Here is a 72,089-nt window from a genome sequence, read left to right as displayed (position 1 = left end):
CAAAATCACTAACTACATCAGACCTTCAAGCTCTAGAAGATCTACTAAGATAAACGGACTTAGGAACTAGATTGGAAATTTTAAGATGAGGCTGCAAGAGACACTACAATGCTCTAGGCTCCCACTAGATTCACTACTTTTAAAAAAAATTTCAATACATATAACTTCACAACAGTCTCTATAGATCCAAAGAGACACTAAAATCTACAACCCCTTAATTTTTCAGGATACCAAAAATAATAAATGAGAGCGTGAGAATCAAACTCATTGATATCTCTATTATATAACTTTGCCTCTGCAAGGTATCCCCACACTTTCTCTTTTTAGCAACTTTATTCTGCTCAGGAGAACTAAGAGTGGTGTATTGTGGAATAATGCCCTGCTTCTTGAGTTATGTACTTAAAGTCTTATGATTCACACACTTGTTATTAATTCTCCCATAATATTCTCCACCTCGGTCCGATCTTAAAACCTTAATATTTTAAACTAGTTTTCAATTTTAGCCTGATAGATTTAAAACACATCAAGTGTTTCAGACTTCTGGAAGATTAAGTGCATATATGCATACCTTTGCCCACCTCGAGTTACAATAGGAAATTGAACACAAATGTCAGTATAAATAGGTCCAGAAGACCGCATACGTATTAGCCTCAAAATTGATTCTTTTTTTTTTTTTTTTTTTTTTGCATCTTTCCCTTGACACAACACATTAATCATAATCTAAAAAATTTAGTGGTCCAATAATTCCATACTTGACCAAGCATTCAAGCCTCTCGACATTCCCTAACTCCTATGCATAAGATAGATGAATTCTTTCTAACCTAAGCACGTGTTGATCTGGAAGGCATCAAGTCTATAAAAAAAATAAGAAGTAGGTATGATCACAGTTGAATCCATCCGCCATGTCAATACACATCCTTTTATCAAGTTGTGCTCAAATAATAATATGGCAATTTTATTTCTGTTTGCATTCAAACCTTTAACTGAGAGAATACTTTCTTACTTTTTTTGAATAAATTACAACATATAAATACAAAATTTTACATCTAAAAATAGCCTCGGACAATAGTACATACAATCTCCTAATTTTGACAAGAAAAATTCAACTAAACTAATATGAAAAAAATTCCTAGACAATCAATTTTACAACTGTACATTTGTAACAGCCTATACATATTGGAGATCTTCCGGAATCTGTCATTTAAGTTGGCAGATTTTCTAACACTCCTCCTCAAGCTGGTGAATAAATATTCCTCATTCCTAGCTTACTTATAATTGTTTGAAATGACTGAGTCGACAGTCCATTGGTCAAGATATCGGCCATAAGGAGTACAAATTAGCCATTTGTCAAGTTTTTCTTTTAACAAATGACGATCCACTTCCACATGCTTGGTTCGGTCATGTTGTACTGGATTATGAGCTATGCTGATTGCTGACTTGTTATCACAATAGAGTTTCATTGGCCATTCCCATTTATTTCTAAGATCATTTAGTATTATTTTTATCCAAAGGAGTTCACATATTCCATGTGCCATAACTCTAAATTTCGCCACACTAGACCTTGCCACTACAGACTGTTTCTTATTTCTCCAGGTTACTAAATTTCCTCCCGAGAACGTACAATAACCTGATGTGGACCTCGATCTGTAACTGACCCTGCCCAATCAACATCCGTATAGGCTTTTAGGACCATTCTTCCTATTTTTTGAAATTAAATATCTCTGCCTGGTGATGATTTTAGATATCAGAGCACTTTAAAGATTGCTTCCATATGTATTTCTTTGGGATCATGCATAAACTAGCTTACCACACTAACAACATAAGCTATGTCGGGTCTTGTGTGTGACAAATATATCAATTTTCCCACTAGGCATTGATATTTTTCTTTATCTACCAGAGTGTCTACTTTTCCCTCATCAAGTTTGTGACATGATTCTATTGGGGTTTGTGTTGGTCGGCATCCTATCATTCCTATTTTCTTTTAATAAATCTAGTTTGTATTTTTGCTGTGAAATTACAATCCCTTCTCTAGAGTGTGCAACCTTGATCTGTAGGAGGTATCTGAGTCCTCCTAAATCTTTAGTTTTGAACTTTTTTACTAGCTACTCCTTTAGTTTCTCCATTTCCTCAAAGTCATTTCCTATTACAACTATATCATCAACACAAACTTTAAGGGCTGTTACTTTATCCATCTTTGAATGTTTGATTGTAATACCCCTATATTTTAAAGGATTTAATTATTTAAATTAATTGCTTTTAATTTGATTTAAATGATGTATTTAATTTTAATTGAGTGCTTAAATTATTAATTAATTATTTGTCTTGTTTTTTTTTATTTATTTTTTATTTTTTTATTTAATTTGTTGGCATTATTATTATTTGATGATGTGACATGTTCGTGTTATTTAATTTGAATGCAATTATTTGATTTTTTGTATAACTATGCTTGTGTGTATGCTATGTGTATTTGTGAATTATGTATTGGTTTTAATTATTTAATTTATTTTGGTTTTAATTTATTTTATTTAAATTTTGCTTTGGGTTGTACTTGAATTTATATGGGTCAAAGGACTTGGTATTGGACTAATTGGACTTAGAGCCGAATGGTATGAATGTCTATATGTATTGATATATATGCATATATATACTACTGATATTATGGATTTATTTATATATACATGGAATAAATTATATATATATATATATATATATATGTATATATGTTATTATGTACATTACGTATATACATATATTATGTTATATGACTTGTGAACCAGAGAGAGAAGAGGGAACAGAGAGAGATAAAATAAAAAGGAAGAAGGAGAGGCCGACCAAGGGCAAGATCGGACCAAGGAGGTTGCCAGAGACGAAGAAGACGACCGAAAAAGCTTGCACACTTGGCTGTTTCATAATGAAACTTCAGGCGAGTTCTTACTCTATTATTCCTCTTAAATCCCATAAGTTTTACACATTGGGTACCAGAATCGCAAATTTAAATTGCATGCTAAAATAAAGTAGACATAGAGTTAAAAGCATGGATGTAATTGGGGTGTATGTATATATGTATATATGATGTAGATGTTGTATTTAATTATTGGAAGTATGATTTTAATTACTATATTTTTTGTGTGTTTGATCGTGGATCATGTTAGATAATTATTTAGGAATTATTTAGACGTGGTTTGGAACTGGAACGATGGAGGAAGCAGAACTGAACCAGAAGCCGCAAAGAAGACAGCAGGACTCGGTCAACCAAAATGAGGTTACACATCGACCGGTTTAGCCAACTTGGTCGACCTATAGGTTGGAAACTGTTGGGATTTATATGCCTTGGCATAACAAATTCCTATTTGGATTATAGTGACATATATTCCTGACATATTTGAAATATTTATGATTTATATAATTGGTGAATTCAATATATTATGTTTCAATTCATTATGGAATTGATAGTGTCCACTTGATTACAAGAGATATTTATATATATATGTGATGGCGATCGATACATGAATATAAATAGTAATCATAAATTGTTCATAGTCGGTAATTATGGATGGATATTTTATTAGTTAAGACTTGAACCGAGTTCATAATAGGTTGAGATATATTGCGAGAGCTGTTGTATGCAATTGCTCCCTATCATAGTCATGGTTTTTGACTCTCAAGCATGAGAGAAGTATAGTCTCTTTTATTAATTAATAATTAATTTGATTTGTTCCGCGGATACTTCGGAATTCTTAGACTGACACTTTAGGTAGTTATGTAATTAATAGTTAGAGGGTTATATTCTCAATATTTGCATCAATGCTACTTGTATTTATTTTGTATTGATTATGGTTGATCACAAATTAAATTCGAAGGTGTTCGTATGTTTTAGACAAAATATTTTCTATATATTTATTTAGTAAATTATTATTTTTTGTCAAACAAACTTTTATTGTGATCAAGGCGGAAATAATCAAAGGTAACAAAATAATTAAATTAATTATATTATAGGATTGATGGCTTTATAATCCGATAAATAAATATGCATAGAGGGTTCAAAGTGCAATATTGATTTAGAGGTTATTTACTATTTAATTGGAGTGCAATTAATTTCTTTTAGTGGAGTAGAAATTAATTTATGAATTAATTGAATTGGGTCCATGGTTTGATGGACCAGACTAATTATTAATTTATAGTAGCCAAGAAAATAGTAAACCCAAAGGATTCTCACCCATAACTCAAGTTAATATTGGAGTCATATTAAAATTGAGATATGTGAATTAGAGATTGAGAATGATTTATTATTTCATTTCCTTATCTTTATGTTGCCTATATATACATGGGTCCATGTATATTTTAAGGTAGACTTTTGAAAGAAAAAAATATATATATTTTCTCTTTCTAGTTTTTAGGGTTTGCTTTCTCTTCTAAAGGAGGCTACTACAAGCCTTGCCTCTAAAGTTATTCATCGAGGTATATTGGTGATTCTTAAAGGGAAGATTACTATCAAGAAGAAAGAGAAATGATCTTAGTAAGGGATTTATAATAAGTGAGAACATTCACTTTAGAGGAAAGATTTAAAGGTTTACTCAAACCTTTAATGTAAGTATTCAATCTATTAATTGAATGATACATCATATTTTATTTCTGCATAAAACTTGTCTCTATGTGATGAATCAAGATCTATATATTAAAATTCCTCAAAAGTTTTTAAAACTTGCATGTTTCCCAACAGTAGTATCAGAGCATGGTTTGATTCATTACTAGACATCGTGTTTTTTTTTTATGATAATCATCATTCATGAATCCAAATTATATATGCATATATATATTTATTAATGTATATTGATATATGATTTAATATGTTGATATATATTGATACATGATGATGATATATGTATATTTGTGAATGGATGGTAATGTATATTTGGGTCATGGATGAAGTTTATATGTTAAATGTAATTTTATTTTTGGATGAATGTAATTAAGGCTTTGATTTAGCCATTTGAAAGTTCAATGATATAATTTAATTATTTTTTATTGTATTTCATATGTATAATTATTTTTAAAGCTATGTAATCTTTATCAAAGGATGCTATGAAACTTCAAAAAGGTCCGAGTGGGTTTAATTTGGCTTTAGGAATTTTCTGTAATTTTTCTAAATTTTTCTGGGCCAAATAATATTTTCTGGAAATTTTTTATAATTTTTTCTGGAATTTCCGGTGATTTTCCGGCAACCAGAGCGTTACCGCCGGAAAGAGCTGCGCCGGAATGAAGAAGAATGATCCAGTGCGGTACGGTCCACATACGGTCGCACTGGCAGCCATTGGATCTGTTGATGGCGACCGGAAGGGATCCATTGTGACGCAACCAATGGTGTGCTCATGCACACCTAATCCTAAAGCGTCAATGGCACACGTGCAACTGAAACAGGCACCAACTGGCGCGTGCCAGCGTGTGGAATGCGCGGGCAACACCCTCACGCGCGAGCCGGAACATGGCACACACTGTAACCTCCCTCCAGCGCGTGCAGGCGCGTGGGAGCGCGTGGCACGCGTTGGGAACCTTAAGAGGCGCGTGCCAGTGCATGCAAGACCTTTCGGGCGTGTCTTAAGTGTTGTTTTGCTTCCTAGGTGTGTTCCAACTCCCCACAGGTGTTAACAGACCGTTGGTGGATGCCCGTACACCATGAATAGTATTCAAATGTTAAAAGCTGATTCCATTGGCCATTTTATTTATTTTTTATTTAATTATTTATGTGATGTATGGAATAATTAATTGTTGATTATTATTGCTCATGTATTGGATCAATGATTTATATCTAAATGACTTGATATATATTTTATTAAATTATGAAAATTAATTGGGCTTGATTACTAAGAGGGCACTTATTGGGAAACGAAAAATTATTTTTGTAAATTATTTTTAAAGTGTGTCTTAAATTAAATATTACTGTATCATTTAAAAGTCCAGATATTTTCTAAATTTAATTAGATTAAAATCAAGGCATTTTACATGCATTATATCATGAATTGAAAACCCTAATTATATATAATTAAAATTTGAATGGGAACGGGGATTTTTATATATTACCCCACGGTCTTCGTTATTATAAACATTAATCGAAGGCTGGACTATCAATTATAATTCAACCCTTTTTGCAATTGCACAAATCATTGTAAAATAAGGCTATTGGTCGGGTAAGTCGAACCCCAAGGACTGCTAGTTTATGGCAACTTAATTGCCTAGAGTCATTTTTAGAATGATAAAGGAGGTTATAGAGGATTTGTTGGATTGTCACTAAGATTATGAATTGAAAAGTGCATAAAACATTAATGCTAAGAAGTAGAAAGACAAAGACAATTAAAATGGGAACTAGGAAAGTGAATCCACTACCCATCCATAAGCATAATAAGACATGATTTACTTGGGGAAATATATATATATAACCACGGAATGTAACAACATAGCATTGATACATTATCTTTAAGAAATATATGAAAATAAGATATAAGAATAACCTATCAAAACTTACATGTTTTGGTTACCTAAACTAGGATGCAACCTTAGACATGATTACCAAGCCATAGATTATCAAGCCCTTAATCTTATAATAAGAGCACATGAATTAGAAATCAAGAAGAATCTATCAAAGGAAAGCCCTAAGTAATAGATTATCCAAATTCCTAAATGTTATGCCAATAAAATCACTTCCATGAACTCATCTCTATTGTCACTATGAAAATGTAGAAATATAATCATAAGAGAAAAACAATCTAAGACAAGATATTTAACTCAAAATGACCATTTATAGATAATGAAATTCATTACATCATATGAAAGGCTCTAGTTCATGGAAAAGTCACATATATACATTATACACCAAATAGAAATCAAAACAAAGCAATGCTTACAAAATGGGGCTCTATCACCTCCCTAGATAGGGAGTTAGTTACCCATGAAGACTAAGAATGAAGGAGAAGATGAAGAATCCCTCTCCATTTCCACACCTTAAGCTTAAGAACACCTCTTTCCCTATCTAGCACTTAACCTTTTTTTAAAATTTGAGATATGAGATATGAGATGTGAGCCTCCTCTTTATTCCAACCAAAACCTACTTACCATACCCCCAAAATTCTGAGCTCCCCCCTTTGCATCAAGCTAAGCCACACAAAATGAAGATAAGGAGACAAAAATGTTGAAATTCAGGGGCAGTTGAGCTGCCTGCAGCAGGTCGGCGGGCTCCCACGGTGGCGCGCGAGGGACTGGAGTGTTTGGCGGGCGCCCGCGGTGGTTCGCGGGGGCTCCCGCGAGGGCTCGCAAGGCCCCACGAAATGGGGCAGAGAGATGAGGGGTTCAGCAAGCGCCCACGAGGTGTTGGCGGGCGCCCGCGGTGGCTTGCCTCTGCACATTAACAAGGCTTCTTGCAAGCCTTCTTCACGCTGGACCGTGGACGCACTTCCACGACGAACACTTAGTCATGACTTCACAAAATGGCAACAGAAGAAGTCAGGTCCAAAAGATAACTCCCCGACACGGTGCACGTATTTCAAAGAAAAGTTATCAAAACCGCTTCTTTGATCATTCTTAGGAAAAAAAAACCTGAAATTAGAAAGAAATACACAACTGAATTAAAATTGTATATTATCCTCTAATAATGGACTTAACTAATGCAAGAAAAGGCGTTTGAATATGTAATATTTGGCGTTTGTCATACCCCCAAACTTACATTTTGCTAATCCCTTAGCAAAACAAGACAAAGAGCTTAACGCAAATAACGACCAATGTAATGCTAACACATGCATCAATCATGAGACAAAAATATCGACGAAGCTCAACTATGATTTGGAGCGCAGAAAATTTTGAAGATAGACATTAGACAGACTACCTTGCATATATGAAACCTTAACACAAAATGGCAAAACAAGTTTAACTTAAATGCATCAATCATCGAGGTCAATATAAACACTTCAATTGTCATCTCTTGAATAACATGAACTCTAGCTTCAGTGAAAGTGAGCCGGCTTCCTAATATGTGGCTTTTACCCTCTTTTTCCAATCTCAAGAAAATATTTTCACATCCTTAAATTTCCTTCTAAATGAGGTCTTCAAGGCAAAACTTTATTAACTGAACAACTTTTATTACTTATTGACAATTTTATTGATCAACACAAAAGATCACCTACTATGGTCGTGCAATGTCGAGAATTCATTAAGCTTTCTAACTAACCCATGTAGCAAGTGTTGGGCCAACAACTCCCAAGCCAGATGGCTTTAGGGCGCTAAGTGTAAAGACATTCCTAGGGCTTAATAGCTCGAATTGGAAAGGTTACGAATTTCGACGAACCATCTTTATTTATTTTTGAACAACCGTGCAATGTCTAAGTTATTTAAGTTTTCTAACCAACCCATATAGCAAGTGTTAGGCCAACAACTCCCAAGCCAGATGGCTTTAGGGTGCTAAATGTAGAAACATTCCTAGGACTTAATAACTCGAGTTGGAAAGGTTACGAACTTCGACTGGTCATTGATTGAAATTTTAATTTATATATATATATATATATATATTTTTTTTTTATGCCAAGGATATCCATTCATTAGGGTCATTAATTCAGATCACTGAGTCCCGATCAGGGTCAATTTGGGTTGCATACCTCACAATTAGGTTTCCGGTGTGCATATGTGAAGTGTGAAGCATGGAAGAGAGTGATACTTGAAGTTAATCTAATTGAAGTATTTATACAAACCTTTTTGAATCAACATGATCATTTCAGATTTTTCTATTTTTCTTGTTTCAAAAAATATCATTTGCCTCTATATACAAAGTATTAAACACATACTTCAGTCTCCAACAAGTTCCATGACTACAAAATCATTGCTTCCATTTTTTTTTTTAAATTTTCAGTTTTAAAACAATCTACTTGAACAAAACAACAAAATGTCTACTTGAACAAAACAACAAAATGTAAACACTATACAACACATAATACCCCTAAACTTGAATGACACATTGTCCTCAATTTGTGAAGACAAAGATGTATAAATAAATAGTATAGGGGGTAAAAGGAACAATAATACCAAGTGAGTGAGGCAACTCTGGCATTATAGCCGCATGCAATCCCATGAAGAAATGCCAAAATGATCTTCCCCCAAACTTAAACATAAGAACCTATCAAAACAACACTAAAGCACATAAGTATAAAAGCATAGGCACAGAAAAATAAACTGAAAATGGGCAAAGGAAACTAAACTATGCATATCCACAAGTTCATGAAATCAAATAAAAAATTGTCTAGTAAAATCAAAACATCTAAAAATTAAAATGAAATAAGAAAAACAAACTAAAATCTAACTACGAATCTCAAAGTAGGGTTTACCCTACACCAAGTCTCTCTAGAGCGTTATACTTCCCCAAATAAGAAAGTTTTTCTAAAAGTGGAGGAAAAAGAGCTTGAAGATAAGATTTGAAAAAAGGTAACGGAAAGACCTCAACCCACTCTTCATCCTCAATGAAGAACTTTGGACTATGGGGCTGCTTTGGATTATAGGAAGGTGGATCAAGTGAGGGCACATTAAGCAAAGACTTGTGAAGGGTCATATTTAGCACGGGAATTTTCGGAAAAATATCTTTCACACTTTCAACATCCTCCTTACACTTATCCGGTGGTTCGGGCTCAACAATTTGTGATAACTCAAGAGAGGGAATGGGAGGAGATGTAAGCTCCCAAGAAAGAGATACATTTGATGTTGCCCAAGGAAGAGAGTGAATGAGGGAAGGAATATCAAGCAAAGAATTTACCTCCCAAATAGAATTGTCAACATCAAAATCCTCACAATTAAAATGAGCCAAGCAAGCTTTTAGAGGATCCTCCATTGAAGGAGGTGTATCAAGCAAAGGATTCTTTAGGGGTTGTTTTGGATTTTCAAGAGTGACAATCTCTTCATCATTATTTTCCTCATTTTGAGCCACAAATTCTTCATTTTTTTGTGTGGCAACAACCAATCACCATTTTATCATTTTCACATGTGATAACCACTTGATCATTCTCATGATGAAAGTTACTAGAAATAAACTCATCATTCATAGAATTTTCTTTTGGATTGGTCAAAAGTTCAATTGGAAATTCTTCTTCCTTTTCATGATTTAGAGCATTAACCATTTGTTGAATTTGGGCTATTTGGTCATCTAGCTCAACTCTAGATTGGGAATGAGAATAGGTGGTGGATTGCATGCTAACATTGTCATCTAACATTTGCTTATTGGAATCCATCATTTGCTTGTTGATAGACTCCATCATTTGTTTGTTGGCAGTAATAAACTCATCCAATTGAGACGGTGGAAAAAAAAAAAGAGGGCTGGAAATCATGATCATTGGGTTGGAAATTGGCGTGAAAATGTTGCCCATGAGATTATGGGGCTGAATTTCCCATGTCATGCCACAAGAAGTTTTGATGATCTCCCCAACCCGAGTCATAATCATTGAAGTATGGATCATTACCCGGTTCAAAGAAATTTTGAGTTGGTTGTTCTAGATAGAAATTTGAGAATTGTCCCGGTGGAGGACAATCTCTTGTATGATGTGTATGACTAGAGCAAAATGCACAAAACTCATGTGATGTGTAAAATTGAGTTGAAGGAAAATTACCCTCCATTTAGGACTAATTCAACCTCTTGTTGGGATACATAAAAAAAATTCCACACATAACATATATACAACATAAGCACGATACACAATAATCCTTCACTAAAACATCCACATGAAATGATCCCTTTCTCCTCAATTATCAAGACAGAAATTAAATGGCCACAACAAGGACTGATGCTTTGCAATTGAAAATAAACAAGAAAAAAGCCTTAACAAAGGCTTCATAACTTAACTATTACCAAATTATACATACACAATATTAACAATTTCGAAACTAAAAGGCCAAGAGACTTACCTGGAGTCCTCTAGACTTACAAATTTGCTAGCGTTCCCTCGACAAGCATCAAGTCCCTAGAATCTCACAAACAACTTTCAATAGCAAGATGGCCAAAACCGCACAAGAAATATTCACAAATCACAATATTGACAATCAAACCAAAACTAACCCTAGAACTTCGGTTGCTAAACCGTGTGCAGTCCCCGGCAATGGCACCAAAAATTGATCGAAGGCTGGACTATCAATTATAATTCAACCCTTTTTGCAATAGCACAAATCATTGTAAAATAGGGCTATTGGTCAGGTAAGTCGAACCATTGGGACTGCTAGTTTATGGCAACTTAAGTGCTTAGAGTCATTTTTAGAATGATAAATGAGGTTATAGAGGATTTGTTGGATTGTCACTAAGATTATGAATTGAAAAGTGCATAAAACATTAATGCTAAGAAGTAGAGAGGCAAAGACAATTAAAATGGGAACTAGGGAAGTGAATTCACTACCCAACCATAAGCATACTAGGACATGATTTACTTGGGGAAATATATAAATATAACCACGGAATGCAACAACATAGCATTGATACATTATCTTCAAGAAATATATGAAAATAAGATACAAGAATAACCTATCAAAGCTTACATGTTTTGGTTACCTAAACTAGGATGCAACCTTAGACATGATCACCAAACCATAGATTATCAAGCGCTTAATCTCATAATAAGAGCACATGAATTAGAAATCAAGAAGAATCTATCAAAGGAAAGCCCTAAGCAATAGATTATCCAAATTCCTAAATGTCATGCCAATAAAATCACTTCCATGAACTCATCTCCATTGTCACTATGAAAATGTAGCAATATAATCATAAGAGAAAAACAATCTAAGACAAGATATTTAACTCAAAATGACCATTTATAGATAATGAAATTCATTACATCATATGAAGGGCTCTAGTTCATGGAAAAGTCATATATATCCATTATACCCTAAATAGAAATCAAAACAAAGCAATGCTTACAAAATGGGGCTTCATCACTTCCTTAGATAGGGAGTTAGTTACCCATGAAGACTAAGAATGAAGGAGAAGATGAAGAATCCTTCTCCATTTCCACACCTTAAGCTCAAGAACACCTCTTTCCCTATCTAGCACTTAACCTTTTTTTAAAATTTGAGATATGAGATATGAGATGTGAGCCTCCTCTTTATTCCAACCAAAACCTACTCACCATACCCCCCAAATCCTGAGCCCCCCCTCTGCATCAAGCTAAGCCACACAAAATGAAGATAAGGAGACAAAAATGTTGAAATTCAGGGGCAGTTGAGCTGCCTGCAGTAGGTCGGCGGGTTCCCGCGGTGGCGCGCGAGGGACTGGAATGTTTGGCGGGCGCCCACGGTGGTTCGCGGGGGCTCCCGCGGGGGCTCGCAAGGCCCCACGAAATGGGGCAGAGAGATGAGGGGTTCGGCGGGCGCCCGCGAGGCCCTGGCGGGCGCCCGCGGTGGCTTGCCTCTGCACATTAACAAGGCTTCTTGCAAGCCTTCTTCACGCCGGACATTGGACGTACTTTCACGACGAACACTCAGTCATGACTTCACAAAACAGCAACAGAAGAAGTCAGGTCCAAAAAATGACTCCTCAACACGGCGCACGTATTTCAACGGAAAGTTGTCAAAACCGCTTCTTTGATCATTCTTGGGAAAAAGACCTGAAATTAGAAAGAAATACACAACTGAATTAAAATTATACATTATCCTCTAATAATGGACTTAACTAATGCAAGAAAGGGCGCTTGAATATGTAATATTCGGCGCTTATGAAACATTGTAATTAGATCTTTAAAAATAAGGCCCTACGCATGATTTGAAGAGTCTGAGATTACAAGAATGTTGTCTCATGAAAATAAAAAATATTAAATGTTCATTGTAATTAGATCTTTAAAAATAAGGCCTCACGCATGATTTAAAGAGTCTAGATTATAATGACAAGATTATTAGAGCATTAATAACGTTATACACTCAATCTAAAATCAATAGTGTTAACTCCTCAATGGAGTGGTTTACACTAGGTGATTGTAGAAAGGCTAAACATAATCGGAAATCATTTCATATATATAGACAAGGCATTATCTTAAGAGATATGGAAATGATGGGATTTGCCGCCAATAGCAATAATGAACTTCGCCAACCGAATAAGTTATTGGCATATTGGTTATCCGATTTTTCACGCGCAGTGGTTAAAGGACCCATAGATATTTTAATGGAAGTACTCACCTAATAGCAAATAAAGCTCAACAATAGTAATAATGAACTCCTCTAACATGACAAGTTATTGACGTATTGATTGTGTAATTTATTATGCTACGAAGTTGAGGGTCCCACATTAATTAAAAGGGATTGTTCACCAGTAGAACTCTTATTCTATTGAGTTTTATTATACTATGTGGTTGACAAACTCTTTTTAATTTTAAATATGCATGATAGTATTAATAATTCACCTTGCATATTTTATGAATGCATTTATATTCAGATTAATTATGTCTAATCTATTTTATCTACTTGCTAACATATTCAATGTAATTAGACCTCATTTATACAGACTAGAAAAGGAATTTCGATATTTTACTCACAACGTAAGGGTACAAAATGTATGTACACTCCTATACCTAATTCCCTTTTACTTTAAGATACCCAAGAGAACATTAATACTTTAAAGAAGTGAAAGAAGGCAAATTATATGGCTCAGTGCGACATATTAGAGTTTATCTCGAATACGCTCCAAAGCTAATATTTGTATTATTTGCTTCAAGCATCATATTATATCTCAATGAGATGTTTTGGTGAGATTAGATAGAGTGTATGCCTAAGTACTATGTCAGATTTGAATACCATTAAGATAACCTAAGGAACTCCAGCAAAAGATCGTATTTTGAAAATGATTGTTTATTAACCGGAGGTCAATAGGGCTGACTTGGGTGATAAGTTTCAAGTTGACATGATTATTGCCTTGTTACCAAACTCGTTCGATTCTTTTAGAATGAACTAAGTAATGAACCAATTTGAGTTCACACTCACTGATATTCTTATAGAATTGGTAACATATGAAGGGATAATCAATAGTATAGGCGTTCTTATCAATTTAACCTAGTTTATACCATCTTCTTTTAGGCCCAAGTGGAAGGGCAAAGGAAAAGAAAAAGGATGATAATAGGACTGGTCTACACAAAACTTGGGTATCCAAAAAGGTTAAAGGAAATAAGGCAGTGTATGTTAAAGGCGAAGGAAACTGTTTCTTTTGCAGGCCAACTAAGACATTCAAGGACGAACTGTCTAAGAAACGACGTGGCATAGGAAAATGTATATTTAATCATTGAGCCATGTTATGTGGTTATATCTATTAATTCCTGATGGACAGATTCTGGAGCCACTAAACATATTTGCAATTCGTTGCAAGGATTTCAGGAATCCAGTAGCCTCAATGATATAGATATATATTTGTCTTTTAACCTGATGATAAGGTTGTAGCTAAGTCAGTGGGAGTATTATATATAATATTAGAGAGTATAAGGATATTAGTATTAGAGAATTATCTTTATGCACTGATGTTAGACGCAATCTCATTCTTATTTCACTTTTGGTTTATAAAAATTATACTGTTACTTTTGGTAAAATTGTTTTTATAAAATTAAATAGATGTGCGATTGCTTCTGGTGCATTGAAGATGGTTAATATACTATAATCACAAGCTCTTAATATTTGCATGATGTAGAAACTAATGTTGTATTTTCTGGATTGAATGTTAAGAGAAAATTTGTTATTTCTAATTCATTGTATTTTTAGTGTTTATTATTGTGTTATAATCAGTCAAAATAAGATTCAAAGATTGGTCAAAGAATGTTTATTACCTAGTAAGGCAAGGGAGCCTAAACCAACTTGTGAATTCTGTATTGAATGATAAATAACCCTAAGAGCTTTAATCAGCCAAATGAAATAGACATAAAGAACAATTGGAGTCAGTACACACTGACACGTGTAGTCTTATGAACATCCAAGCAAGATTACTCACATTTTGGATAAATATACCTGATGCGACACAATTCTTAAACTTTTGGTATATTCCGAAAGTGTCAAGACTAATGTGGAGCACAGATTAGGTAAACTTATCAAAACACTTTGATCTGATCGTGGATATTAGTATTTCTTAGGGTAATGCAAAGACTATATGGTCAATGAGGGTGTTGTGTACCAATTTTTCCTCAATTGACGCTCAATGAATTGAGGTGTCAAATAGGAATAACAGAATTCTGCTTAACATGGTTAGATCTATGATCAGCTATGCTTCATTATTTCTTTCATTTTAGAGTTTAGCCTTAACGATATCGATGCATATTATGAATTGCATTCCATCTTATTCTATCTCAAGGATATCTTTTGAGCTGTGTTTTTTACTAAATCTTAGTTTGAAACACATGCACATATGGTGTAGTCTTGCACACGTGAGCTTGAGATAGATAAGTAAGTTGGAAGTATATCATATGCATGATAAATTTGATAGCTACTCTAAAGGCATTAGGATGGATTATTTTATAATCTCAATAATAAAAGTTGATTGTTTATACTCACTGTTTATCTATAGGAAGATCAAATTATGTATCACATACTTAGTAGTATAATGTTAGAGAATATGGTATGAGTACCAGATGTACCACATATGAACACACTTATTATAGAGATTAAGAATTATATATGAATTCCGTACTGGTGCGTCAGCATAATCTAGTACACGGATTCCTGCATCGGTACATTGATGTAGTGGGAGGATTATCATTCAATCCGACAGAATCATGTTTTTAAGGTGAGACCATTATGAACATCCCTGTTAAACATGAGTTGGACCCAGTAAGTTACACGGAAGCGTGAACTGATATAGATACAGATCGTTTTGGCAAGTTGCTATGAAATCAGAGTTGGAATCTATGTATTTTAATAAAATCTGGGATCTTGTAGAACTTTCTATTAGGGTGATACCTATGGAAGGCAAGTTAATCTACAAAAGGATACCAGAAGACTTCTTAGTGAATGAACCATGTGTGTACAGGGTAATGTCATTATTTTTCTAATTCTATATATTGATGACATCCTACTCATTTATAATGATGTGGAAGCTTCGTCATCATTAAAGAGGTAGTTGTTCAATTATTTTGAAATGAAGGATCTTCAAGACGTAAGCTATCATTAAGCTTTTTCAAGATCAGGTTAAAAGGAAAATAGGCTTATCTTAATAATCCTACATTGATAAAGTTTTGACCAGGTTTGGTATGCAAAACTCAAAGAATGAGTTCTTACTTTATTGATATGGATTGCTCTCTCTAGTAAGTAGTTTTCCAAGACTAGCAGAGGAGATTGAGCAAATGAGACTGGAATAATATGCTTCGGCATGTGGGAGTCTCATAAATGCCATGGTCTATACCAAACAGGACATTCGCTACAATAAAGGGATAGTCAGTAGATATTAGTCCAATTCCAGACTAGATAACTGGTCTGTTGTGAAAAATATCATAAAGTACCTTAGGAGAACTAATGATCTCATTTTCATTTTTGGATGTGATGATGTGGTTCTAGTCGGGTATACTAGTTCTGTTTTTAAATCAGATGTAGATACTATGAGGTTTATGACTTACTGTATGTTCACTCAATGGAAGGGAAATCAGTTGGTAGATTGTTAAGCAAATTTCAACTTCTGACTCAAACCTGAAGGTGGAGTACATTGCAGCCTAAAAGGCAATAAAGGAAGCCTTTTAGTTTGATCTTACTGATTTAGAGGTTGTGGAGCATACTAGCCTGCCTATTGAGTTATATTGTGACAATAGTGTAGAAGTAGTCCAAACAAATGACCCAAGGCTCCATAAAGGAACAAGTTACATTGAGAGGAAGTATCATGTCTTACATGATATTGTTCGGCAAGAAAATGTACTTATGGCTAGAACATTGCATTAGAACACAACTTCGTTGATCCATTAACAAAGGTGTCATCGATTAATAGTTTTGATCGTCACTTATGTAAAATTAGAGTTAGATGCAATTTGAATTGGCTATGAGGGCAAGTGAGAGTTGTTGGGATTTATATGCCCTGGCATAACAAATTTTTCTTTGGATTATAGTAACATATGTTCTTGACATATCTGAAATATTTATGATTTATATAATTGGTGAATTCAATGTATTATGTTTCGATTCATTATGGAATTGATAGTATCCACTTAATTACAAGAGATATTTATATATGTGATACCCCCTAATTTCGGAACACGAGTTGATCAAGTTCGTGCACAAAATAAGGGGATATCAAAACAATTAAAGTATTTAAACAAGCATAGATTACAAAATGAAATAAAAGAATAAATAATACGCTGAATAAAAACTAATAAATAAAAATTTTCATTAATAACTCGCTAATGGTTACAACTAGGGAATCCCGTAACTCAAGGACCCCTTAATAAAAATCCACTATCTATAAATCCATTAATAATTACTAAAGTAATAATATCCTACTTTGAAATAAAATAGAAAGACTAGATAAGTCCTTCAGCTGCGGATCCTCAACCTTGAGACTTGAACTTCTAATAACCTGAAAAATAAATCGTGGATTAAATCCTACGAGCAACCTCTCTCTACCAGGCCTCTGAAAACCAATAAGCAGATCATCTCTGATCAAAACCAAATCTAATAAAGTTTTAAATTTAATAAAATTATACACATGTATAAATAATTATATACAATATAATCTTCACATTCATTAATAGATTCATTAATTTCCAAAACCATTAAACTAAGATTAAAACATAATCATACCTAAACCAATCCACAATCTCCTTCTCTTTTAAAGAGAAACCTTTTACCCTTAATTCCATTTTAAATAATTAATTAATCATTTAAATAATAAATCATAATTTAAGGAATAATTCCTTTAATCCAAAATTCTATAACCACTAATGAATGATTTTATTTATTTATGTCTTATTTATATGGCAATAGCCTATAGTTGGCAAGGATATAAATATGTATTTTGCGCCATGTGTAGAAAAATGGATTTTTATTTGTTTTGTTATAAGAAAAATACACAATGGGGACGTTTACTAATACATATAAATTGGTGAGATTAAGTTGTAAAAAAAAAAAAAATACAATGAGCATTGATTGGCTTAGAATATTTTTAATAAATTACGGTATATGTCAGCTAATTATGAGTATGTGTAGATGGGTTAATTTCCACACGGATAAAGGGAACATGAAAATTTGAAATTAAATAATCAAAATTTTTCATTTCCTGGATTCGTGAATTTTGAGGATGGAATTCCTTTTGTTAGGGGGGAAGAATGTAATATCCCAATATTTTAAACGATTTATTAAATTGGGATTAATTACTTTTATTTTATTTTTACATGATTTATTTGATTTAATTTGAATTAATTGCGTTTATTTTAAGTTTTAATTGAATTTTTTTATTTTATTCCGTGAATTATTGATATGATGGTTGTTGTACGTGTGCTTAATTATTGATTGAATTGTTGGCATGTTGATTTTATTGGTATGGTATGATTTAGTTGTAAATTCTTATTTGTTTATGTGTTTTATGTAATTAGTTATTTTAATTTAAGTGTTTAATTAATTATTTTATTTATTTAAATTAATTGGATTGGGCTTAAGGAAAGTTGGACCAAAGGATATGGTCTTGGACTTGAATGAAACATTATTGGGTTAATTAATAAAGCCCATAGCTTTGCGATTATTTAAATAATCATTTTTGTATAATAATAAATATATATTTAATTATATATAAATATAATTAATTAATAAGTGTTATTGAAGAATATATATATATAGATATATATTTATGGATATATATATGTATATATGATTTAATTTATTAATAATTAATTATGGAAGGTAATATGCATGTATATATTATATATAATATGTTTGTCTAGATATATATATTAGTTAATGATTATTAGTTTCATTTAATTTAGTAGTCATTATTGGAATAGGATTAAGTATTAATGTGTATAAATATACACTTAAGGTTTTATTGATAAAAGTTTGTTACGTTAGAAAAATACGAGAGGCAGAGAGAGAAGAAGAGAGGGCTGACAAGAAGGATGCCGGATCTGAGAAAGAGGATGCTGAAATTGGAAGAAACAATCAAGGCTTGAAGCGTCGATTTCGTTTCGAAACCTTCAGGCAAGTTCTTCTCTAACTTTCCTCTTGGAACCCATAAGGATTTTAACTTGAGTTTCAAAGCTTTAATTAAATTATTAATTTAAATCATGGTTAGATCGGATTAATTAAAATCATAAATTATTATAATGGATCTTTTGGAATTTTGGATTTTAAATTGGTATACATTAGGTGTTGTATATATATTTTAAAATCAATGTATAGGTGGGTTTGTGACCTAAGAGAATTATTTAGGGTTTCTATATTTTTTGGAATTTATCTGTAATTTTTTGGAATTTTTAGATTAATTTTAGAATGTGTTATATATTTTTTGGAATTATTCTAGAATAATTTTCTATATTATTTTGGCAAAATTATATAGATAGTTTATATAATATATATATATATATATATATATATATATATTTACACACTGGAGGCGTCTGTAAAGTGGGCGCAACAATAGGGTAGTAATCCGGTGTAGGACGGTACATGGAATGGTGGTACACATGCTAATTTGGGCATTGGATTATTTAATCTTATTTGGATTGATCTGGTGCATTGTGACGCATGGAATGATGGTACACATGCTGATCTGGGCATTAGATTATTTAATCTTAAGTGGATTAATCCGGTGCATTGCGGCACATGATAAGATGTTACACACGCTAATCTAGGCCATTGGGTTAATTTAAAATAAGTAGAATGATTCGGTGCATTGCGGCGTATGGAAAAGGGTATACATGTGCATTTGAACCGTAGATGTGGTCTAGTCAACATAGAAATAAACTGGTGTGGGCGAGCGCATAGCAGCTGAAAGAGCTCAGCCAATACCAGCACATATGGAGGCTTGGATCCAGCGCATGCAAGTGCATGCTAAGCGCGTGGGCGCGCGTAGGATCTCCTGTTTCGACACTTGAAGTTGAAATGGTCATAACTTAGTCATCTTAAGTCGAAATTGGGTCATTCTTGAGCTCAAATTTAAGGATTTTTCGTCTTCTTTCCAATGGTATCAATTTCATTATCAGATTTTCGTCATATTAGGAGATATTTACGTTTTAGTGAGACGATGTCAGAAAATTATTTACCGAGATGGAGTATTTATGGGAAATTATTTCTGACGATATTTAGTGGCATTTAAATTGCGTAAATATAATTCAATTAATATATTGTTATGGAAAGAAGTGTATATATATATATATATATAGGGTTTAATTGTTTATAATAAGTATGGAGGGATGTGTATATATATATATTGATATATGTTTATATATGATTTAAATAATCAAAGATTATTATGGATGTTATTATACATATTTATATATTATATAATATATGTGTATGTATATATATATCATTTAAGATGATTAATATTAATTATTCTTATTTGGTATATCTGGATAGGTTGGTTATTAAAGTAATGTTATGCTTATGAAATGCATGAGATGTCTATGTGTGATTTAGCTCATCGTTAAGTTTAAAGTTGATACATGGTTGAATTGTAGGCATGGATGAGTTGCCAAAGGCTTAAATATATAGCCTAAATATTTGTATGAATAAAACACATACATAGGAAGTATGGATGAGTTGCTAATTAAAAGTATAAATATATATACTTAAGGAGGTATGGTTGAGTTGCCAATATATTAATAAATATATTTATAATGGCATGGTTGATTTTCCAAAGCATAAGTTAATGGCTACGTGTATTAGATGTTTAAATTTCATCTATAGTTATTGTATGTATAGGTTGGATTAGGAATTGTTATTCTTAAATTAGAATAATCGAGTATTTATAAGTTAGTGTATTATTTTATATATATTAATAAAATAATATTGGAGAAGGCATGGATGAATTCCATAATACTTATTAATTAATTATATTTATATATAATTAAATATATATTTATTATTATACAAAAATGATTATTTAAATAATTGCAAAACCATGGGCTTTATTAATTAACCCAATAAGGTTTCATTCAAGTCCAAGACCATATCCTTTAGTCCAACTTTCTTTAAGCCCAACCCAATTAATTTAAATAAACAAAATAATTAATTAAACACTTAAATTAAAATAACTAATTACATAAAGCACATAAACAAACAAGAATTTACAACTAAATCATACCATACCAATAAAATCAACACGCCAACAATTCAATCAATAATTAAGCACACATACAACAACCATCATATCAATAATTCACGAAATAAAATAAAATAAATCAATTAAAACTTAAAACAAACGCAATTAATTCAAATTAAATCAAATAAATCATGTAAAAATAAAATAAAAGTAATTAATCCCAATTTAATAAATCATTTAAAATATCGGGATCTTACAATATATGTATGTGATGACGATCGATACATGAATATAAATAGTAATCATAAATTATTCATAGTCGGTAATTATGGATGGACATTTAATTAACTAAGACTTGAACCGAGTTCATGATAGTTGAGATATATTGCCAGAGCCGTCGTATGCAATTGCTCTTTATCACAGTCATGGCTTTTGACTCTCAAGTATGAGAGAAGTATAGACTTTTTTATTAATTAATAATTACTTTGATTTGTTCGATGGATACTTCGGGATCCTTAGACCGACACTTTGGGTAGTTATGTAATTAATAGTTAGAGGGTTATATTCTTAATATTTGTATCAACGCTACTTGTATTTATTTTGTATTGATTATGGTCGATCACAAATTAAATTCGAAGGCCTTCGTATGTTTTAGACAAAATGTTTTCTATATATTTATTTAGTAAATTATTATTTTTTGTCAAACAAACTTTTATTGTGATCAAGCTGAAAATAATCAAAGGTAACAAAATAATTATATTAATTATGTTGTCGGATTGATGGCTTTATTGTGATGTTTCCGATTTTCTGCATTTTTTATTTTTTTGGAATTTTTGTCACCGTAAGGGCATTTCTGTCTTTTCACGTTTTGCGTGCGGGATTGTGGTTGGGTCCAATTGCATTTCATACATTTTAATTTATGAGAATTATGTAGTATTTGGATGATGTGCATTTATATGTTTATATGGTGTATAATGGAGGAATAAAGAAAAAGGAAAATAAAAAGTTAATGGAGGGCCCCACCATTAACCATTTGGTGGTCTAGAGACGACTTCTTGCTTCCTCATTTCTCTCTCCCCGCTACGCTCTTTCCCTCATTCTCAAACTTCATTTTTTTTCTTCTTCTTTTACTTCAAACCTTTGAATCAAGATATCTCACTCAATACTTGGTGATTTTAAGAGTCGTTTGAGGCAAAACGGAGAGCATGACGAGCTCTACACGTGAGTACCAACAATTTCAGCTTAGAGCCTCTCTTTGGATTCCGAATTTAGAGACCCACTTTTAGGGTTTTGCATCAAACTTAAGTAGGGGTTCTTAATTCATATTTTTCTTGCTCTTGGTGAGTTATATCTCATAAATTGTTGTAAAGCATGTTGGTTTGGAATTAATTGTTATAAAGATGATGTATATGTTATATGTGAATTGTATGAGAGCATGCTTGTTTGGTTGATTCCTTTGGCTAATAGTAGATCTTCCTTACCTATATTGTTGTAGAACTTATTATAAATGATATGTGTTGGCATGTGTGACTTCCCTAGAGTATTTATAAAGTATGCTTTATTGTGTAGTATGAAAGCCCTCATATCCATGATATTAAGAACATGACCATGTGTATGCATATCATGGAACTTGAAGGGGAAGCAATGTTTTGAAATAAAAATGGGGAATTTTGGGAAAGAAGTTTGATGAAAATGTTTTATGAAAACCCGGTTGTCGCGGGGGTACCAAAGGGCTGGAGGGTTAATATAGCCTAGAGAGAACTAGGGAGTCGCCCTAGCGTGGTTGAGCTAGCTGGGCCCATAATGATGCCGCGGGGGTACCAAGGGTCAGGGACACTAGCCAATCATTCTCTCGTGTCGCTGCGGGGTCATCAAAGGGCGGGTTATATTAACCGTTTGAAAGTGATGGTTTTGGAATGAAAATGGGGAGCGACATTGGCATACATTGCATTGCATTTGGTTATGTTGAGATTGGTTGCTATATTGTATTATACCGACATAGTATGATCCCTACTCCTATTGTTCTATTATTTGTATGGATTCACGGGGACACAAGAGGCGTGTCTTAAGTGCTTTCTATTGAGCTTTGCTCACCCCATATAATTAACTTTTTCAGGTCATGGCAAAGAAACGGTGGATGAAAATCCACCACTGAATTAAAGGAACTTGGAGAGCATTTTGAATGTATTTTTGTTGAACTTGAACTCAATTGTAAAGTACATGAGAAGAAATGTATTAAGTTCATTTTGTATGTAAATGGGAATGTAACCAAAAGTTTAAACTCATTTTGATGTAAATTATCAATGATGTAAAGTTTCCATATTAGTTCCCTTTCTATTTTCAGTTCAATTATAAGGTAGAATGTCAGTTTCAGGATGCAGGGCTCGAGGAAACCATTTTGGTCGACTGAAATGGTGCATCGGTCGACCGAATCTCTCAAGCAGCTCTCGGGATCTCTATTTCGGTCGACCGAAATAGGGTTCGGTCGACCGAAACCTTTTTATGCTCTCGGTATCCTTGCTTCGGTCGACCGAAGCAATGTGTCGGTCGATCGGTTCTTGGAGGCCTACTTCGGTCGACCGAACTTCACTTTGGTTAACCGAAGTGTGCCTACTTGACCTTCTTTGTTCCTTCTTCCTCTATGACCTACTCTTGACCCTTGGAGTTGTTCATGGACCTTGTGAGAGCCTGGTGTTGACCCTCGGGACTATGATAAGACACTTGAAATGTTAGGTTAGACGTCGTTGACCTCAGGTTCAAGTTAGGACCCGGGTAACGGTCCGGATCTATGGATTTGGGTCGTCACAGGAATAGTATCAGAGCCTTAGGTTCAAAAACCTATAAGATGACGGGTAGAGGCCTATATAGGATTGCATGGGATGTTGTTGCATTGTTTATGTGATTACTTGCTACTTGCTTATTACTTGAAGAAGCATGCTTAACTGCTTACGTGCTAACGTGTTTAAATGTTTATGTGAAAGTGTTTCTTGTGTAGTTTTGCATGCTAAGTGTGGTTACAGTATTATTTCACATTGAGTCATCCAAGGTGGACCTTATTGTCATGTTTTTGAACCGTTTTCTCATTTTATAGCACGATGTCATGGCGTGAGGAAACCAGGGAAGTTGGCCCTAGGCCGACTAGGGGTGATGTTGGCGAGAGCTCCAGCTCCAATCTGGAGGAGCTAAATGATGAGAACACATTTCTTAGGGACTTGATTCCCCCAAGAGTTGTCCCCACAAAGAGGGAGAATGTTGAACCACCCATAGAGGTGGGTGAAGGTTCTGTGGCATTGGAGTTGAATCTTTTGTTACAAAGTGCCGTGAGGGCAACGATTGCTGCTCAATCGCAGTCGGCACCACAACCAACAGTTCAAGTTGAGGAGACTCCAGCTCAGAAGCGTCTCAAGATCATTAAGGGGTTTTCTCAGCTGATGCCAGTTATGTTTGAGGGCAGTGCGGATCTAATGGTAGCAGACGATTACATGGATCAAGTTGAAACTCAGTTGACCTCAATGGATGTGACAGAGGATCACTTGAAGATCATCTTAGCAACTTACAAGTTTGCTAAGGATGCTAAGCTCTGGTGGAAGTCAGTTACGAGTCGGTAGAAGGTGGAAGACATGAGTTGGGACAAGTTCAAGGAGTTATTTTATGAAAAGTATTTTTCGATTTCCAAAAGATTAGAGTTAAAAGACCAGTTCCTTGGCCTCATTCAAGGCAATATGTCAATGGCAGAGTATGAGAACAAGTTCACTTCACTTTCTCGCTTTGCTCTACAAATGGTGAGAGATGAAGTTGACAAGACTCAGAAATTTGTTTCCGGTCTTACTGATAGAACAAGGCCGTTGATAATGGCACAGTTTATCAAAGTTTATTCTGAAGCAGTGGAGAGGGCTTTAATGCTTGAGGTTGATATCAGGGATAAGGATACAAGAAGAGAACAGTGGAAGCAAAAGAGAGGTGCAGGGCCATCTTCGGAAGGATTTTCTTAGAAGAGGAACAGGGGTGGTTTATTTCAGTTTCAGGGGCAGCATTCTGCATGATCTGCTCCTACCACTCCTATGCCAGTTGGGTCTAACAAGAGTGGAGTTGTATGCTTTCAGTGTCAGCAGCCAGGGCATTACAAGTCCAGTTGCCCTATGAGATCGTCTTCAGTTTCTTCAGCTCCAAAGGCTTGTTATGGGTGTGGCCAGCAGGGTCACTTGATTCGAGACTGTCCTGGTCAGGGAGTAGGTACTGGCAGTGGCAGAGGGTCACGATAAAGGCCGTCACAGTCGGCTACGGTGCAGTTAGGGTTCAGACCACCGCCACCACCATAGCCTGCTATGTCTTCTCAGGGTTCACGACTAGTTAGGAGGGATGCCCCTACTGTGTCGGTACAATAGTTCGATATTCAGGGTGGCAGTTCTCAAGCACAAGCGCCGCAGGGCCGTGTCTTTGCACTTGCACAGGCTGATGCATCTTCTGGACCGTCAGTTCTTCGAGGTATCTTTCCAGTGTTTGGTTCATGGGCTCGCATTCTTTTTGACTCTGGTGCATCTCATTCCTTCATTTCATCATCATTTGCACTTGTATCGGGGTTAGTGGTTAGTTTCATGGATCAGGTGTTGTGTGTTGATACGCTAGTTGGGGTTTCAGTGTCATTGAATCGAGTTGTGCGGAATTATTCCATTGTGATCATTGGACGAACTTTTGTGTTTGACCTTATCCTCCTGGAGATGACTAGCTTTGAAGTCATTCTCGGGATGGATTGGTTAGCTTTCTTTCGTGCCACGATCGACTGTTACAGAGGAAGAGTCACAGTTTGCACTTCTGAAGGAGATTGTTTCTTTTTCATGGGAGATCAGAGTGATTCCCAGCCTTCATCATTATATGGAATTCGAGAACGAAGTCGTGGAGGTTATTTCTTGGCTAGTCTTCTAGTCGAAGAAGATGATGTTGTGAGAGAAGACTATCCGAAAATTGTTCGTGATTTTCTCGATGTGTTTCCAGAAGAATTGATGGAGTTGCCTCCACATCGAGAAGTGGAGTTCACTATTGACTTGATACCCGGTACTGCGCCGATTTCTATGGTGCCGTATCGTATGACACCAGTTGAATTGGAAGAGTTGAAGAAACAGCTTGATGATTTGAGAATGAAAGGTTTCATTCGACCGAGTGTGTCGCTGTGGGGCGCACCGGTCTTGTTTTCTAAGAAGAAAGATGGTTCTTTGAGGTTGTGCATTGATTATCAAAAGTTGAATCACGCCACTATCCAGAACAAATATCCTTTGCCAAGGATATATGATTTATTTGACTAGTTGAGGGAAGCCAGTTGTTTTTCAAAGATTGATTTGAGGTCTGGCTACTATCAGTTGCAGGTTAGGGATAAGGATAGCCCGAAAACAGCATTCCGTACACGATATGAACATTACGAGTTCCTTGTTATACCTTTTGGCTTGACTAATACGCCAGCGGCATTCATGGACTTGATAAACCGCGTCTTTCATGATTACTTGGATCAGTTTGTGGTAGTTTTCGTGGACAACATTCTTGTATACTCACGGACTCGGGAAGAACATGAGATCCATTTGAGTACAGTTCTACAGATTTTGCGAGAACACCGATTGTATGCCAAATATGAGAAGTGTGAGTTTTGGCTACAAGAGGTAAGGTTTTTGGGACACATTGTTTCGGAAGGTGGAGTATGAGTTGATCTATTAAAGATTGAAGCTGTTTTGAATTGAGAGCCGTCGAAGAATGTGTTTGAGATCTAGAGTTTCCTTGGTCTAACAGGTTATTATCGGAGATTTGTGAAAAATTTCTCCCGTTTAGCAGCTTCTATGAGCCGATTGACCTGAAAAGGAATCAAGTTTGTGTGGAATGAAGCCTGTGAGTCATCTTTTCAGGAGTTGAAGATAAGATTAACTACAGCTCCAGTGTTGATGATACCTAAGCGTGGCTTGGGTTATGTGATTTTTTGTGATGCTTCTCGTGACGGGTTAGGAAGTATGTTGATGCAGGAGGGTAGAGTAGTGGCTTATGGGTCTCGACAGTTAAAGACTTATGAGTACAACTACCCTACTCATGATTTGGAGTTGGCGGCAGTCGTGTTTGCACTGAAGTGTTGGAGACACTACTTGTATGTTGAAAGGTTTGAAGTATTTTCAGACCACAAGAGTCTCAAATACCTTTTCTCCCAAAAGGATTTGAATAACAGACAAAGACGATGGGTTAAATTTTTGGAAGATTACAATTTTGGTTTGCAGTATCATCTAGGTAAGGCAAATGTGGTAGCAGATGCCCTAAGCCGGAAATTTTATGGAACTTTGGCTGGATTAGCTATTCGAAAATGGAAGATGCTTAATGATCTGGCGGAGATGGGATTGTATTGTGTTGACGATGATGGTTGAGATGAATTGGCATTCTTATTTAGTCTTTTGGCTCAGCCTACTCTCGTTGTAAGAGTGATTGAGTCACAGAGACAGGACTCGGGTTTGGATGCCATTTACGCTTTAATCTCCAGTGGTGAGACAGTGAAGGATTGGACCTTACATGCAGATGGGGGTCTACGATTCAGGGGTTTGTTAGTGGTTCCCATAGTTTGTCGGAGGACATCTTACGGGAGTTTCACACTTCCCGCTTTGTAGTTCATCCAGGTGGTACTAAGATGTATCATAATTTGAGGCATCAGTATTGGTGGAATGGGATGAAAAAGGATGTTGCCCAGTTTATGGCAAAGTGTCTTACCTATCAACAGGTGAAGGCTGAGCATCAGAAACCGGCTGGGTTGTTACAACCGTTACCGATAGCGCAATGGAAATGGGAACATGTTGTTATGGATTTTGTGACAGGTCTTCCAAGGCCACGGAGAGGCAACGAGGCCGTATGGGTCATCATTGATAGGTTAACCAAGATGGCTCATTTTTTGCCTATTAAGGCAACAGATGATGCAAAGGCACTTGGTAATCTTTATGTGAAGGAGATCATAAGGTTACATGGAGTCCCAGTAACCATTGTTTCGGATAGGGATGCCAAATTCACTTCGAAGTTCTGGGAAGGACTTCAAGCAGCGTTTAGTACAGCGTTGCATCTTAATACGGCATTCCATCCACAGACAGACGGCCAGTCGAATCGTTCTATCCAAATCTTGGAGGATATGCTTCGGGCATGTGTGCTTGACTTGGGTGGCATTTGGGAGGACTACCTTCCACTCATTGAGTTCGCATACAACAACAGTTATCAAGCGAGCATTGAAATGGCTCCATTTGAGGCATTGTATGGCAGACCCTGTAGATCTCTAGTTTGTTGGACTGAGGTAGGCGAGACAGCCGCCTTAGGACCTGACATTGTATTAGAGACTACTGAGAAGATTAAGTTGATCAGACAGAGATTGCTCACAGCTCAGAGTCGACAAAAGAGCTATGCAGATAAGCGGAGACGACCGCTATCTTTTGAGATGGGAGACTATGTTTTTCTGTGGGTTTCTCCACGGAAGGGTTTGATGAGGTTCGGGAAGAGTGGCAAGTTGTCGCCATGATTCATTAAACCGTTTGAGATTTTGGATCGTGTAGAAGAAGTTGCCTACAGACTTACTTTGCTACCACAGATAGACAAGGTTCACAATGTTTTTCATGTGTTGATGCTACGGAAGTATGAACCGGATCCATCTCATATTCTGAGATGGGTTGACGTGGATATTGATGAGGATATCTCCTATGAAGAGGGACCAGTGCAGATCCTTGACACACGACAGAAGGTGTTGAGGGGTAAAATAGTACAGTTAGTGAAAGTTCTTTGGAGGCACTACGGAGTTGAGGAGGCTACTTGGGAGCTTATAATACCCCTAATTTCAAAAGAATAGTCCTGGTATTTAATTTATTCTTTTAATTGAATTTTAAATTATTTAATTATTTATTTGACATACTTGTTACTTGTTAAATTGGTGTTTAAGTTTCATGGCATGTTTAAATGTCTTATTACTTGAATTGCTCGCATTATTTGTAATTAGTAAATTTATTATGACTTGTTTTATTTAATTGTTGTATTTAATTCTTTATTTTTGTTTAAGTGGTTTAATTTAGTTGTTTTATTTGAATTAATTTAATTGACTATAATAGTTTATTTATTTTTAATTTAATTTTTAATTATCTTGATTTAATTAGGGTTTTGTTTTTAGAAGTCACATTTGTAGCCAACGTAGGTTTTTAATTAAGTATCTTTGGGCCGATTAGGATTTAGCTTGGGGCTTGGAATTAATTTAGGGTTTGGTACAACTCTATAAATATATAGGTTACCTTTGTTTAGGGTTTTAGGAAAAGGAAAAAATAAACCTATACACGTCTGTGGAGGCAGAGGAGGAACAGAGGAATTTTCAGTAGGAATTGCCGAGAACCTTCGAAGACGACAAAGAGATTTTGAACAAAAGTCTCAAACGCAAGTTCTGTCTTAACTTTCTCCCTTAGGCTTCGTGTTCTTTGCATACTTAAATAGTTCCACGATGGACTGTATGTTTTAAAAAAAAACGTAATCTGTTTCCATGATTTAAAACTTTATGTCGTAATTTTTTATAACTGGATGAATTGTTGAAACTTTAAACTTCTCTGCATTGTTTTTGGTTTAGTTTCATGTTAATAAGTGCAGTAAGGACTTAAACAAGGATTGGAACATACTAGGATCTAGTTACAGTTTCTAGGAACCTAAACAGTGAAGTGTCGGAGGAATAGACGATGTCGGAAAAGAGAACACAAGGCAGAAGAGGGGGAGAGTCGGCTCCTCTTAGATTTGGAGCCGGCTCTTCTTGGTTTGGAGGCGGCTCCAAGACCTATGGAGCCGGCTCTAAGGCCAATGGAGGCGGCTCCATGGTTTTTGGAGCCTGTTCCATTTTGGTTTTTCCCAGTTTTCTACGTTCTGTTGGTTTTTCTTTTGGTTTTCAGTCAGATAGGTGCTTGGTTATGGAATTTCTAAGTTTTCTAAGAGAATTAAACACTGTAATGGATGGTTTAATACTGGTCTGGAGTGGGATTAAAGTTCCAAGGGATTGAATAATACAGATTTAAACACCGAGTTTTAATCATTAAAACTGTATGGAATTTTTATGTGCCTTGCAGACCTGTTTGGTTTTGGATAGTATATTGCTTAATTATATTGGAATTTTCTGTGAGAGCTTGTCCACTGCTAATTACGTATTCGTGGAATGGAAATACATGCTAGAAATCTATATCTTGCTAAGAATTAATTGATGGTCAAATTGTAAAATTTAATGCATCAATTTATTGGACCGGAAATTAAAGGTATGATAATTTGCCTAAATTTATTATACAGGTTATAGAACTAAGTAATCTAATATTTATTTAGGCTCTGTGAATTATGAATACTGGGAATAGGCTTATATTTACAGACATTGTTCTGTGTGATCTAGCATTGGCTTCTGGGATGTGGTTCTAAGAAATGGTTTCTGCGTAATGGTGTATTTTAGCATGTCTGTTAATTTACTTTAACATGCTTAGTATGGAGTAGTTGATATGGATATTTATATTAACAATGTTTAATCAACTGTTGGTTTTATTTAAGCATGTTTGATAATATACTTTAATATGCTTAATATAGAATTCTTGATATTGACATTCATATTTTCGTTGCTTTATCAACTGTTGGATGGATGGGATTGTATGCATCGGTATGAGACGGTGTCATACTAGGTTTGGATTAGCTCAAATTGCTAAGTCCTACCTATTTTGGAATAAGGGTACGGGTTGTTAAATAAAATCCTCCTTATATATATGAGTCAGTGCGGTTGAATATGCCGAACGACTTATTGGATTTCTTGTGGCTGGTTAGGAACGAAGTTTAGATATATTTCTATGATACCGCTATGTGAGCTTGAGTCTCAACGTCGACGGTTAGGGTGCATATTTGCAATAGGATGCGTAGCTGGCTGTAAGGGTTGAGGTATACCCTGTTTAGGCTTAGGTACTCATGCCCACTTAGGTGCGTTTTGTGTGATGCCTTCTATTCAGGTTGAGACCCTCTTTATAGTCTAGCGAGAGTCCAATAGTGTGGATATATTTATGTACGGATTATTAGTTATTGTTGAACTATTTGGTATGTACATGTGTATCGGGTCTCTGCTTGAATTGCAGTAGGATATAACTTGTTCGTGGGCCTGACTCACTCATCATTTTTTAGGTATCGGATGTTTCCAATCCTAAGGCTTGTTCGAGCTGAGCAGAGACGATCTTCTATTCTTCCGACGATGTAGGACTTCTTTCTAGATGTTAAATTTGGATTTTATCTTCAGTTTTACTTTCATACAGTTTAGAGTTTTTATTAGGGGTCCACTAGAGATGGATTCCCAAGTTATTTAAATTATGGAGTTTTAGATTACCGGATTTAAGTATTTAATCATTAAAGGATTTTATACTTTAGTTTCTTTCAGCTCTTAAATTTTAATTCTTATTTCATTTTGTAATCTGTGTTCCCATTAAATATTAATTGCTCGATATTTCCCTCGGGTTTGGGCCTGGGCCTGATCAACCCGTGTCTCGGATCCGAGTGGTATCACAGAGCTTAAACAACAGGTTCACTTTAGGTACCCAGAGTTGTTTCCATCCCCAGGTATGGCTTGATTTCGGGGACGAAATCCTTTTAAGTTGGGGAGATTGTAATGTTTCTGATTTTCTGCATTTTTCATTTTTCTGGAATTTTCCACGCCACAAGGGCATTTCTGTCTTTTCACGTTTTACGTGCGGGATTGTGGTTGGGTCCAATTGGATTTCATACATTTTAATTTATGAGAATTATGTAGTATTTGGATGATGTGCATTTATATGTTTATATGGTGTATAATGGAGGAATAAAGAAAAAAGAAAATAAAAAGTTAATTGAGGGCCCCACCACTAACCATTTAGTGGTCTAGAGACCACTTCTTGCTTCCTCATTTCTCTCTCCCTACTACTCTTTCTCCCTTATTCTCAAACTTCATTTTTTTTCTTTTTCTTTTACTTCAAACCTTTGAATCAAGATATCTCACTCAATACTTGGTGATTTTAAGAGCCGTTTAAGGCAAAACGGAGAGCACGACGAGTTTACACGTGAGTACCAACAATTTCAGCTTAGAGCCTCTCTTTGGATTCCGAAGTTATAGACCCACTTTAAGGGTTTTGCATCAAACTTAAGGTAGGGTTTCTTAATTCATGTTTTTCTTGCTTCTTGGTGAATTATATCTCATAAATTGTTGTAAAGCATGTTGGTTTTGAATTAATTGTTATAAAGATGATGTATATGTTATATGTGAATTAATTACTATGTGAATTGTATGAGAGCATGCTTGTTTGGTTGATTTCCATGCCTATATTGTTGTAGAACTTGTTATAAATGATATGTGTTGGCATGTGTGACTTCCCTAGAGTATTTATAGAGTATGCTCTATTGTGTAGTATGAAAGCCCTCATATCCATGACATTAAGAACATGACATGTGCATGCATATCGTGGGACTTAAAGGGGAAACAATGTTTTGAAATGAAAATGGGGAATTTTGGGAAAGAAGTTTGATGAAAATGTTTTATGAAAATCCGGTCGCCGCGGGGGTACAAAAGGGCCGGATGGTTAATATAGCCTAGAGGGAACTAGGGAGTCGCCCTAACATGGTTGAGCTAGCTGGCCCTATAATGACGCCGCGGGGGTACCAAGGGTCAGGGATACTAGCCAATCCTTCTCTCGTGTCGTTGCGGGGTCACCAAAGGGCGGGTTATATTAACCGTTTGAAAGTGATGGTGTTGGAATGAAAATGGGGAGCGACATTGGCATGCATTGCATTTGGTTATGTTGAGATTAGTTGCTATATTGTATTATACCGACATAGTAGATCCCTACTCCTATTGTTCTATTCTTTGTATGGATTCACGGGGACACAAGAAGCGTGTCTTAAGTGCCTTCTACTGAGCTTTGCTCACCCCATATAATTAACTTTTTCAGGTTATGGCAAAGAAACTGCGGATGAAAATCCACCACTGAATTAAAGGAACTTGGAAAACATTTTGAATGTATTTTTGTTGAACTTGAACTCAATTGTAAAGTACATGAGAAGAAATGTATTAAGTTCATTTTGTATGTAAATGGGAATGTAACCAAAAGTTTAAACTCATTTTGATGTAAATTATCAATGATGTAAAGTTTCCATATTAGCTTCCTTTCCATTTTCAGTTCAATTATAAGGTAGTAGGTCAGTTTCAGGATGCAGGGCTCGAGGAAGCCATTTCGGTCGACCGAAATGGTGCATTGGTTGACCGAAACTCTCAAGCAGCTCTCGGGATCTCCATTTCGGTCGACCGAAATAGGGTTCAGTCGATCCAAACCTTTTTATGCTCTCGGTATCCTTGCTTCGGTCGACCGAAGCAATGTGTCTATAGACCGATTCTTGGAGGCCTACTTCGGCCGACCGAAGCTCCACTTCGGTCGACCAAAGTGTGCTTGCTTGACCTTCTTTGTTCCTTCTTCCTCTATGACCTACTCTTGACCTTTGGAGTTGTTTATGGACCTTGTGAAAGCCTGGTGTTGACCCTTGGGACTATGATAAAACACTTGAAATGTTAGGTTAGACGTCGTTGACCTCGGGTTCAATTTAGGACCCGGGTAACGGTCCGGATCTACAAATTGGATCGTCACATTTATAATCCGATAAATAATTATGCATAGAGGGGTCAAAGTGCAACATTGATTTAGATGTTATTTACTATTTAATTGGAGTTCAATTAATTTCTTTTAGTGGAACAGAAATTAATTTATGAATTAATTGAATTGGGTCCATAGTTTAATGAACCAGACCAATTATTAATTTATAGTAGCCAAGAAAATAGTAAGCCCAAAGGATTCTCACCCATAGTCCAAGTTGATATTGGAGTTCTATTAGAATTGAGATATGTGAATTAGAGATTGAGAAGGATTTATTGTTTCCTTTCCTTATCTTTATGTTACCTATATATACATGGGTCCATGTATATTTTAAGGTAGACTTTTGGAAGAAAAGAAAGAGTATATTTTCTCTCTCTAGTTTTTAGGGTTTGCTTTCTCTTCTAAAGGAGGCTACCACAAGCCTTGCCTCCAAGGTTATTCATCGAGGTATATTGGTGATTCCTAAAGGGAAGATTACTATTAAGAAGAAGGAGAAATGATCTTGCTAAGGGATCCACAATAAGTGAGAACATTCACTTTAGAGGAAAGATTTAAAGGTTTACTCAAACCTTTGATGTAAATATTCAATCTATTAATTGAATGATACATCATTTTATTTTTGCATAAAACTTGTCTCTATGTGATGAATCAAGACTTATGCATGAAAATCTCTTAAAAAGTTAACTTGCACGTTTCCCAACAGAAACATTGACCGATTTAGTTAACTCGGTCGACTGATAGGTTGGAGATATGGACCGGTTTGGTTAACTGGACCGATAGGGGTTACACGTCGATCAAAATTCCATATTACTACTCTGTCTGATCCTATTCAAATTTTACTCAGAATTGGTTTACCACATACGTCGTATTATGACACGTGGTTATATGTCTTACCCTAAAATTGTTATAAATAATTTTGTCATTGTATTGGTTACGTGTTAATTATATATTTATGTCTTACTCTAGAATTGTTATAAACAATTTGGTCATTGCATTTGTTACGTGTTAATTATATGTTTTATCCCAAAATTATTATAACCAATTTTGGACAATGATAAATTGGTTACATATGGATTAAATGTGGTCGTATATTATATGTGTGTAACGTGTTAGTGGTATGTTGAATTCTAGACAAATGGTAATGGTTAGTTGGTTTTCCCACGGGAAATGAATATAAGGTTATACTGGCTAATTTGTAACGTACGTGTTATATACTACCACACACATGGGCATTAATAAATAAGTAAATAAATATAACTAAATCAACTAATAAGTTACTCATTGTTATTTATCATGTTTATATATGCTATGATATAGATAGAAATCATAGTAGGTTGTCTTACGTAATTTCTTCATGCTTATATTTTGCATGTGTACCTATTGTATGATTTATTGTGAATTAATTTATAATGGTGGTAATGGATTGTGGAATCACGTGAGTTGACTAATAAACGCAGTCTCACTTGTACCTCGAATTGGTTGAGTGGTCTTGGTATGTGGTTAATCGAATGTATGGTTGAGATGTCAAGGCATAGAAAGATAACCTATTTAATTATATGAAAAAAATACTTACATTGGAAGCAAGGACAATTTGTTAAATATATAGGATGGATAAAAACATACTCTTGGAGGCATGGACGAGTTGACATTATATTTAAATTTGTAAAAAGAAAAATATACATACTCTATGTGCAGATAATGTATAATCTATAGAATAATTGTTAATTTTATTTAATGTTGGGAACTTAGAGAATATAGTTCTAAGTAAGGATGTTGTTGCACTTATTATGGTTGTGGGTGCACTGTTAAATTACTATATGTATAGCTCTAGGCATGGAGAATTTGCCTAATCAGGTTGTTTTATATGTATTATTCTATATCATCTTATATTAAAGAATAAAACTTTAATATGATGGTTCTTGGTTAGAGATGGATTATTTATCGATTTTCAGAGGCTTAGTAAAGGGAACTTGCTCATGGGTTTGACCTATTGTTGTTTATATTTTTCAGGTTCGTAGAAGTTCAAGTCTCAAGGTTGAAGATCCGCAGCTTGGAGATTTTGTCTACCATCCACTCTTCTGATTTACTTCAAAGTAGGATGTTATATCGTTAATAGACTTTATTATTATTTCTTTGTGCATTTATCGGATATTAGATTATGGTTTGGGGGTCCTTACTTTACAGGATTTCCGAGTTGTAATTTTAAAGGATATATTTCATTATGGATTTTAATTAGAAGTTCATTAATGATAGAATTTATTATTTATTAGATTTTCCTTTAGCGTTTTATTTATTCTTAGTTATTTATTTTGTATTTCGTGCTGTTAATTATTATTTATTTTGATATCACTTGGTTTTTTAGTGTGGACTTGATCAACCCATGTCTCTAAAATTAGGGGGTATCACATTGATAAACAATGTTTAATCCCCTTAGGTTTGGTTGTAATGTTCTTCATTGCTTTAGCAAATCTTCCAAACCAGGCCCTATGTGACTACTTAAGGCCATACAAAGCTTTCTTGAGTCTGCAAAATTTGTTCTCCTTGAACTTTCCCTCCAAATCCGGTGTCATTTCCATATAGACTTTTTTTTTCTAAGTCTTTGTGTAGAAAAACATTCTTTACGTCAAATTGCTGCAACGGCCAATTAAGATTAGTAGCTAAGGATAACATGATACAAATAGTATTCATCTTTGCGACGGGTACAAAAGTCTCATGATAATCAATTCCATGAGTCTGAGTGTAGCCACTTGTGACGGGTACAAAAGTCTCATGATAATCAATTCCATGAGTCTGAGTGTAGCCACTTGTTACTAATCTTGCCTTATACCTCTCTAGTGTTCCATTTGCACCCCACCTTCTTTTTTCCCACGGGAAGATCAACAATCTCTCATGTATTATTTTTCATTAGTGTATTTATTTCTTCCATCATAACTTTCCTCCAATTCTCATCTCTAAGTGTCTCTTGAACAGTTTTTGGTGTTTCTATATCTAAGGAAACAAAGTTGGTCAAAGGGTCAGAGGATGCTGAGTACATTGTCTTTTTCTTTTCCTAAGGGCAATGGGCAGATCAAGATCATCAGGAACATTAGAATTGGAAACAGTACCTTTTTCGGATTAGCAAGTGGAACATGTAGAGATTCTGGAGTTGGTTTTATCCTCCTTGAGTAGACTTTGAGTGGCACACTATGATCTTCCTCCCCTCGCCTTTGTGGGTAAGGTTCAAGGTCGGGCTGTTAAGGATGTTCTTATGGCTGTTCAAGTTCAATTTATGGAGCTGTTTGGGGTATAGAATTTGATTTCTTAGGTTGGACAACTTTTGTGAAGTCATTTAGGACATGAAGGCTAGGAAAAAATTCCTATCTTCTGCAAAAGGCTCCCCCTGAAGATAAGGATTAGTGAAGAAATGTTGTTGTTCATTAAAGATTACATCTATAGTCACAAAAAACCTTTGAGAAGCCGGATGATAGCACTTATAATCCTTCTTTGTAAGAGAATAACTGACAAACACACACTTAGAGCTCGAGGGTCAAGTTTAGTTCTTTGGTAACCATGAATATGAATAAAGGCTACACACACGAACACTTTAGGAGGAATTCGGCTAAAACCATCAAAGTGTGGAAAATATTAGAGAGGAGGTTCACAGGACTAATGTAGTTGAGAACTCGAGAAGGTAGCCTATTGATGAGGTTGCCAGCGGTTAAATAGCCTCTCCCCAAAAACGCCTTTGAAACATTCATTTGAAAAATCAGAGCCCTTGTAATTTCTAGTGTCTTTTTTTACGCTCGGCTACCCCATTTTGTTGTGGAGTATCATTATATGAGGAATATTGAATGATTCATTCTTTTTGGAGATATGGTGTGAGGTATTGATTGAAATATTCTTTTCCATTATCAGATCTCACTGTTTTGATTTTGGCATCGAATTGGGTTTTTACCATTTTGTGGAAAATGGGAAAGATAATGCTAACATCCGATTTCTACTTCATGAGGTATACCCATGTAAACCTCGTACAATCATCAACAAACAAAACAAACCATCTTACCCCAGAAATAGTGTGAACTCTAGTAGGCCCCCAAACATCGGTATGGATCAAACTAAAAGGAACATAACTTTTCTTATTACTCAAAGGAAATGACACACGATGATGTTTAGCATACTCACAACATCACAATGAAAATTTTGAACATTCAATTTTTCAAATACGGCAAGAAACATTTTTTTTTTTTTTTTTCAACAATAAAAAAGGTGGATGACCAAGATGAAAATGGGATAACCAAACTTGATCCTCATCAAATGTAGGGCTTTTTGACAGGAGTAGAATCTATTGTGCCACTTTCAGCTTTAAGGGAGTATAGTCCCCCATTTTCTCTAGCATGCCCAATCATTTTCCCCTTAAGAAGGTCCTAAAAAACACATTTTTGTGATGTACATGTCACTCAACTAGTTAAGATCCTTAGTGATATGAGGAATGGAGAATAAATTCACCAATAGTTTGGGAACATGTAAAACATTTTTCAAAGTTAAGGACAGAGTTAAGGAGATGTTCCCTCGACCAGCTATAGTGACTAAGGTTTCATTAACAATTTTTATTTTCTGATTTCCTGGACATGGGCTGTAGGTTGAGAAAAAGAATTAATGACTTGGTTATATGGTCTGATTGATGAATTGGTTATATGGTCTGAAGCCCTTGAATCTATGATCCAAGGACTAGAAAACTGATTTTTAGAGACACTTGAAGCTAGAGAATTCTTACCTGTTTGTGTAAAATGGATGTATCCCTCAGGTTTTTCTAGTCGTGAAATAAACTATTTGAGTTTATCTATCTCCTCTTTATTGAACTCCATTTCTCAGGTCTCTTCCGACTATTTTCTGTAACGGGTGGGCGTTTGCCTCTTTACCCAAAAACTCGAACTGTTAAGTAATACCTACCTATTTATAGCTAATCACTCTCCCATCCGAATCCGATGTGGGACAAATATTCTATTGTAACATTCTCTCCCACCTGAACTCGCAACGCTCTCGTTGCTGTCGGGTTACCCTGCCTACCTGGGGTGGCTCATCTGGACGCCTTTTTAGCCGGGCGCTTGGCGTGACACCGGATCAAAGACTGAGTCTGGTTCTGATACTAACTATAACGGATAGACGCTTACCCATTTATCCAAAAACTCAAATTATGAGGTAGTGTTGCATACCTTCGTCTTTATACCCAATCACTTTTTCATTCGAATATGATATGTGGCAAATATTCCTTGGAACACTTACTTCCAACGAGTCTCCCTAGTGTGCCTATTCTTCCGGCAATAACTACACCGAAGGGAATCGTTATAAACTAGTTTCTTTCCCTCTGGTCTTCTAGAATTTGTAACATTTGGCAGCTCCATCTCTTTCATTTCCATATATATATATATCTAGAATCAATTGCTCCTATAAAAAAAAAAAAATTAAACTTTTGACCTTCTAAATAAAATTATTGGCAAAAAAATATACTACATAAATATATTTTGGGGATCATCCTTTCATACGAGTAGATCTTGACTTTCATACATAAATATTTTCCTTTCCACTTGACTTTCCATCGTTGCTTTGGCATTTCCACGTAATTGCTTATATATGAAGCACCGTATACAAATTAACCAAACCCTCACAGAAACTGAATAGCATTCAATTGTTCCTTCTATCCTTCACACAATCACAAGCTTTTTGGTTCCCAATGGCTTCCACGAGCACACACACAGTGTCTTCCTCTTCAACCCCTAACCCTAAATGGAATTACGATGTATTCTTGAGCTTCAGAGGGGAAGACACAAGAACTTTGTAGACCATCTGTTCGCTGCTTTGTCTCAGAGAGGAATCTACACCTTCAAAGACGATAAGCAACTCAGAAGAGGGCAAGATATTTCACCATCACTGGTGAAAGCCATCGAAGAATCGAGGTTCGCTCTCATCGTCTTCTCCAGAAACTATGCTTCCTCCAAGTGGTGTTTGGATGAACTCGCGAAAATCCTTGAATGCAAGAAGACGATGGGGCAAACAGTGGTACCAGTGTTCTATGATGTGGATCCTTCGGAAGTCCGGAAACAAGCAGGGAGCTTCGAATCAGCCTTCCACATTCATGAGAAAGCTTTCAGTGGGAGCATGGAGAAAGTGCAGAGGTGGAAGACAGCTCTGGTGGATGCAGCAAATATAAGCGGATATAGCGTTCGGGATACAGCAAACGGGTAATTACCACAAATTCATATTATATATATATATATATTCTTGAATTATATAACATGACAATATACACTTGCATCCGATTATATAAACATATCAATAATACCTGTATCTAACTTACTCTTGAAAGAAATAATCAATAAATCACATTTTGAATATACCCTTCAACCCTAAATGTCGTGCAATTTGGGAAGCTTGAGGTTTGCTTTCAAGCTGCACTCACCGTACTAAACCCAGCCCGATCATTTATCCGAAATTCATGTTTAAATTAATCTTTGAGTTTAGGTTCAGAAGATCATTTTCCATTCAACTTGACAGCAGTTCAAGAACTGTCCATTCTCAAAATCATAAAGCAATAAATTGTTCCTTCAAATTAATAATTGTTTATCAATAGGCCTGTGCCCTAGCGGTACAAGGTTCCTACTTCCCAAAGGGAGATGGGTTCGATCCTCGGAGACAGCGTGTGAAGAAAAAAAAAAAACCCTCATGAACTACAATTTTCCTTAACAATTAGCAGTCACTCAGCTAGGAACTTTTGAGACAGGGCACCATTTTTTTTTTTTTTTTTTTCAAGTAGAGGGGGCATTATTGGAAAAAATAAAATAAAATGAAGATAATTTATTTTTTAAAAAAATGACAAATATTAAAACTTAATTTTAGTTGATAATATTTTCGTTTACTACATTTACAAAAATGAGAGAGGATAGATGGAGGCAAATATTAGAGAGTGAGAAAACGAGAGTGAGAGAGTAGATTACAGTCTAAGAAATACAGAGACAGATATGGGACACGAATATGGGAATGACTACTATTAATTATATCAGTAAAATTAATTTTCATTAATCTCATGTTGAAAAATTCCCAAATCATAATAATTAATGTGTAATAAAAATAACAATAGGGACAAGAAAATTAATGGGATATTTTTTAAAAAAATGAGCTAGTGAGAAAAGAGAGTGCGAGATATTCATTTTACCATGGATATGGGAAAATAAAGAGTGAAAAAATGAGAGAGAAAGCCGGTTACTTTACTATCTGGACCCAAAAAAATCAGTGGGGGCAATTATATGTAGTGGAGTATTTTGAAAAATTTAGTAGGGGCATTTTTAAAAAAATTAGCAAAAATTATGAGTAGTTAAGTAAATAAGCCGGTTACCTTGGTGGGTTCATCCTTGACAACAAGAATGGTACAACTAAATAATAATAATAAATAAAAAAAAAACCTATAATTTATATCTCATCACTTATCACAATAAATTGTAACACTCATTCGGGGAAGAAATTTTTAAGGAGTGGTCAGTCATAAGCTTACGAATTATAGTTTGGCTTTGAATTTATCAACCCATCACAACTAAAGTGTTGCTCAAACCAACCCAATTCAAATCGAATATGATCTTTTATGGTTTTGGACAATTATTATTACAAATTCTGTTTCAATTTGGACTGAAAATATCTCATCCTCAATTAAATTTAGATTGCACTTAATAATCTTAATTACTATTAGTTTTCTTTATCCAAAAAATACCCCAAGCACAGCCTGATCCCAAAATTATGTATTTGTACAAATTTTTTTTTACAAGGCAGGAAGGGTTAGAAGTTAGATTCCTGGCATTCCCAAAATCCACTTGAGGCACTAACCACTGGGTTATCAAGGCATCTGCATGTATTTGTACTTTTGAGTATACCATTAAAAATGTATGTGCAATTCACCTACTTAAAAAATCTTTATATATATATATATATATATATATATTTTATGGCTCTAAATCATAAATAGTAATATAAATGAAAGAATGAAAATATTATTAAAAGAAAATGGCATGAGTGAGATTAGAAATATGCTAGTCATTTAGAGAAAAGCTACTAACCATAATCTAATACTTAGCATACATATGAGGAGGAACCACTTGAAGCTTACAATACAGATAGACGAACATGATTCACCCACTATGTCTAGACATTTATTCTCAATGGATACCTTTATGGAAAAGTTTTGTCCAATACTAATTATAATTTTTGTGTTTAACTTATTTATTTTTAATGTTAGAATTCATTAACCATCTATTCAAGTGTTTCAGATCAAAAGGAGGTAAAAATACACGTGCAATGCACGTAATTAAATTCATTTTGACTTCCTTAATGTAACCGAAGTCTACTGAAAGAATTAATTTTATAAACTTTATAGTTATGATTTTTTTTTTTTTTTTTTTTTTGGGGTAAATGGTAAATATAATAGAGAAATCATAAGGAGAAATCATTTGCCAGTCTTTGGGTACTATGTAAACTATTATAACCTAACTAAACTTGCTAAAAAATTTACCCACAATGATCACCTCTATTTGTAGGTGAAAGAATAAAAACATGTAATATATATGATATAGGAAAGAATTCTAAAATCACTCCCATGATTCACTCATATCAATACTTAGTCAAGGAGTGATTTAGGGGCTTTAATCACTCCTATAATGATATTCTCCAACATAACATCTTCCAACACTCCCCTCAAGTTGGAGGGTTATGGAAATAGCGCCCAACTTGCATATGAAATCATTAAACGGATCTTTTTCCAACGATTTGGTGAAGATATTCGCAACTTCAGAATATCCAAAGTGTATTCCTCTCTTTGTGATGTTGTAGCCAACACATAGGCACAATGATGTCACACAATCCAAAATCCAAGCCACAAGACAGTTGGTAACTCGACGACAATCAGCAAGGGCCAACACAGTCGGCAACCTGATGATAATCAAATACTGCCAATACACAAGTTACGATGACCATTGCTTGAGTAATCAACACACACACACACAATGATATACACATGAATGATCACCACAATCTCCAACAACAATGGCTATTTATTGAGACAATCGCCAACACACAAGAACGAAGACCATTGCATGAGTGATCAACAATTAGCACCAATGATAACCACAATGATGATGTCACTAGCGATAAAATATCAAATACGCAGACCAAGAACAAGACAATAAAAATTGCCCGAGATATGGTGAAGATGAAGAACAATGCTACCGAATATACCAGCAGTCCAAACAAGTCACAAATAGAACCAAACACATGGCGAATGCAAAAAACAATGCTACTGAACATACTGGTAGCCCAAACAAGTCACAAATAGCACTGAGAGACTCTTAACACATTTCAAACCCTAAGGGAATACCCCAAAATAGGGGTCCAAACCTGGGGAAGAGATCCTCCCTACACTATCGCACACACCAGGTGACTAGGTGAGTGCCCTAGTGTTTTTCTATACCTTGGCAGTGGCAGGAAGAGAGGAGAGAAATTGGGCTCTGATAGTATATTGTAATTAATAAAATATAAATGGAGAGAAATTAAACAGAAACACAAATATATTACATGGTTCAACCACTAGGGCCTACATCCATGGCACAAAGAGCCCAAAGGGCTACATCACTTTTATAATATTTTCTCTTAGTTTTTGCATACATTGAACATCTCTATTTATAGGTGAAAGAAGACAAACATGTGGTAAATATGATATAGGAAAGATTCCTAAAATCACTTCCATGATTCACTCATATCAATATTTTATCAAGGATTGATTAAGGGTTTTAATCATTCCTATAATTATATTCTCTAACATAACATCTTCCTACAATATACAATACCATATATATTTACATATATACCATAATTAATATTGCATTTTGGTATCTTTATATACACACATATTACTCTGTATATATATATATATTTTTAATAATGGTAAATATATATATGATTGGATCATAATTAAAAGAGATAAAATAGAGGAGGTGGTGGCAGTGGAGAGGTGAAGAAGAGAGAACAAAGGAGGTGGTGGTGGTTGAGTGAAAGAGATGGTGTAAGGGCAATTTTCTTTTTTCTTTTTTTTTTTTTGAGTTGCTTAGGTGTGCATGACACATACAATAGTTGTATTACAGATGGGGTATGTTGACCTAAAGGGTTCATGCCTAAGGGTAATTGAACCATTTTGATGATAACAATTCATTGAAGGTGTTGGTATTTAATATCCATTTGAGTTTGTGCTAAGCAGTTTATGGTTATATGAAAACTCAAGATGAGCTAATTGGTCAATTGCAGAGACCATGAAGGATCCAACACTTAAAGAAGACATACTCAAAGCTCAATGATAATGACGTAGGAAAAAGACCTCTAAAGTTGAATGAGATGAAGTTAAGATATAGACTTCTACACGAGAACAAAGAGGCATCAAAGTTAAGACGAGCTAGTCATCAATAAGTCAACCCATGGACATCATTGGAGATCGGGATATGGGTAAATAGGCTTGGGTGAACGACTATAATTCATTGTAAATTCATTCTTGAAGTAACTCACTTGAAAGCTCCACTTTTGACCGAGTGAGCCTTGGGACATTACATATCATTTGCATGTCCTTAGACCGTAGCAATTGGCCATGAACCTTATTCATTCATATATATATATCATAAGGCCTTTGCTAAAATTGAGTTAGTTCAAGCTTTCATAAGCTTTGGAAGAACTCAACTGTTGAGAAACATAAACCAGGACTAAATACCTAATTCATATAATTTGGATTGTTCTCTAGGTTTAATACAAGGCTTCGTACTTAACTGTTTCAATCCCCAAATTGGAATATCTTTAATAGTCAATATTAATTCACATGTAGTAGAGTCAAGGACCTTGCATCAAATTGATTCATAAATATGATTATGGTCTCCAGACTTGAAAGGATTAGGACTTGAACTTGTCATATAAATCTTTGAAGTCCTAAAGTAAGTTGGAATGGAATTGTGCCTTGATTGACTTCAAAAGATGGGATATATCATTTGTATCAGGCCAATGTAGTCGGCTACTCATATGAACTTAAGTCGATTCAAACATTCGAATGACATCTCTTGCTAAAGCTTAAATGGTTAGTTGACTCTGACAATGTGTCAATTGACTTATATACAAAGCAAAGATTACCCAAAGGTTGACTCTTGAAGTCAGCCGATTCTTTTGGACCAGTTGACTGAAAGTGTCCGGTTAGTTTAAGCACTCAAAGGATAATTGCTTCAGTCGACTTATCTGCATGAATCAGTATACTGTTCCAGCCAAACAAGTTAACTGCTCTATGTGCAAGTAGATTGGTTGATTCAAAATTTAGATTCAAACACACGAACACGACACGTTTAGCTAAACTGGTCATTTCTAACACGAACACGACATGTTTAGTTAATCGGGTTATGAACGGGTTGGCAAGTTAACACGAATATTACACGTTTAATTACCGTGTCAATTTGGGTTGACACAAACAAGATTAAGCCAAACTTATTTATCTCATGTCGTGTTCGAGTCGTGTTAGCGTGTCGTGTCGAGTATTGCCACCCTTAAGAGAGAGAAGCAAGACAAAAGAGAGGAGAGAAATCGGAGGGATAGAGAGAGAAATAAGAAAGAACGGAGAGAGAGAAAACACTTAATTCAGTGTTTTTTATTTTTATTGTCTTAAGGGAAATTTACATATTTTAGTCTTCAAATTGATGAAATGCCTTATTTTCTAATTTTGAAAAATATTGGAGGTTTTATGAACACTAGGGGGCTATTTGCACATTCTGTACGTAGTAGGGTTTTTTTTTTTTTTTTTTTTGGCACTTTCCTAATATATAAATAAATAAATTCTAAATAAAATATCAAGTGTCATAAACCAAGGCAACTTGTGTAGAATGTCATAAATATGTGTCAATATACTTTGACGTGTAGTTGTTTCAATTTCTCATTACAGTTCATTTATTAGGGAAGTTCAATATAAAATTAACCAACATTGCATTTATTAATGTTTCTTCATTTCATTGTTATTAATTTCAAGTTTTCAACTTACCACATGGTTAAGATTATAACCCTACACTCTACAGGCATGAGTCAAAATGTATCGTACAAATAGTTGAAGAAATATTCAATCAACTGAACCATACATCTCCAATTGTTGCCCAAGATCTGGTTAGAGTGGAGTCTCGTGTGGAGATAATGGAATCATTGTTGTGTGAGTGATTGGACGAGGTTCGTTTTTTTAGGAATATGGGGAATGGGGGGAATAGGAAAGACAACGATTGCCAAAGCTTTTTATGACCGGATCTATCATAAGTTCGAGGGTAGCTGTTTTCTTGCAAATGTTAGAGAAATCTCAAAAAAAACAAGGTCTGGAAGCTTTACGAAAACAACTCCTTTCTGAAGTCCTTATAGGGAGTAATATAACTGATACTATTAGAGAAGCAATAATGTCCAGATTATGTTTTAAAAGGGTTCTTATCATCCTTGATGATGTGGATCAACGGGAGCAACTAGATGCAGTAGCTGGGGAGCATTGTTGGTTTGGTGTTGGGAGTCGAATCATTGTAACGACAAGAAATAAACATTTGCTAACTGCTCATGGTTTGAATGAAACTCACACAGTTGGAGCATTGAATAATGATGAAGCTCTCCAGCCCCTTTGTTGTAAGGCCTTCAAACAAAATTTTCCTTATCTGGAGCTCTTAAACCAGATAGTGGATTATGCCGGTGGCCTTCCATTAGCTGTTACAATTTTGGGTTCTTTTCTATATGGTAGAACAATGGATGAATAGAAAAGCACATTGATTAAGCTACACAAAATTCCTAACACATAAATTCTTCAAGTGCTTAAAATCAGTTTTGACGTACTGGATGAAATGGAAAAGGAAATTTTCCTTGATATTGTATGCTTCTTCAAAGGGAATCACAAATTTTATGTAACTAGAATACTCGACAGTTGTGGCTTCTGACCAGGGATTGGAATTGAAAAGTCTCTCATAACTATTTCAAACAATCTGTTTTTGATTCATGATTTGATACAAGAAATGGGTTGGTATATTGTTCATCAAGAATCTCAAGTGTCTAGGAAGTGTAGCAGGTTGTGGCTTCGAGATGATGTTGATGAGCGCTGAAAAGTGCGCAATTAAACCCCTTAAGCTTAGGTATTCTAGGACATTTATCTATCTTACTTTCCTATTTTAGACTAATTTCGTGTTATTGCCCTTTTCAGGTACTTATCCCTAAAATAAGCTAGGGCTGATCACGGTTCGGATCGGTTCGGTTTGGGGTAAAATTAAAACCAATCCGGACCTTACGGATTGGCTAAATTTGAAACCAAACCGATCCGTGGTAACTCTCAATCCGAACCAAACCGATCCATGGAATAATGGATTGGTTCGGTTCGGTTTCATGGATTGGGCTTATAAAAAACAGTCACACAATGCACATCATGAAGCGAACAAGAACAACAAAGAGCAAAACACAAAAAAAACATAGAAATTGGTCATACACACCAATTCGAACATGCAATAGAAGTAAATTAGATCTAAGCATTCAACTACAAAAGCTAAATGAATGGTCATCGCATCACATTTCAGTTCAGAAACAAATCCCAAACATTCTTTCCATTTTGCCCCTCCCATCCACTGCAAATTTCAACAGATATACATATACAACAGATACACAATGAAAGCTCATTTATTTGAATCATAGAGCTCAGATCAGATTACAACAAATTACAATATTGAAAAAATAAATAAGCAAAAAATCCAAACCTTTATCAACTCAGAAGATTCCAGAGAAACAAGAAAAATACATAAAATATGTATCAGAGAGTCTTCATTTTTTTATCTGTAAAACCCTTTCCTCTGCTTGTAGTAATTTCTAGTTCTAGGGTTTGCGATTCTTAAGCTGAAATTTTGAAGAAAGAAAGAAAGTAGAGAGAGATTGGGGCCTAGGAAGGGATGAGTGATGGAGAGAGAAAGTATAGAGAGATTGTGTACCTTATGATGAGTGATGGAGATTCGCAAGATTTCAGAGAAGAGGAGAATAAAAAGATTGAACTCACCGGAAAAGAGGTAGATCCAGTCGAAGAGGTCGCCGTTGCTTCAAATCTGGTGAACGATGGTTGAGAGGTGTTGGATTGAGAGACGAGAGATTGGGAGAGGCGAAGAGTGTCATAGACTCATAGAGGCGAGAGGAGAAGATCGAAGGCGAAGAGGGTGAAGAGAAGAGGCTGAGTTAGTGTGGGAGAGGCGCGACTGAAATGAGATTGGAGAAATGTCGTAATGAAGAGGCAGAGTTAGGGTTAGGTTAAGTTAAAAAGAATAATGAATAAAGAGAAAAAAAAAAAATGATATACCATTATAATGTGTGTGTGTGTGTGTGTATATATATATATATAATATTAATATATTATTTAGTAACGGTTCGGTTCGGTTTGTCTAACGGTTCGGATTGGCAACGGATCGGTTCGGATCGGTTAACGGTTCGGATCGGATTTTTCAGGGCCCAATCCGTTAACCGAACCGCGGATACCGGATTACAGATTTTTCAAACCATCACCGAACCATGAGATTTGAAAACCGAACTGAACCACACGGATCGGATTGGTTCGGACCGGATTGGCGGATTGACGGATTATTTGCTCACCCCTAAAATAAGCTAACTCAGCTAAATAAGAGCATAATTGAAACAATCTTGAGATGAATCAAAGAAATAAGCAAAGTGGGAGCAAAAAGGAAGCAAGTAGTGGAAATTCAGCAAGTTCGATCGATCACAAAAATGATTCGATCGATCGAAAGTTCATCGATCTCAACACTTCAAGATGGATCTAAGCTATTTTATCCTTATCCAAAGATCTCACAAAGTTCGATCGATCCAACCTTCTTCAGATCGATCGAAAAGATTCCATCTTATCCAGTTGTACCACCCCACCTACCACTTTTGTCTCTTTCCCAAAAATATCTCCAAAATATCTCAGATTTGTCTTTCTCCAAAAAGGCGCAGCCATAGAGGATCGATCCAGCTTAAGTTCGATAGATCTCAGCTAAGTTCGATCATCTCACCACAAGTTTGATCGATCGAACTTCCCCAAGTTCGAGATAATGCAATTTCCAGCTCATTAAAAGTTGTCTCATATCCAATCATTGGGGAGGAATATTGGTGTACGAGCCCAGCTCATTGGGGATGACATTTGACCTACCTATATAAGGAATATGAGCCACTTTTGCAAAGGACTTTTGATATAATTTCCATATCATATTCTTTAGTGAGGAAGAAAAGAAGAGAGGAGGCTAGAGACACAAGCTTGGAGTTCTTCCATCAACCAAGAAGAGGAACAATCTCTATCATGGAGTTAGTCCTTGAGAGTTGGAGGACACCATCTATGAGTGGCTAGACATCCTCTTGGGGCTAGAGTTAGCCCTAAGCATGCTTTTTACATCTTGATTTATGTATTTTTGAGGGGATTTGTATTATGATACAAGTTTTGACATATTTATATACATAGATCTTGTTTATTCAATGATTGTGTGGTTTAATGCTTCCAATTGTTCATTTCATTCTATCCATATGTCTATGTATTCTAGAATAGATATTTATGTGTTTGTCTCTAGATTTTATGTGATTGATGCATGCCTATGCGTATTGATGCTATAGATCTAGAGATTGTCAAGAAATAATGCTTAATAGAATGCTCTTGTAGTTTATTTGATGGTTTATACTCATTTCTTGATGGATTATGCCTTTCCCTTAGTTTAATTAGTTTAATTTCATGTCATTAGCTTAAATGTAGTATAGTTGTAGTTTAAATGTTAAATGGGAGGACAATCCATACTTGTTGTTTGATGTTCCACACTTATGAATGCAAGTAGCATATTTCTCTAATTTTGTGATGTGTTTGGATTGTGAGCTTAAAGAGGGATTAATGGCTTAGTTTGATATATTGTGCTATTCATTGTGTTGTCTAGACAATATATACTTAATTGGTCGTCCATGTTTGTTGAAACAACTACACACACACACACTATTGTTATAATACATGTTTTCCCCCTCATCAATCATTCATTAAGGGTGTGGAAAAGCTATGCTTAGTGGTGATTTCTAAACCCCAAGATTTCTCTCTCTTATTTTCCCTCTATTGCATTTAATTGTTTACTTTAGTTTAAATTGCATCTTAGTATAATTCAATCACTAACCGATCTTTTGATCACTCGACCTACTAACCCTAATCTCGATTCCACAACTTAATACGACCCACCAATCCCTTGGGACGATCCCTACTTGCCTTAACTATATTTTTAGTAAAAATTAGTAGTGGTAAATTATAAATGTAAAACATGACCACACTCATCTTAGTCTACTAATTTTGCACAAATTTGGCCGCCACCGCAGGGGACGATACCAAGTTTTTGGCGCCGTTGCCGGGGATTGATTAAAGGCAACATCGTATTTGTGGAATCAATTAGGAATTAGTACTCTTTTGATCGTGTCTTTACTTTATTTTCATTTTCATTTTGGTTACTTATTGTGTTGGTTCTTATTTGACTAGGTGCATTAAGCTAGATAGTGAGCAAATGAGCATTTTAAGCAAAGAGCTAAACAAAAACAAGGAAAAAGCTAAAATCTAAAAAAAAATTTGCAAGGCTAAAATTGAAAATTGAATTGAAGTGCTAAAGGATCCTTTGTGAGCTCTTTCTTAACTCAATCTCTAGTTAAATCGTCGACTCACGTGGAGGCTTGCATTTCAATTCTTAGATAAATTGTGAGCCCACGTGGAGGAAATTTTATTGTTCTTTGCATATTGTTGATAGCATGGGAGTATGAGATCATTGTATGTGGAGGAAGTTTGTTGATTGTTGAATTGTTGTGAAGGTGAAGTGATTGTTGATTGTTTGCTACTTGTTTGTGTTTTGCTTGTGCATGCATGGTCGTAGGTCATTAAATCCTACTCTTGTCCCTCCTAATTTGTATCTTGAATCGATTATTCGTAATCCTAGGGGAAGAGGTAGTTCTCGTCACTCCATTTAGCCAATAGAGGATTTGAATGACAACCATGTGGATGACCTTGGTCACATAGACCAACAAGGTATCCTCCACCCCAATGTGCATCATGATAACATGCAAGTACCATTAGGCATGCCAAGGCCATTCATTCAACCATCACAACAACAAGGCCAAGTTCCATTGGGAATGGCTAGGCCAATGTTTGCTCTACAACCTCCCATAGTTCAAGGCAATCAAGGTGCCCATGTTGCACCTCCAATTGTTAACCCTCCCCTTGCTTTAAGAGATCACTATGTGCCTAATGAATATAATGCACCCACATGGATTCAATTGCCACCGTTTAGAGCACACCACTATGAAATCAAACCACAAACCATTCAAATGCTTCCTAACTATCATGGACTTTCAAGTGAAGAACCTTATAAGCATTTGGATGAGTTTCTTGAAGTATGTTCCATCGTGAGATACACGGACATGTCAAAAGAGGTCTTAAGGCTTAAAATTGTTTAACAATCACCCTTAAAGACACATCAAAATATTGGTTTAACAATTTTAGGCCTTTTTCAATAACTTCTTGGGCAGAAATGCAATAAGAGTTCTTGAAGAAGTACTATCCGGTTTCTAAGACCAATGCTAGGAGAACCTCAATTCGAGAGTTTTCACATGGGGATGGGGAAACGTTCCATGAGGCATGAGAAAGATTTAATGAATTACTTAGGAAGTGTCCACATCATGATATGCCCAAATGACAATTAGTTCAATATTTCTTTGAGAGCTTAACGGACAATTACAAGGGCATGGTTGATGCTTCCATGGGTGGCTCTTACATTGATAGGCATGAGGATGACGTGTGGCGTCTTTATGAGAGTATGAGTGAAAATTCTTTGCATCAAACTTTATCTTCTAAGAATGGTATGAATTCAAGTGGAAGGAAGAGTGTCGGCTTACATCAAGTCGACCATTCCAATGAAATAGCCGCCGAGATGAAATCCTTATCTCAAAGGTTTGATCAATTCTTGATCAACCAAAACTCGGCAAACCAAGTATCTTCCTTCCCTAACCATTCCCATCATGCATCCAATGAATCATGTATGACTTGTTCAAGTGTTTTACATTCTACTTCCAATTGTCCCCATGGACATGTGCAAAGTGAGCACCATGAACAAGCCAATACTATTTTTGCTATTCAAGGGAATAATTCATATGGCAATCATTACAATCCAAGTTGGAGGAACCATCTAAACTTTTCTTGGAAAAGCCAAGGGGAAGGCTCAAACCCTCCCTAAGGTGGTTTTGAAGGAAAGTATGTTCCACCACCAATGCAAGGCCAAGGTTCCCAAGGTATAGACCATATCAATCACAAGGAAACTAATTTTCTAATTATCATTTTCCAAATCAATCTTATTCTCAAGGAAATTCTAGGAGTCCCGCCTTTGAGGAGAAAGTTTTGACCACTCTAAGCACTCTAGAGGCGAACACGCAATTGTTTCATTCTCATTCTCAATCCATTGCTAAGCTAGAAACCCAAGTAGGGCAAATAGCTAGTATTTTAAATGCTAGAGAGAAAGGGAAAATGCCTTTGAATGCCTCACCAAAGCAACAATGTGTTGTGGAGACTCATTCCTCATCGGAAGGTCACACAATAGGGCATGTCAATGCGGTGACTACCTTGAGAAGTGGGAAGATTATGGACAACCAAGTGGGCATATCCGATGAAGAGACTGAACTGGTGCAACCGAAAGTTGACACCTGTCCCGTTTCTTATCATATTCCTCCTTCATTGCATTTGCATGATCTTTCAAATGAGAATGTGTTGAAAAATGATTTAAAAAGTGATCTTGAAAAGAAAAATATGTAAAATGATTTCAAAAGTTCTTATGTTGATGAAACTTTAAAGAAAATTTCTGAAAAGGTTTTTGAACCAAAAGCTACATTTTCGGATGCCCTAAAAGGATCCATTTCAATTGACAAACAAAAGGCCAAAACCAATGAAATCATTGATGTGTTTAGGCAAGTGAAGGTTAACCTTCCGCTTTTGGATGCAATCAAGCAAATTCTGGCTTATGCCAAGTTTTTAAAAGATCTTTGCACCCAAAAGAGGAAGAACAAAAGCAAAATACCTAGGAAAGTGGTCTTAACCGAGCAAGTGAACTCTATTTTGCAACATAACACTCTTCTAAAGTTTAAGGACCCCGGTTCACCTACTACTTCTTGCATCATTGGTGATCATGTCATTAATCGGGCTCTTCTAGACTTAGGAGCAAGTGTTAACCTTCTTCCATACTTGGTATATATCAAATTAGGTTTAGGAGACTTGAAACCGACGTCGGTGGTTTTGCAATTTGCTAACCGATCCATCAAAAAGTCTAGGGGTATCATTGAGGATGTATTGATTAAGATTGATAAGTTTTTCTTCCCCGTTGATTTCGTTGTCATTAACACGGAACCGATCCCAAATCCTAAGAGCCAAATTCCCGTTATCTTTAGCCGTCATTTCTTGGCAATCGCGAATGCCAATATTAATTGTAGGACAGGGATAATGAAGATCTCATTTGGCCACATGAAGATGTAGTTGGATATCTTTAATCGAACCCCGAATTCATTTGACAAGTATGAAGAAGTGAATGTTGTAGAGAAATATCATGACCATGAATGTGAAGGCATAAAGTCTTTGTGTGAAACTAACATTTCAAAAAGTTTATCTTCAACACTGAATTCCAAGACAAATCTTGTTTTGAAAAGGCATGGAAGCCCAAAGATCATTTTGACCAAGGACTAAAAATTTCCTTTGAGCCTAATCCAACAAGTTCTCTAGGAAACCATTTGTTGGGTAGAGTTCAAAGCACTTATCACCCCATTGAGAAGGGGATGCACTACAACATGTTTGATCCGGGTTAAAAGAGCCCAACGTCTTGCTAGAGACGTTAAAGACTAGTGCATTTCATAGGGTGTCACAACCCTATTCCTCCCTCATTTCTATTTTAAATTTTATTTATTGCAAAGTCTAGATATTTGCTTTAGGTTCATATACATTGCTAAGAACTGTGATTAGGATTGCATGCACTTTCATGTTGAAAATAGGCATTTTGTCCAAGTTCGATCGATCTCCAAGGAGGTTCAATTGATCGAACTCCATACCTGCATCCAATCACCTCTCTGTCCAATCGTTCGAAGAAAACCTGCATATTTCAGCTCTTTGTCCCATCGTTCGAACTTGTTCCTAGATCGATCTTTAGTTCTTCGATCGACCAACTTCATCTTGGATCGATCTGCAGTCACAACACTTAGAAAAATTTTGAACTTGCATCCAACCTGCATCCAAAAGCCTCTTTATCTCATCGTTCGAACATGTCTGTAAGTTTTTGTATGTTTGATCGATCGAAGCCTATTTGAGATCGATCTTGGTTTGATAGATCTCAAAAATCCAAAAAATATTTTTCATTTTTAATTTCTGATTTTTAATTTTTCAAAAATTCTAAAGCTTCAAAAACAATTTTTTATCTTTTAATGAGGAGAGATCGATTTCAGTTCAATCGATTTGAGATTTCGGTTCGATCGATCGAACTGGTAAAGGAATGTTTTTAACAATCAAACCTAGGGTTATTAGATCGATATCACAGATCGATCTAACACCCCATCTTCGTCCCTCGCTGCTGCAAACTCACTTCCCTACCTCCGGCGAACCCTCCGGCGACTCTACCTCATCTCGAATCTCCCTCATCTTGGATCTCGCATCTCACTCGCATCTTATCTTCTCTCTCGGTTTGGGTAAGATTCGAAGCCCTCTTTCGATTTCAAGCTTTATGTTCATAAATCCCTACTTTCCATGTTAGATCTAGGATGTTATGATGTTGATTATTGCCATATTTGAAGCTTTGAAGCTATATATAAATATGTATATATATGTATATATTTTGTTTTATATTTTTAGTTTTAATCTTTGATTTTGGGGGTCACGGGCCAAGGAAAGTGACCACATGTGTTGATTTGTTGTGTAGAGGGGCCCACAAGCTTGGTTGTGAAGCCCCCTTGCCATCCACGTCACAGATCTATGACTTTTCGAGTTCTGCATTCCAGTTCGATCGATCGAACATTTTTCTCAGATCGATCTGAGTAAGATCGATCTCACTCATTTCAGATCGATCGAAGTAAGATCGATCTCACATTTTTGTGATCGATCGAACTTTACAGATTTGCACCACACATTTTATACATCATCCCTTGTGTTCCATGCTATCTTATATATACCCAATGCCTGTCTTTTCCACATTGGATGCATTCCATACCTATACTATCTTGCATGTTTCACACCATATCACTTATTCCTTGTCACTTGTATAAATTCATGTGCCTTATCTGTTTTGTCTATCTTATTTGACATGCATGATTCTATAAACTGTGCTTTAATTCTTTATACCGGCACAGACTTCTTTTTTGAGTTTACTTTTATTTTGCAGGCCATGGCTAGGGTCAAGACTGTTACTCGTGGATATTTTTACCGTGGAGCCAGGCGGAGATTAGACGACCAGGCAGGTCCATCTCACGTCCAGGACCCCATTCATGAGGACAGTCAGAGGAGAGTCAGGCAAAGGACAGAGGAGCCAGTAGAGCCTACTCCACCTCAGTCTCCATTATCTGACAGTAAACTACAGTCTTCTGCTGAGGCATCTTCTTCTTCACAGGTTGATGCTGAGGCTGCGCACATACCATCTCCATCACCACCACCAGCTCAGCCAGCCCAAGATTTAGACCGGCCATTGCCGAGATACTCACGCCTTCAGGTGGCGCATGAGTCGGTGTTAGATATCGACTTCTTCTCCCGGTTTGTCCTTACTAGAGCAGTTTATGATGATATAGACCAGAGGGGCATTTCAGCCATCTTAGCCCCTGTTGCATACCCAGTGTACCCGAGGTTGGTCCGGATGTTCTTCCAGAACCTCCGACCTGCCCCGAGTAACCTGGCGGAGCTGCGAACTACAATTGACGGCCACTCTATCAGTATTACTGTGGACACTCTATCCAGATCATGCCTATGTCCACACGTCTGCCCTCCCGATCTCCAAGATACATATCCTACTCTGTGGAGACCTTCTTATGTAGACATGGCTGTGGCACTTATAGGTCACTATGTTGGTGGCAAGATTTTTGCCACTCGAACTTATCTGCCAGACGACCTTTGGTTCTTTGATTCGGTGCCATAAGATACAGAGGCGTGGCGACTATCTGACAGCCCTGTACGCCTTCTAGACAGGGCACTGTCTATCCATTCTTACGCTCATCTGGAGCGTTATGATGAAGTTGTATGCTAATTACATCAGCAATGCCAAGCCCAAACGGGCTAAGTTTATCCCATTCGGCCATCTCATTACAGAGATTCTGAGAGACCAGCACTATCCCTTCCAGCCACAAGAGCGTCTTGAGTCTAGGGCCTGCTCGTTCAAGAAGAAGGACTCGGATAAGAACAACAAGGCTCTTATCAAGAGTCTTCGAGAGGATGCTGCAGCAGCAGTTGAGAAGGTTGAGGAGCAAGAAGCGGCGGCAGCAGCAGCAGAGCAGGCAGCGGATGATGTACCAGTCGATCCAGTTGCCGTGCATATGGATATTGATTTGGAGCAGCCCGCAGATGACCCAGAGCATCACTCTTCAGTTGGGTCGCCCATACATTTCTAGGAGCAGGCTTAGGATCATCATTCTCCCAATCCCGCAGTACCTGAGGCTCCAGTTCATATACCCAGTTTCGAAGAGCGTCTGCAGACTCTAGAGGATGGCATGGTTTCCATCCGGGCTGATATTGCTTCACTCCGTACAGATATCCTAGCCGCATTACAAGATCTATCCAGAGACATCCACGGAGTCCGCCCTGCCTGTCCTACCTCCTCTTCATGATTTTATTATCTCCTTCTCATTTCATATCTATGATTAGACTGTGATTTGACTGATACTGTTATATTTTTTAGGCCAGTCTGTTGGCCCTTTACTGTGATGTACTATAGATACTGTTTCTATTTTCTATACATGCTTTGTTTTTGGATGTCATATATGCATATTGATATATCTGTCTGTGATTGACTCCATCAGGTGCATTCCAATGACTTCAGTGAGAGAGTACTGCCCAAATTTTTCAGGACCACCTTTTTCCTCTCTTCTTACTTCAATTTCTTATCCCATTTACACTTGGATGTCCACTGTGCACTGTTATTATCTCATTTGTTGTCTAATGAACTTTTATCTAGTGCCATTTTTTCAGGACCACAATTAATCCCAAGTTTAGGGAGGTTATACCACCCACTTTGGATACTTGTGTCCCGGCCATTCTTTGCTATCGTTGCACTGGTATACTCTTTCCTTTATTCTCTTTGCACATTGAGGACACTGTGCTATTTAAGTTTGGGGGGGCGGTAATGGTGTTAATTGCAGTATTTGCTTTCAATTCAAAATTTTGAGCATGACTTGTGTATTTGAGGAATTTTCTATAATTGGTTCATAACTAGTTATGATTTTGATCTTTTGAGGACTATATTGCTTAAAATTTAAAAATTGCTTGACTTGAGAGTCCAATACTCCTTGTATGCCTTATGGATACCATTTAGGAATAAATTTTTCGAAAGATTGATATCTTGCTTGCACTTGTGGTCCACATCATCTTGATTTTGTGATTGTTTTGAGATTTACTCTAGGATTCTACACTAGCACAGGCGCACACTAGCATTCATTTATGGGGTGCATGCTTTGTTGATTATTGAATTGATTATATCTCAATTGGGCTAGTAGTGCATTGAAAGCTTTTATTTTGACAAAAGTGGATAACAATCCCTTTTCATTGAGTAGCCGGGATTCTAGCCTCATCAAGTACTGAATTTCTCGCGCCGAAAGGTGGAGGGCCCAAACTCTAGGTTAATAATTGAACTTATTTGTTCAAAAAATAAATAAATAAATAAAAATAAATAAAGAGTTGCAAAAACCAATAAAAAGTGCAGACTTCTCCCAAAAAGGTGAGAAGTGGGAAATGATTAGATGGAGGTTGTTTTGATTTATAACCTAGTTGATTTGAGCTTGTAAGTCTTTAGGGGTGTTTGAACGCCTAATGCCCTAAAGCCGTCCGGTTTGGGAGTCATTAACCTAACGCTCGACCTCATGGATCACTAGAAAGCTTAATAGATTAACACATTGCACTATGCTTCCATCTTTGATCCTTAAGGACAGAAAAAAAAAAAAAAAAAAAAAAAAAAAAAAAAAAAAAAAAAAAATTCGAGTGAAAAGAATAAGCGCACCTAGACCAATAAAGCTTTAATAAAAGGTTCACTCTTTGTTTTGATGATCGGGACTAGATTTGTATGTTAGTTTGAGGGTAAGGATGTGGTCATTTCTTTAGTTGGCTTAGATAGCAACACATTTGATGCCGGTCCACTCAAAAATGATTCTAGTGTTGTTTTGATTTGCATGATCATTTTGTTTTATATGTGGAGGACTATATTTTCTTGTTTGATGTTGAAATTTTGGGAGATTGCTTAGAAATGGTTAAAAAATTGCATACTTGAGGTAATTTTTTACCAATGCTTGTTTGCAATATTAGTGCTTCTTTTGTGAGAATGAGCTTAATGTTTGTGGATATCATTTCTGGAAACCCTCACGAGACTTCACTCGTCCACTAAGGGTAACCTAGGGGTTTAAAAGGCTTGTTGTATATGCTAAATGCAATCTTGATCCCTACGAAAGTGGCGCTATCATTTCATTGCTTTCTAGATTCATAGTTGTATAGTTGTTTATTTCATTCCTTTAATTTGTAGTTCATTGCTAGGGACTAGCAATATTTAAGTTTGGGGGTGTGATAAGCGCTGGAAAATGCGCAATTAAACCCCTTAAGCTTAGGTATTCTAGGACCTTTATCTATCTTACTTTCTCATTTTAGACTAATTACGTGTTATTGCCCTTTTCAGGTACATATCCTCAAAATAAGCTAACTCAGCTAAATAAGAGCATAATTGAAGCAATCTTGAGATGAATAAAAAAAAAGGAGCAAAAAGTAAGCAAGTGGTGGAAATTCAGCAAGTTCGATTGATCACAAAAATGATTCGATCGATCAAAAGTTCATCGATCTTAGCACTTCAAGATGGATCTGAGCTATTTTGTCCTTATCCAAAGATCCCACAAAGTTCGATCGATCTAACCTTCTTCAGATAGATTGAAAAGATTCCATCTTATCCAGTTGTACCACCCCGCCTACCACTTTTGTCTCCTTTCCAAAAATATCCCCAAAATATCTCAGATTTGTCTTTATCCAAAAAGGCGCCGCCATAGAGGATCGATCTAGCTTAAGTTCGATAGATCTCAGCCAAGTTCGATCGATGGTGAGATCGATCGAACTTCCCCAAGTTCGAGAAAATGTAATTTCCAGCTCATTAAAAGTTGTCTCATATCTAATCATTGGGGATGAATATTGGTGTATGAGCCCAGCTCATTAGGGGTGACTTTTAACCTACCTATATAAGAATATAAGCCACTTTTATAAAGGACTTTTAATATAATTTCCATATCATATTCTTAGTGAGGAAAAAAAGAAAAGATGAGGCTAGAGACACAAGCTTAGAGTTCTTCCATCAACCAAGAAGATGAGTAATCTCTATCATGGAGTTAGCCCTTGAGGGTTGGAGGACACCATCTATGAGTGGCTAGACATCCTCTTGGGGCTAGAGTTAGCCCTAAGCATGCTTTTTACATCCTGATTTATGTATTTTTTAGGGGATTTGTATTATGATACAAGTTTTGACATATTTATATACATAGATCTTGTTTATTCAATGATTTGTGTGGTTTAATGCTTCCAATTGTTCATTTCATTCTATCCATATGTCTATGTATGCTAGAATAGATGTTCATGTGTTTGTCTTTAGATTTTGTGTTATTAATGCATGTTTATGTGTATTGATGCTATAGATCTAGAGATTGTCAAGATATAGTGCTTAATAGAATGCTCTTATAGTTTATTTGATGGTTCATACTCATTTCTTGATGGATTGTGTCTTTCCGTTAGTTTAATTAGTTTAATTTCATGTCATTAGCTTAATTGTAGTATAGTTGTAGTTTAGATGTTAAATGGGAGGACAATCCATGCTTATTGTTTGATATTCCACACTTATGAATGCAAGTAGTATATTTCGCTAATTTTGTGATGTGTTTGGATTGTGAGCTTAAAGAGGGATTAATGGCTTAGTTTGATATATTGTGCTATTCATTGTGTTATCTAGACAATATATACTTAATTGGTCATCCATGCTTGTTGAAAAACCACATACACACACTATTGTTGCAATACGTGTTTTCCCCCTCATCAATCATTCATTAAGGGTGTAAAAAAGCTATGCTTAGTGGTGATCTTTAAACCCCAAAATCTCTCTCTCTTATTTTCCCTCTATTGCATTTAATTGTTTACTTTAGTTTAAATTGCATCTTAGTATAATTCAATCACCAACTAATCTTTTGATCACTCGACCTACTAACCCTAATCTCCATTCCACAACCTAATACGACCCATCAATCCCTTGGGACGATCCCTACTCGCCCTAACTATATTTTTAGTAGAAAGTAGTAGTGGTAAATTATAAATATAAAACTTGGCCACACTCATCTTAGTCTACTACTTTTGCACAAATTTGGCCGCCACCGCGAGGACGACACCAGATGTTTATAACGTGTTGACAGAGAATACAGTGAGATAGCTTATGAAAAATAAGCCTTTTTTACTACAGACATTTTTATGAAGAAGCCACATTTTGTAATCCTAACAGTCTTTTTATATTTTGTATCTTTTACTTTTGCTTTGTGCTCTCGACTGTTAGGGGACGGAAAAAGTTCAAACCATGTGCTTGGAACTGCCTGAACCAGAAGTTGTTGATCTTAATTCTAAAGCTGTACAGGGCCTTTATTCAAAGTCCACGATGTGGTTTTTAGTAAAGGCCCTGTACAGCTTCCAAATGAGTTACGGTGGCTTGATTGGCATGCATACCCTTCAGGCTGTTTGCCAGTAAGTTTTCAGGCAGATAATCTTGTTGAATTGAGTATGTGTTATAGCAGCATTAAAGAACTTTGGAAGAAAATAAAGGTATGATCAATATTATATATTTTTGAACTTTATTGAATAAACTGTCGTATTCATGAGAGCCGGTTATTCTTATTTTTTCCATTTGTTTTAACAGCCTCTAGCTATGTTGAAAGTCATCAACCTTCGTCACTCCCATAGGCTATCTAGGACCCCAAACTTCACAGTTATTCCAAATCTGGAGACATTGATTCTTGAGGATTGTACGACTTTGGTTGAGGTTCACCCATCCATTGGAGTTCTTAAAAGGCTTGTTTTTCTAAGCTTGAAAGACTGCAAAAATCTGAAGAGATGTCCAAATGCTATTCACTTGGAATCTCTTGAGACTTTTATTATATTAGGCTGCTTAAAATTAGAAAAGTGTCCTGAAATATGGGGGGATATGCTATGTTTTTCAGAACTTTATTTGGATGGCGTTAGAATGTTTATGTATATATATTTTTTTGTTGGGTCATTATGTAATTACCCATAGTAGTTAGGATTATTGTGTAATTAAGTAACATTATGTAATTAGTTTATCACTTTTTTTCCTTTATATAAGCCTCTTTTGGCTTAAGGGTAATATACAATGAGATACAAAATTCTCTCTCTCAGGAATTTGAACATGGTATCAGAGCTATATGAATTCATGGGTGTGGGAAACGACAATTGTGTTGTTCTTGTATGAGATTGGAATCACGATTAGAATCGCAAGTGCGTTGTTGGTGTCTTTGCCAGAAGTTTTGATCGCCGGCAGGTTGAGAGCCTCATTCGTCATCGTCATCGACAGATCTGAAGCCCCTTTGGCCACTCGTGTTGTTGTCGCTTTAGTTGTCAGCAAGCTCGCCGACATCTACCGTCATTATTTGCAGAGGTGAGGCTTCATCGATTTGTCTTTTCTCTTGGTCGGAAGTTGTAGAGGTTTTGATTCGGTGTGGTGTCGCTGATTATTGAGTGGGCCGTTGCTTGTAATTGGGTTGCTGTCGCTGCTACATGCTTACCGGTGTTTGTCGGTGGGGTTGTGAAGAAGAACAGCCGTGTTTGGCTACGCGGTTATGCTATTCTAACCTTGGTTTATTAAAACCGAGATAGTAGAGACCTAGTTTTGATCCAGCCCAAATCCGGCCCGGTTGCCCAGATCCGGTCTGGCTGCCCAGATTCGGCCCGACTATATATTCTGTAATTTTTTTTTTTCCCAGGTTTGTTTTTTTGTTATCTTCTCCATGGCTGCCTGTTCAGACCTATTATCTTCTACCTCCTTCAATCCTCCCATGACTTCAGTCAAGGTTAATGGCAAAAATTACATTTTATGGGCTAAGTCAGTAGCCATTTTCCTGAAAGCCAAAGGCTTTGGCACTCATTTAGTTAAGGATAAACCCAAAGACAGTGATGCTAATTTCAGTTCATGGGAACAAAGGGATGCTCAAATCATTTCCTTAATGCTAAATTGTATTGAACCTCATAGTAGCTTGAACTTGTTATATCTGGACACTGCCAAGGAGATATAGACCCGACTCCAACAGTTACATTCAGGTACTGGTAATATAACCCGAATTTATGAGGTGCGTAGATAATTTTTTGACCTCCAGCAAAGGACTTACAGTTTAGAAGAATACCTCTCACGGGCAATGGGACTTTGTGAAGAAATGAACTTGTATCAACCCATCACCTCTGATATGAAAGCATGCAACAACAACGTGAGGATTTTAATATTGTTCGGGTTCTCACAGGATTGTCACAAGAGTATGAACCTGTTCGAGCACAAATTTTAGATAGCCCTGCACTTCCCTCTCTTCCTGATATGTTATCCAGACTGCAGCGTGCTACTTTATCCAGTGGCGCTTCAGGGGGTGCTTCAAGTGGTGTCACTTCTCCTCCTAGCAGTGAACGTTCTGCCTTAGTTATGAACCAGGGGGGCTTTCAGTCTTCTCGTAGCGATGGTGGTCATTTTACTCGTGGTCGTGGCCATGGTCGTGGTCGTGGCAGAGGCAGAGACTCAAAACTTTGCACTCACTACGGTCTTACTAAACACACTGTTGGGATCTTCATGGGAAACCGCTACCTTCTTCCTATGCACATCAAGTGACTTCTAATGATGGGTATTCTTCTTTCTCTGCCACACCCACTGCTCCACATGTGGCTATTGAGACTGCTATGGTCACGATTCCCCGCGATGAGTATGCTCAATTTCTGTCTCAACAACGGCTTTCCACCTCATCTTCCATGGGGTCCTTTACCCAATCAAGTAGTGCCCCTGCATGTCTTTTGTCCTCTAGTCAGAGTCCCTGGATTCTTGACTCTGGCGCATCCGATCACATGACTGGTAGTTCTCATCTCTTATTTGATTTTCAGTCTGTTCCTTCCTCTCAAAGTGTTACTCTTGCTAATGGATCATCAACTAAAGTTTTGGGTTTGGGAACTATTCATCTTACCTCTTCTATGTCCCTTTCCTCTGTGTTATATGTTCCTCAATTTCCTTTTAATTTGTTGTCCATTAGTAAAATTACTAAATCTCTTAACTGTTCCGTTACATTTTATCCCACATGTTGTCTTTTTCAGGATCTCAAGACGAAGAAGAAGATTGGTACGGGACATGAAGTAGGTGGCTTGTATTACTTTGATCTTGCACCATCTCCTATGACTCTTCAATCATCTTTGTCTTCTTTCCAGTGGCACTGTCGTCTCGGCCACCCATCATTATCAGTTTTGCAACGTCAAGTCCTCGGTCTTAGTCGTATTGAGTCCATGTCTTGTGAAACATGTCAGCTTAGTAAGCATTGTCGTGTATCTTTCAAACCGAGAACTAATAATCATATTGCTAGTCCTTTTCAGTTAGTTCATTCAGATGTATGGGGACCAATAAAACATATTTCTATTAGTGGATTTCGTTATTTTGTGACTTTTATGGATGATCATTCTCAGATGACTTGGTTGTTTTTAATGAAAAGTTGTTCTGAATTGTTCTCTATTTTCCAAAAATTTCGCAAAGAAATCAAAACTCAATTTGGGTGTTCCATTAAAGTTTTACATTCTGACAATGCCAAAGAATATTTCTCGGACCCTTTTGAGACTTATTTTCATGCTAAAGGCATGATTCATTAATCATCTTGTACTTATAGTCCGCAACAAAATGGAGTAACTGAACGTAAAAATCATCTTCTGGAAGTCTGTCGTGCCCTTTTATTTCATATGCATGTTCCCAAACGGTTTTGGAGTGATGCTGTTCTTACGGTATGTCATCTTATTAATCGGATGCCCTTGTTAGTGTTAAAAGGTAAATCTCCTCATTCTATTCTATTTTCTGACTCCGCATCATTTAATCTTACTTTGGATGTGTGTGCTATATGCATAACCTTGGACCCGGTCCTGATAAACTCGACTCTCGTGCCACTAAGTGTGTTTTTCTTGGGTATTCTCGCACTCAGAAGGGCTATCGTTGTTACAGTCCTCATTTTCAACGCTATTTCACTAGTGCTTATGTCACATTTTCTGAGTCTCTCCCATATTTTTCTGATTTTACTACTCCTTTCGATATTACTTTTGAGCCACCTATGCCCACGGTTCCCTCTCTGTTTCCTGCTTCCGCACCTCCTCGCTCCATTGTCCCATTATAGGTTTATACTCAACGACCTTAACTGCCTACTTCACTCCCTCCACCTCTTTCAGAGTCTTCGGATCCGATGCCTTTACCTGATGATTTGCCTATTGCGCTCCATAAAGGTATTCGGTCATGTGCTATTGCACATCCCATTTCTAACTTTGTCTCCTACAGTCATATTTCATCCTCTTTATCTTGTTTTTTATCCAAAGTGTCTGCTACTTTTGTTCCCAAGACTTTGCAAGATGCTCTCTCTGATTCGAGTTGGCGACAAGCCATGGTAGATGAAATGGATGCCCTTTACCGTAATCGAACATGGGATCTTGTTCCTTTACCTCCGGGCTCCAAAACGGTTGGTTGTAAGTGGGTCTACACAATTAAATACCTTCACGATGGGTCTATTGAGTGGTTGAAGGCTCGTCTGGTGGCAAAGGGGTACACTCGGACTTATGGTGTTGATTATGATTAGTCTTTTTCCCCTGTTGCTAAGATTTCTTCTATTCGGGTTCTTATTTCCATTGCTGCCAATTGTAAATAGCCGTTGTTTCAATTGGATGTCAAAAATGCCTTCTTACATGGTGACCTGGTTGAAGAAGTTTATATGGAGCAACCACCTGGGGTTGTTGCTCATGGGGAGTATCGTCACACTGTTTGTCGCCTTAAACAATCTCCACGGGCTTGGTTTGGAAAATTCTCTGAGGCGGCATTAGAATTTGGTCTTAACATATGCTAGACCGATCATTCGTATTTCACCTGCGCACTAGAACTGGCTTCATTTTTCTTATGGTGTATGTAGACGATATTGTGATCACAGGTGATGATTCTGAAGGCATTGCTAAGTTGAAGTTATTTCTGCAAAATCGATTCCATACTAAAGACTTGGGTAAACTTGGGTACTTCTTGGGTATTGAAGTTGCTAGATCCAAGGAGGGTATAAGTTTATCTCAACGAAAATATATGTTGGACTTGCTAAAAGAAACGGGTATGTTAGGTGGTCGTCCGGTTGATGCTCCTATGATTCAAATACAAAACTTGTGTCTAATGAGGGTGATCTATTTAATGACCTAGGCAGATTTCGTCGCCTTGTTGAGAAATTAATTTATTTCACTATCACTCGACCTGATATTTCATATGCAATTAGTGTTGTAAGTCAGTTCATGAGAGCTCCTAGAATGCCACATTGGATTGCTGTTTTTCGGATTATCCGATATCTCAAGCAAGCTCCAGGTTTTGGGTTACTATACAAATCAAATGGTCATCTTGTTGTGTGTCACCGCACCACAAACTTAAAGAGTGTGTATTAAGGCGAGGGCCAAGTTTTACATTTATAGAAGCCACTACTACCTTCACTAAGAATATAGTTAGGGTGAGTAGGGATCGTCCCAAGAGATTGGAGTCGTACTTGGTTATGTAATCGCTATTAGGGTTAGTAGGTCGAGCGATCAAACAAATGATTGGTTGGTTGATTAAACTAGAGAGCAAATTAAACTAAATAATTGAATGCAACAAAGAGTAAGTAAGAAAGAGAGAGTTCTTGGGGTTTAGAGGTCACTACCAAAAAATGCTTTTCTACACCCTTAACAAGTGACTAATTGAGGGAAATGTATGTTGTAATATTAATGTGTGTGTATGTTTGGTTGATTCAACTAGCAAGGGTGACCAATTAAGCATACATTGTCTAATCAACATGTGAAAAACACAATATATCTAGCAATTAAGTATATATTGTCTAAATAGCATGTGAAAAGTACAATATATTTAGCAAGTCATTAATCCTTTCATTAAGCTCATAAGCCAAACACACCACATGGTTAGAGACATATGCTTCTTGCATTCAAAAGTATGGAATATCAAACAACAAGCATGAATTGTCCTCCCATCTAACAACTATGCTACCATTACACTACAAATAAGCTAAAGGCATGAAATTAAACTAATTAAGCTAAGGGGGAGGCACAATCCATCAAGAAATGAGCATGGACCATCTAGAAAATCACAAGAGCATTCTTTTAAGCACAATGTTTTGATAATCTCAGATCTATAGCATCAATACACATAGACATGCATCAATAACACAAGAAATAGGGACAAACACATAAACATCTATTCTAGCATACATAGATATATGGATAGAATGAAATGATCAATTGGAAGCATTAAATCACATAAATCATTGAATAAACAAGATCTATATATATAAAATTGTCAAAACATGTATTACAACACTAATCCCTCAATAATACACAAAATCAAGATGTAGAAAGCATGCTTGGGGCTAACTTTAGCCCAAAAAGGATGTCTAGCCACTCATGGTAGTGCTCCTCCAACCCTCAAGGGCTAACTCAATGGAAGAAATCTGCTCCTTGTTGATGAAGAACACCCCCATTTGTGTCTCTAGCCTCTTCCTCCTCTAAGCTTGCTCTCTAAGAGAAGATATAATATGATATTGGCTCCCCTTTGTAAAAAGCAATCCTTATCCTTATATAGGTAGGTCAAATGACACCCAAAAATGAGCTGGGGTCGTGCACACAATATTCCCCAATGATTAGATAAGGGACAACTTTCAATGAGTTAAAAATTTAACTTTTTCATACTAGAGGAAGTTCGATCGATCGAACCTTGGACTTGGATCGATTGAACTTGGCTGAGATCCATCGAACTTAGGCTGGATCGATCTTCATTGGTGGCGCTTTTTGGATAAAGACAAATCTGAGATATTTTGAAGATATTTCTAGGAAAAGGACAAAAGTAGGTCGTAGGGTGGTACAAGTAGATAAAATCAATCATTTGGATAAGGACAAAGCAGTTCGATCGATCGAAAAATGGTGTTGGATCGATTGAACTTTTGAGATCTCTGAAAATGTTATCATGGCTCTGATTCATCTTGAAGTGCTGAGATCGATCATGTTAGATCGATCGAACTTTGATCCGAAATCAATCGAAGATGTTGATTTCCACCTTTTTTCTTCCTTTTGCTTCCACTTGGCTCCTTTCTTTGATTCATCTCAGAATTGCTTCAATTAAGCTCTTATTTGGCTGAGTTAGCTTATTTTCGGGATAAGTGCCTGAAAATGAAAATAATACGAAATCAATCTAAAATGGTAAAGTAAGATAGATAAAGGTACTAGAATGCTTAAGCTTAAAGGGTTTAAATATGCACTTTTCAGCGCTCATGACACCCCAAACTTAAATATTGCTAGTCCCTAATAATGAACTAGAAAGTAAAGGAATAAAATAAACAACTATACAAGTATAAACTAGAAAGCAATAAATGGATAACGCCACTTTCGTAGGGAACACGATTACACTTAGCACATGTAACAAGCCTTTTAAACCCCTAGGTTACCCTAGTGGACGAGTGAAGTCTCGTGAGGGTTTCCAAAAATGGCGCCCACAAACATTAAGCTCATTCTTTCAAAAAAGGCACCACTATTGCAAACAAGCATTGGGAGAAAACTACCTCAAGTATGCAATGTTTCAAACATTTCCGAGCAATCTCCCAAAATCTCAACATCAAGCAAGCAAGTATGGTCCTCCATACATCAAGAAAATGATTATGCAAATCAAAACAATTCTAGAATCCTTTTGAGTGGACCGGCATCAAATATGTTGCTATCTAAGCCAACTAAAGAATTAATCACATCATTTCCCTCAAACTAGCACACAAATCTAGTACCGATCATCAAGACAAAAAGTGGACCTTTTATTAAAACTTCATTCATCTAGGTGCGCTTATTCTTTTCACTCGATTTTTTTTTTTTTAGGATCAAAGATGGAAGCATGGTGCAATGTGTTGATCTATTAAGCTTTCTAACGATTCATGAGGTCGAGGGTTAAGTCAATGACTCCCAAACCAGATGGCTTTAGGGCATTAGGCGTTCAAACACCCCTACGGACTTACAAGCTCAAATCAACTAGGTTACAAATCAAGATAAATCATTTCCCACTTCTCACCTTTTGGAATAAGTCCTCCCTTCTTTTTTTTTTTTTTGTAAGCAAGTTCAATTATTAACCTAGAGTTTGGGCCCTCCACCTTTCGGCGCGAGAAGTTCAGTGCTTGATGAGGCTAGAATCCTGGCTACTTAGTGAAAAGGGGTTGTTATCCACCTTTATCAAGAATGAAAGCTTTCAATGCACTACTAGCCCAATTGGGATATAACCAATTCAATAATCAACAAAGCATGTACCCCACAAATGAGTGCTAGTGTGCGCATGTGCTAGTGTAAAATCCTAGAGTGAATCTCAAAACAATCACAAAATCAAGATGATGTGGACCACAAGTGCAAGCAAGATATCAATCTTTCGAAAAATTTACTCCTAAATGGCATCCATAAGGCATACAAAGAGTATTGGACTCTCAAGTCAAGCAATTTTTAAATTTTAAGCAATATAGTCCTTAAAAGATCAAAATCATAGCTAGATATGGACTAATCATAGAAAATCTCTTAAATACACAAGTCATGCTCAATATTTTGAATTTAAAAGCAAACACTGTAATATACACCATTATCCCCAAACTTAAATAGTATAATGTCTTCAATGTGCAAAGATAACAAAGTAAAGAGTATACCGGTGCAATTAAGGCATAGAATTATCGGGACTGAAGTATCCAAATTGGGTGACATGGCCCCCCCAAACTTGGGATGAACTGTGGTCCTGAAAATTGGCACTTGGATAAACTCATCAGATAACAAAATGGGATAATCAGTGGGACATGCAAGTGTAAATGGGATAAATAGATAAAGAGATGAGAGAGACATAAGGGTGGTCCTGAAAATCGGATAGCACTCTCTCACTGAAGTCACTGTGATGCACCTGATGGAGTTAAAAGGACAGATGTATTAATAAAAGCATACGACATCCATCATAGATAAAAATAATAATAAAGTGCAATACATCTAGTGTCAATGCCGACAGACCCAGCTGCAAAAATAATAGTATCACAAGTGTAGCAGACACACAACATATATAAAGAGCATAAAAAGATAAAGAGACTGAGAGTCTCAGGCAGAGGGGGCAGGACGAGTAGAGCGAACTCTGCGGATCTCCCTGGCTAAGTCATCAATGGCAGTCAAAATCTCCGTACAGAGGCGAGCAATGTCAGCTCTAATGGCAGCTAACATATTCAGATGAAGGGTAGCAATGTCAGCTCTAAGGGCAACCAGCATATCCTCCAAACTCTAAAGTTGTTCTTCTAAGCGACATATCTGATCATGAGCCTCAGGTGTGGCTGAAGTAGAAGAACTGTCATTCTTAATCATGGTGTGCAAAAAGGAAATCTTGTAATGGGAGTTAGCGCTAGAATAAATAATTGAAAGCACAATAGAAACATGTATGTCAAATAAGATAGACAAAACATATATGATATGAATCTATGCAAGTGATAGGATGTGAAGCATGCTAAGCAATATAAGTATGAAATGCATCCAATGTGGAATATCACAGGCATTGGGCATAAATATGATAGCATGAAGTGAATACAAGATAAATGAAGTGTGTATGTGAGATCGATCACAAAGGTTGGATCGATTGAAAGTAAGTGAGATTGATCTCACAACTTCGATTGATCTGAGACACAAGTTTGATCGATCGAACTATGCTCTATGAAAAATGAGAAGTCACAGATCTATGACTGTGGAAGCACGGGACCCACATGAACATGTTTGTGGGCCTATCAACACAACAAACATCAATCCCAATCACCTAGAATGGCTCACACTCCCAAAAATCAAAGTAACTCAATACAATGGACACGGCATAAAAACGAATATAGACATATATACATGAAAAGCTTAAAACTTCATCTATAGCCAACAATCATTATGAATATTGGAACGAATCAAACACTTAAAGCATACTCTTAACAAATCGAGGTGTGAAATCAATAATAGGGTCTCAGATCTTACCTTGAATCAAAGAGAGGAGAGATGAAATGAGAAGAGGAAAAAGATCCGAGAAGAGGGAGAGATCAACAACTGGTTCACTCCGGAGATCTCGCCGAAGATGGAGGAAATGGGTGAGGTTACAGCGGCGCAGGAACTAGGGTTTGGAAATGAAGGAGAATGAGATCTTATCCTTAGTTCTATTTAAAAAACTGTCACTCTTTAGTTCGATCGATTGAACTAGAATCATGATCGATCGAACTTTGAATGATCTCTTCACAAAGTATTTTTGGATTTTTTTTTTTTTTTGAATAAACAATAAATAAAATAAAACAAAATCTTTTTGTATTTTTGAAATATTTTTGAGAAATAAAATAAAATAAAATGAGAATAAAATAAAAATATTTTTGGATTTTAAAAATTAAAAAAGTCAAAACAAAGTCAAACAATGAAATGGAGAACTGAGATCGATCAGAACAAGAGTTCGATCGATCAGACAGAGAGTAAGAATATGGAGGTTTATGGCTCAGAAAATTGGCTAAGTGTTGGAACTTGAGATCGATCGAACTTGAATAGTCGATCGATCGAAGAACTTCAGATCGATCTGGAAATTTTTTTCGATCGATGGGACAGAGAGCTGAAATATGCAGGTTGATGCAGGCTCAAAATTTTCTAAGTGTGGAACACGAGGTCGATCAAACTTTGAAGTTGGATTGATCTAAGGTATTCTGATCGTTCTGAGAATTAGTTCAAACGATGGGACAGAGAGGTGATTTGGATGCAGGTGGAAGTTCGATCGATCGAACTCTTATTTAAGATCGATCAAACTTATGCAAAATGCTCAAGCACAACATAAAAATTCATGCAATCCTAATCACAGTTCCTAGCAATGCATATGAACTAAAAATAAGTATCTAAACTTCGCAAGAAATGAATTGAAAGATAGAAATGAGGGAAGAATAGGGTTTTGACACCCTACGAATGCTTTTGCTAGTCTTTAACGTCTCTAGCAAGACGTTGGGCTCTTTTAGCCCGGATCAAAGATCTTGTTATGCATCCCCTCCTTATTGGGGTGATGAATGCTTTGAACTTTTCCCAACAAATGGTTCTTTGAAAAACTTATTAGATTAAGCTCAAAAGGAGCTTTTGGTTCCTTGTCAATGCAATTTTTTTCTGTTTTCATACACCGGGTCAACTAGATGTGCAGCTTCCAAATGTCTTTGAAAGACTTGACCCTCTATGTAAGGTTTCAACCTTTGTTCATTAACTTTGAAAATGTTCCCCTTCTTCAAGTTCTTGATTTCAACCGCTCCATGAGGTGCAACAGAGATAATTTCATAAGGACCCTCCCATTTGGTTCTCAATTTCCTAGGAAAAATTTTCAGTCTAGAGTTGAAAAGCCAAGCTTTTTGACCGGATTCTAAAGACTTTTTCACAATATGCTTATCATGAAAGGCTTTGGTTCGTTCTTTGTAAATTCTGGCATTATCATAAGTATTGTGTCTCAAATCTTCTAACTCACTCAATTGAAGTAGCCTATTCTCTCTGGCTTTATCAAGGTCAAAATTGAGCTTTTTAACCGCCCACAAGGCTTTATGTTCTAACTCAACCGGAAGATGGCAAGGCTTTCTATATACAAACCTAT

General features: G+C 36.2%; 1 protein-coding gene and 1 pseudogene across 1 annotated transcript; one reads left to right on the top strand and one right to left on the bottom strand.

Moving 5' to 3' along the window:
• Positions 1–39,135: 39,135 nt before the first annotated feature.
• On the top strand, positions 39,136–57,860 carry LOC132271331 (disease resistance protein RPV1-like). Its single transcript, XM_059772680.1, has 2 exons — positions 39,136–40,079; positions 56,968–57,860. The coding sequence occupies exons 1-2, from the start codon at positions 39,625–39,627 to the stop codon at positions 57,146–57,148; spliced, it is 636 nt and encodes a 211-aa protein (XP_059628663.1). The 5' UTR covers positions 39,136–39,624; the 3' UTR covers positions 57,149–57,860.
• On the bottom strand, positions 51,530–51,628 carry LOC132272151 (small nucleolar RNA R71; annotated as a pseudogene).
• Positions 57,861–72,089: the final 14,229 nt, after the last annotated feature.

The sequence above is a fragment of the Cornus florida genome, unplaced genomic scaffold (genome assembly GCF_030987335.1).
Source record: "Cornus florida cultivar Cherokee Brave unplaced genomic scaffold, ASM3098733v1 CherokeeBrave_3.0.0_Hap2_Chr08, whole genome shotgun sequence".
NCBI lineage: Eukaryota > Viridiplantae > Streptophyta > Magnoliopsida > Cornales > Cornaceae > Cornus > Cornus florida.
This window is presented reverse-complemented; position numbering and strand designations above follow the sequence as displayed.

Excerpts from the sequence above, each read along its gene's own strand:
- LOC132271331 (XM_059772680.1), top strand. The coding sequence starts at position 39,625 with ATGGAATTACGATGTATTCTTGAGCTTCAGAGGGGAAGACACAAGAAC. Across the intron at positions 40,080-56,967 it reads GTTCGGGATACAGCAAACGG|GTGCATTCCAATGACTTCAG; the intron begins GTAATTACCACA and ends TGACTCCATCAG.